Raw genomic sequence first — 71,574 nt, 5'->3', positions numbered from 1 at the left:
TAAACTTATGCTTAACTTTAAGCGTGGGAATAGACCCCTGGAAGTTAATAGACTAGGAAAAATCAATGTGGGCAGGCTGTGTTGGTGTCTGCCTACTAAACTCCCTCCCTCCAATAATCCATCTGATCTTGCTTGTTAAACACAGGAGGTCAATGAGAGTAGTCATGTGCCTAAATTTAAGCATGTGCTTAACTAATAAAGTTAAGTGCTTTGTCAGATGGGAGCCACAGTCATGGCACAGAACTTCCTTTAGGAAAGGAGAGGAAAAACAAGTTGTCCAAAAATGATGCTGGCACATCAGAAGATCTGACACGCTTTGCAGGCAGGCAATAAAACTTCGTAGGAAACAGTCATTTTTACACCAAACAATATTGTTTATAGAGTTAAAACAACAGCTAGACATAAGGTTCAGAGTCCTTCTCTGATTCTCCTACCGTTAAGAAAGAGGAGGATCCATATTATAGGATATGGAGAATAACGGTTGTGATATTTCATTTTAATTGGTGGGTTCTAAGAATTCTGAATTTCTCTATTCGGTCTTTCACGAGCGACTTACCTTTGAATAGGGTAATCATCACAGCAGGACTTAAGTTGGTTTTTATAAACAGAGGGTTTCAAAAGACCCCAGTTATATTAAATATTTAGAAACCTACTTTGTAAGGAAATTGTGTAGGTGTTAATATGATGTTGCTGCAGGTCCCTTTATGTAAACTGCAGAGAGTATCAGCTGGATTCTAAGAGAAAACTTTAGATGTTCAAAACACCAATATTTTGACTGCTGTATTTTCAGCCAGATTTATCTTACAGTTATATTTGTGCAACTCCACTGTGGTTATGAATCCATAGAAATGATAGCTAAGTAAGAACTATTGGTTCATCTTTATCCATGCCCTTACAATCAGAATTGTCATCTGTAAAATATCCTCAAGTTTTTGTTCAGTCTCCTTTTAAAAGATTGCAGTGATGGGACTTCCACCAATTCCCAAAGGGGTTGTACAGACAAGAATGAGAGAGATCCAAAACTTCTTAGAGTCCATAACAATAATTTGTGGTGCGATCTAGAAAGCCCTTAAAGAAATAACCATTTTAATGAACTTTTGAAAATTCTCTGATAAAGAACGCATTAAAATAATGAAAAATAAAATAAAAGATATTACCTCACCCATCTTGTCTCTCCAAGGGACCAACAGCTATAACACTGCAAACTTAAAACAATGTGAGGGTCTGCCTTAAACTGTCCAAAGCTTGCAATTTCAGAGTTTTATAGAATCATACAAATGTAGGACTGTAAGGGACCTCAATAGGGCATCTAGTCCAGTACCCTGTGCTGAGAGAGGATTAAGTATTATCTGGACCATCCCTGACAGGTGTTTGTCTAACTTGTTCTTAACAACCTCTCATGACAGAGATCCCTATGTAATTTGTTCCAGTGCTTAACTACCCTGACAGGAAGTGTTTCCTAATGTCTAATCTAAATCTCCCATGCTTCTGCTTAAACCCATTATTCTTTGTCCTGTCCTCAGGGGTTAAGGAGAACAATTTATCACCCTCCTCTTTATAACAACCTTTTACATACTTGAAGACTGTTATGTCCCCCCTTGGTCTTCTCTTCTCCAGACTAAATAACCCCCTTTTATTAATCTTTCCTCATAAGTCATGTTTTCTAGACCTTTAATCATTTTTGTTGCTCTCCTCTGGACTTTTTTGAACTTTTCCACATCTTTCCTGAAGTATGGTGCCCAGAAATGGACACAATACTCCACTTGAGGCCTTACCAGAGCTGAGAAGAGCAGAAGAATTATTTCTCATGTTTTGCTTACAACACTCCTGCTAGTATATTCCCTTCTCATTGAATAATGGTCCTACCCTGTCCTCAGTGGCGAATTAATAATTTTGCCGCCCCTAGGCCAGGAAATAATTGCCGCCCTGGCCCCGCCCCGACTCCGCCCTTTCCCCGCCCCATTCCAACCCTCTCCCCAAAGTCCCTGCCCCAACTCCGCCCCCTCCCTTCGCCTATTGGATCCCTTCCCCAAATCCTGCCCCCGGCCCCACCTCTTCCCCCAGTGCGTGGCGTTCCCCCTCCTCTCCCCTTCCCTCCCTGCCCCGCCAAACAGCTGTTTTGCGGCGCAAGCGCTGGGAGGGGAGAGAAACTGGACGCGGCGGCCCGCTTGCAGAGGAGGCGGATGTGAGCTGGAGCAGGGGGGCAGGGCGCGGATGGGAGCTTCCGCCCCTGCAAATTTGCCGCCCTAGGCCTAGGCCTTGTCGGCCTAGGCAATAATACGGCGCTGCCTGTCCTTGGTCTTCCTCTTACTTCTCATGTACTTGTAAAATGTTTTCTTGTTACCATTTATGTCCCTGGCATGCACTCACCTTCTAAGTGCCTCCTGGTGGCTGAGTGTGGTATTGCAATCTTTTCCCCACTTTTGGAACCTGCTGTAGGTTGCACACCTTGCTAAACAGGTCTTTAATGGCTCACCCACCTAGCCAAGTCACACAGTCAAAATGGACCCCTTCCAGGGTAGCAAAGAGTTCACCAAACTGTTTGCCCTTACCAGGTTTTTCAGGCCCATCTCAGGGCCCTATAAATCCAACACTTCACTCAGGTTTCTAAAGGAACCTTGTCTCCTTCTTGGGGCTTAGGCCACTTTATTAGTGGCTGAGGGGTGAGGGGGAACCCAGGTTCCAATCCAGAGACTCTATAAACAGAAGCCATATATATATATATACTGCTTCCTTTAATTACACCTATACCCTGATATAACACAAATTCGGATGTAATGCGGTAAAACAGTGCTCTGGGGGTGGGGGGGCGGCTGCGTGCTCCGGTGGATCAAAGCAAGTTCGATATAACGTGGTTTCACCTATAATGCGGTAAGATTTTTTTGGCTCCCGAGGACAGCATTATATCGGTGTAGAGGTGTAGTTGCTGCTGCATTCCCCGGGTTTCTTCCCACCTAGTCCCTTTACCTGAGGGTTAGATTTTTCAGATTCTCTTGCTCTCAGATTTAGCAAATGTGGCCCATCAAGTGCCTTTGGCCAGAGCACCCTTCCTTGCCCCAGCCAGGAATTGACCTGCTAAACCCCTGAAGCTCCTTGTTTCTCTGCTTGCTGGGCTCTGATTAGCTGTTTCCATGAGGCAGACCCGGAGGACCCACCTTCTCTGCTTCTTCCTGGGGAGAGGTGTAGTTGGACTGCAGGGCCTCCAGCAGGTATACCCCGTCACAGTCCCTTAAGCCACAGTGATCTCTGACCATACTTCCTATCTTTACTACGCATTGGGATAGTTTGCTCTTGTGTCCTTAATAATGTCTTTTTTAAAAACTGCCAACTCCCTGGTCTCTCTCTCCCCCCTCTCCCCCCATTAAATTTGCTTCCCACAGAATCTTACCTTCCAATTATCTGATTTTTGCTAAATTCTGCATTCTTGAAATTCATTGTCTTTAGTCTTCTGTTTTCCCTCCTACTGTTCCTTAGAACCATGAATCGGGACTGGAGGGATAACATTTTCAGAGAGGGGACCTTTGACTCTGAAATTCACACCCCTTTCCCTCTTTTGGTCCAATAGAAGTTGAATTTATTGACCTTCAGGTCACTTGGAAATAGAATAGGAAAGCCTATTCTATTTCACACAGGATACTGATGAAGAAGAGATAGAGGGGAGGAATTAGTTTTCATGGCAGTTAGAGTTTTGTAGTTAATATTGTGTCTATCTGGATGTATTTGCGATAGGTGTTCTATTTTCTTTCAGAAAACCTTGGAAAAGCCCAAATAACTGTGGCACAGGTGAACTCCTGACTTTAACTATATTAGCCCAGTTCATTTAGGGCAGGTCTTCACTACGGGGGGGTCGATTTAAGATATGCAAATTCAGCTACGCGAATAGCGTAGCTGAATTCGACGTATGGCAGCTGACTTACCCCGCTGTAGGGACGGCGGCAAAATCGACCTCTGCGGCTTCCCGGCGACGGCGCTTACTCCCACCTTCGCTGGTGGAGTAAGAGCGTCGATTCGGGATCGATTGTCGTGTCCCGACGGGACGCGATAAATCGATCCCTGAGAGGTCGATTTCTACCCACCGATTCAGGCGGGTAGTGTAGACCTAGCCTCAGTCATTCAGAAATAGACTTGACCATTCAATTCAGAATATACTGTAGAAGACAATGGTATACCATCTCTCCAAATGCCCATAGAGGTACTACAAGGCTCACTTATTTTAGTTGGTTTATTTTTGACTACTGCTTGGCTCTGACTTTTGTTTCTTAGTTTTATCACCTTGTCCCCCTGCCCTCCTTGCACCACCACCTCCGTTCTTTGCACCCAGTGGGGAATTGAACCATTTTTGATTCTGGAAAAGTTGGCAGTTGCCCAAAGGTTATTGGAGTGGGTAATTGACCCAGCACAGATGCTCATTTTTAATGGGAACCTAGAGAACCAGTCCTAAAAAGCCAAAAGCACTACTACTGGTTTGCACATTAGTGATTTGGAACTGCTGACTCATGTAGTACAAGAGGAAAGCAAGGGTTATTTTATGTAGCTATTTTGTAGAGAGATGATTATGATGGAATGGGCTCTTGTATTCACACCCTACATGTTATTGTAATAATCTTTGTACAAGGCATGTCTTGGGAGGTACCATTTGAAAATTCATAACTTGCTGATCAGTAATATCACAGTAAAATGCATGTAAGAACATTATGTGTAAAGTTATGAACATAAGCTGAAATCATGACTGAAGTGTGTTTCCCAGATAAGTCTGGGGAGTGTTTAAAATAGTTTCTCAGAGACAAAGGGCAAGCTGATGCAGGCCAAGTATCAACAAAGCTAATGGGCTATCACCTATAAAGTGGCCAGTCTTTGGCAAGAAAAACAACTGGTGGCACCTTAAAGACTAACAGATTTATTTGGGCATAAGCTTTCGTGGGTAAAAACCTCACTTCTTCGGATGCATAGAGTGAAAGTTACAGATGCAGGTATTATATACTGACACATGGAGAGCAGGGAGTTACTTCGCAAGAAGTGAGGTTTTTACCCACGAAAGCTTATGCCCAAATAAATCTGTTAGTCTTTAAGGTGCCACCAGACTCCTTGTTGTTTTTGTAGATACAGACTAACACGGCTACCCCCTGATATTTGGCAAGAAAGGTCGGCAGAGACAAAGATCTCCTTGTTAGCAGAGAAAGAGCATGAGGTCTCCTTCCTCCACCAGCACCCTGTCTCTTGGTTATCGGATGGGCATGCTTTTCAAAGAGGGACTGAAACTATAAAAAGGAGGGACAAACATGCAAAGAAACCTCTCTGTCTCTCCCTGCCCATCACACTCTCTGCACCTGAGGAGACAAAGGAAACAGCTGTTGTACTTTGGGGGTGGGGGCCTGATCTGAAGTCTTTGGTCAGCAATGCTGTTGGAAGTATGTGGTGAGAAATTTTGCTTTACATGCAATATAATTAAGTTAGCCACTAGAAAGCATTGTATCTTTGTTTTTCTTGTAACCATGTCTGACTCTGGTGACTCATTGCTTGTACTCACTTAAAATCTATCTATTTATAATTAAATCAACTTGCTTTATTGTTTTAGCTAACCCAGTGTGTTTAAATTAAATTGTTTGGGTAACTCCATTTAAGGTGGTAAACTAATATATATTATTCCTTTAAAGAAATAATGAACATAATACTTTTGAACTGTCTAGGAGAAGGCTGGACAGTACAAGACACACTGTTTGGGGGAACATCCGGGACTGGGAGTGTGTTGGGATCACCCAGAAGAAGTAACCAAAGCCAGAGTGTAACTCAAGTGTGGCTGGCAGGCTGCAGTTACATAGAGACACTGAGGATGTGACTGGCACGCTGGAAGGCTGCTTGTGAGCATCCCAGGTGGGAGCTACTGCCGCAAAGTATTGCAAGGCTCTCAAGGTTGCAGGGTAGTGGTGACACAGAGCCCCACTGGTCTGGATTACACCCTGACCTCAGCATATCACAGGGATGTGATGATCACCTGGCATAGACCATCAGCAGAGTTTGAACTCTGAGTGTGACGTTGTCCCCCATAATGCTTTATAGAAATATGCTTATGAGTGTAAATATGACATAACTGGAATATGTTTTATGCTAGATATGCCATGTAACATATCTTTGCAAAGGTTATGTTCCACTGAATGTATTCATCCTATTCGTATGCATGTATCATTTTTATATCTGAAGTTATGAGCATTGGCTCTATGCTTGTATTTAAAGTGTTTGCTGTAGGAAGCACAGAAGGCAGACTTGGTCAACATAGTGTCAAGGGGTTATTCAAGTAATTGGGAGTATTTCGCTAACAATGGACCTTGAGAGATGCCAATCCACATCTGAGCTTTCCTGGGAACGTTCAAACTAACATGTAAACAATGGTGTTGGCCTGTAAAGAACTGAGTCATGCATGGACATGTGACTTGCCCATGTGACTCCAAAACTCCATCTTGTAGCTGTGATTCTGCACAGGAGAACACAAGGGGTCTCCACCCACAAGAGGGAGACTATATAAGGCCCTGGGAAACCCCTCCATTTTGTCTTCAACTGGCTCTAGAGATAGCCTCTCCACCCCAAAGAGATGCCTGAAAGAAAGTGGAACAAAGAACAGTAACTATGGGGGTGTGAGTGAGTGATTGCTGGACCCAGACTAGGAAGGAGTCTAGTCTGTCAGAGAAGCTTATTGGAACATCTCTGAGGGTGAGATTTACCTGCATTTAGTTTCCTACTGTATTAAGCTTAGACTTGCATGTTTTTGTTTTATTTTGCTTTGTAATTTATTTTGTTCTGTCTGTTATTACTTGGAACCCCTTAAATCCCACTTTTTAATAAAATCACTTTTTACCTATTAATTAACCCAGAGCAAGTAATTAATTCCTGGGGGAGCAAACAGCTGTGCACATCTCTCTATCAGTGTCATAGAGGGCGAACAATTTATGAGTTTGCCCTGTATAAGCTTTATACAGAGTAAAACAGATTTATTTGGGGTTTGGATCCTACTGGGAACTGGGTGTTGGAGACAGGAGCACTTCTTAAGCTGTTTTCAGTTAAACCTGCAGCTTTTGGGGGACATGGTTCAGACCTGGGTCTGTATTTGTAGCAGGCTAGCGTGTCTGGCATAACCAGGCAAGGTACTGAAGTCCAAGCTGCCAGGGAAAAAGGGCTTAGCAGTAGTCTCAGCACATAAGGTGGCAGTCCCAAAGGGTTTCTGTGACCCAACCCATTACACTGATCCTTCAGCATAAAAGCACAGATCTTTACCACTTGGACTAAAGGAGTAATTCCACTAGCTAGCAGCAGTAGCTGGCTGTTACCTTCTCTTGTAAACCAGCCACTACTGGGGGACATGACGTATACTTTACAAGCAGGTTATATAACATCTAAACAGATAGTATGGCTACAAACATACTTCAAATCTCCGCTCTTGAATGCGTGCAGGAGAGCAATTCACATGGAAACTGTGGCATTGAAACACGGTGTAAGGGAAAACTGATGTGGGGGAAGGCATTGTGCTAGTAACACTCCATTATTTTCACTCCTAGTTGCCTTGCACTTGGAAACAGTCGAGATTGTTCAACCTTAAGAGGTAGTTTTTACTGAGCTGGTATGTCATTTGTTGCCAAGGCAATAGAGAGAAGCTGTACCATTTAAAGTTGTTTGAAAGAAAGTGGGTAATTGAACAGAAAAGACTAATTTTGAAGTTGTTTGCAAGAAAGTGGCTTTATTGAATAGAAAGGACTCAGCTTGTCCTTCTCTCAACTTGATATCACATAATGTGCCTGGAATTAATGTTTTCCTCCTGCAAGAACTAGCATGTTTTCTGTAAATAAAAAAAAGATAGAATTCAAATGCACCTAGGAGGAGTTGTTATGATCAGTGTCACAAAGAAAATAGGAGTTAGCAGCTGCCTTGGTGTTTTCGATGTTATATCTGATTCTCTGCTTTAGTGTTTTCAAGTCCAGCTGGGTAAGATCTCACTAATTATAGCTACTCCATTTGCAGCACTACAACTGAAAGAGCAGAGACCAAGGAAGAAAACTTCTGACTTTCCTTAGTCTGAGTATCACAAAGACTAAGATTGCTGGAGGGTTTCTAGAATTCCAATGAAAAGGTGATTCTGGGGTGGGGAGAAACATCAAATTGGTTATCGGCTAGAGCAGGTGAATTAAATACCTCCAGTTTGCGCCCTTTCTTGTGAAGAGCAGTAAAATAACAGTTTTTAAAAGTCCCAGATGCTACATCTATTGTAACAAATGTGTGGCAACCTAAGCACTTCACAGTTGTCGTTAAACTACACACCTTTGCTTGTTGCAGTGAATTTGCAAATAGCCGAGAGCCAAAATTCTCTTTTTCCAAAAACAAAGGCCCCTATCACATGAGTTAGAAGAGAATATCCTTGAGGTGTTATCTCAAAGGCCTAATACAGCTGTAACTGAGTCGTTCTGTTTCAATACAGGAGAAGGCTGTAATACTATTCCTGATTGCCTTCTGTGCCCCAAAAATTCAAAATTCTGCGTACAATATTTTAAGGTTCTGCATAATTCTGCAAATTTTATTTGTCAAATAAATGTGGAGGCTCCAGCATGACATTGGGGAGCACAGGCCACTGGCTGCCCAGAGGTGGGTGATCACTGTGCAGCTCCCCCCACAACTCCCAGACACGGACTCAGTGGTGAGGCTGCACCTAACCCTGACAGTGCAAGGACCAGGCCTGCACCAGAAACACCCCAGGGCCCTGCCCTTCCTTGCCAGGTGCACCAGATGTGGGGAGGCAGGCTCAGTAAGGCAGGATCCAAGCATGGAGGAATCCAGGTCTGGGTTGAGAGGGTTCTGTGCGGGCTGCTCAGTGGGGGATACGGGTGTGGGGAGGGATCTAGATGCACAGGGGCTTGCTAGTACATTCTGGATGCAACGGTAATGGGACTCCGTAGGGGGAGCCAGGTGAACATGCTTGGAGCTCAGCAAGGGGGGTCTGGCTGTGGGTGGGATAGAGCTCGGCTGGGGGGTCCAGATGCTGGAGGAGTGGGGCTCAGTGGGGTGGGGATCCAGGTGCAGCTGGTTTGGGCTTGGTGGGCTGAGGATCCGGCTGCAGATGGCTCTTCAGGGTGGTCCAGGTGCAGGGGGAATGGGGCTCATCAGGGGGGTTCTGAGTGCAGGGGGATAAAGTTCAGTGGGAGGGTTTGGGTATGAGGATGTCTGGATGCAGGGGGGTTGGGTGGATGGGGGAGCAGCTCTCTGTACAGGGATCCCTCCTCCTGCAGCTGAGGAGTGATGGTGCAGGAAGCATGGGGGTGGGGGGAGAGTTTTCAGAGCTTCCTGCAGCTGTGGGAGAAATCTGGGGGTGGGTCTGACCTGGCCCCGGATGCTTTGCAGGAGAGGAGGAAATCCCGTCCTCTCCAGTCCAGCCAGGACTAGCAGCTGAGTCCGGCGCAGGGTAGAAGCCATCAACCGTGTCATCCCCAGTACTGCTCCCCACCCCACAGGTATTTACCTCTCTGCCAGGTGCCCTGGCCACCTGAAACATACTGCTGGGGAGGGTCGCATGACCACTCTTCTGGCTTCCCTTTGCTTCCCTGTGAGAAAGTCCTTTTTCTGAGGGGAAGCAGAGACATCTGCAGGGGACAAAAATTCTGCGCATGTGCAGTGGCGCAGAATTTCCCCAGAAGTATAATATACACATATGGCAGCATTGCAAAACAATACACGTTCACATGCTCCAAAATGCTCTGACTCCTGCTACTAAAATGTAAGGGGTGTACGTTAGCTGTTATAGATATGGGGCTGGATCATACAACCCCTGCTCATACAACACAACATTTTGGTGAGTATTTACCCATGCAAGTAGTTGGTAAATACTCCTCGCCATTTAAGGCTTGCACACCTACCCTGTTTCCCCGAAAATAAGACAGTGTCTTATATTAATTTTTGCTCCCAAAGATGCGCTAGGTCTTATTTTCAGGGGATGTCTTATTTTTCAGAAATGAAAAATGCCTTATTATCGGTGGATGCCTTATTATCGGTGGATGCCTTATTATCGGGGGGATGCCTTATATTACAACGAGAGGCAAAACTGTAAGTAGGCCTTATTTTCGGAGGATGTCTTATTTTCGGGGAAACAGGGTACTGTACAGTGTTTGTAAAGAACATGCCACATTGTGGTTGAGCAGTTCTTGTCACATCAGTACGTGGCAGTGATATACACACACATTCGCTCCTTTAAAGCATTTTTCATAGCTTACACTGTGGTTGTGCTGAAGGTGAACCTGAACCATTGTACCCACAAGGCGAAAGCCCTGACCAGTGGGTGGCCAGTAAAAAATCTTAGTCTGGGTTGTTGAATTCTGTAACCGTCTGAGTGCGTCTCATTGTGAGGAATTGTCAGATTCATCTGCAGATAAAATCACTTGAATTTGAACTGATTTTTCTGCCTCTATGCAGCAGAGTGTTCTCTGGTTCAGTATTACCCGGGGTCACTCACCAAGGCTCTGGAGGATCTACAGGCTCTGGCATGTGAGATCCATGCTCCTGATGGCTGGTAAAAGGTCAGTAGGGAGGTATTTGGGCATAAGCTTTCGTGGGCTAAAACCCACTTTATCAGATGCATGGAGTGGAAAATACAGTAGGAAGATCTATAGATAGAGAGAGAGTACATGAAAAGATGGGAGTTGCCTTACCAATTCTAACGAGACAATTCAATTAAAGTGGGCTATTATCAGCAGGAGGAAAAATCGCTTTTGTAGTGATAATCAGGGTGGTCCATGTCAAACAGTTGACAAGAAGGTGTGAGTAACAGTAGGGGGGAAAATTAGCATGGGGAAATAGTTGTTAGTTTTCCTTTCCTTTCTTTTTAGATTGGGAGCATTAGGACTCTTTGGGTGCTTCAGTGTGTGTTTTCCCTTCGGAGCCATTTGCAAGTTTGGAAGGCTGGCCGAAAGAGGAGTATTTTTCACCAAAGAGTTGGCTTTGTGCACATGTAGGGCCCTTGGAAGTAAAGTGTAGCTAGGTGACTGCGTCTGAATGGGGTTCCTACAGTGCCTCAATAACCTGTGCTCAACTCTCGGTATGCGCGTTTGTCTGCGGCTAGGTCGAGTCCCGTGCCTGCATCTCCCCTGTGTCCCAGGGATGGCTACTGTGAGTCCAGCAGAGTTTGTGAGAAAAAGGGGTAGAGGAGGAAGCACCTCAATCTGACTTAGAGTGGTGGTGTCCCTGGTCAGAGTGGTGGTCCTGCTCCTTCTTGCGTGAGGTCTGGGCTCCAGTGTGGGCTTGGGGGACTGCCTGTGGGTGCTGGGAGGATGGGAACTGCCAAGCTCCCCCTGGGCAGGCCGACTCTGAAGCCTCTCCCCTAGCTTGGGGTGCTGAGTATTAAGTCTTCCTCTGTGGTTTGGAAAGCATGATCCACCCTTGAGTCCATTTGGGTGGAGATGGCATCTGGCAAGAATTTGGGCTTTCAGGTCAACCCATTGGGGATAATGGGAGCCAGCCAGCAGCCCTGGGATGTTGCATCCTGGGCCACCAGCTCAACCCTCGTCTCCTATGAGCTGGGAAGGCAGCTGGCCAAACTCAGCCTTCTCGCCTCCACGGGCCCAAGTCCATTTCCGCCAGCAGGTCGAGCAAGGAGCCCAGAGAGGGGAGGAAAGGAGGTGGCCAGAGCCTCCCCCCTGCCACCCTCGCCCTGCCCAGTGCCTGGGCTGTCTGGCCCCTTCCCTCACCAGGGCTCTTGCCTGCTCCCTGCAAGCCACTCAGCCCATCTGGTTTTCTCATTTTGGCCTCTCCGAGCCCTAGCAGTCAGCCAAAAGGGCAGAAGCCACCCTCTCCATCCAGCACACAGAGTGGTCAGCCTGGGGCTTGAACCCATTACCTTGGTGTTAGTAACCAGCTAACCAGCTGAGCTAGCCGGCCTACAGGAATTGAGTGTTTGCCTGACCCTTTTGGAAGGAGCCACCAGCTGGCGCAGGGACAGGGTGGCCTCCGGTATGACATGTGTAAATCAAGAACTTTGTAGGTAAGGCAGGGGATTTAGCTCAAATGATAGCGTGCTTGCTTAGTGTTCAAGAAGCAGCGGGATCAATGCCTGCATTCTCCAGCAGTGTGGTAATGACAGTATTTTTGCTTGCCCTTCTTTTAGAAGCCATCGACAGTCAGCAGGCGGAGCTCCTCCAGTGGCCTCTCTCCCAGCTTGGCCTCCCAAAAAGCCAGTCCTTGCGGAGCAGAAAGCTGTCCATCCCTCGGATGTTATGAGTGTAATATAATATCTCATTGAAAGGTGCCACAGGGCCAGAAAGAGTTAATTAACACACAGACTGACCTGATCCAGGGCCAAACTTTAAAGATTTGTTAGGAAGATATGTAAATGAATAGAGCTTTGAAATGCATGCCTGCCTTGTTCGAGATAGAAGGGTAGCCCTTTGCTCAGGTCTTGTGATGTAAGCAAACAAGTCTTGTCTATTACTATGCCTTTGTTTCAAAGATCAAAAAGAGGAGTATTAATATTTAGGAAGACACTTGAGTGAAATAGTATTATGGTTTATATGTCTCATTGAAGGTTGTGGTAACCTGTATCTGAACTGTTTAATGGATAAATTACCCTGTGCTAATTGCCAGGATGTTTGGGAGAAGGAAAGTTAAGCCTATTGTTTTCTCATGCCTAAAGGCTGCTGGAAATGTATAAAAACCCTGGGACACAATCCTCCTTCATCTCAGATTTGATTTGGGTTTCAAGAAGGGGAAACCCTAAGCCATAAGAACTGAGATCCCCAGTCACTGACTGGAGTCACCCTGAATATGGACATTGGACTATAACCTATGGACTATTTCTAAAAGGACTTTTGGCAACTACAAACTCATCTCTGCTATGTATCAGGACCCCAAGAAATTGAACTCAGGTCTGTAGGTATATTGATCTTTCAACCAACTCTCTCTCTTCTTTTTTTTAATAAATTTTAGTTTAGTTAATAAGAATTGGCTATAAGCATGTATTTTGGGTAAGATCTAAATTGTCATTTGACCTGGGTGTGTGCCTGATCCTTTGTGATTGGAACAACCTTTTATTTTATATGATGAAATAAGATTTTCAGTAATCATCATCATCATATCTGACGTGTGTCTGGGTGGTGTCCTGAGGCTGGGCACTTTAAGGGAACTGCATTATTTGAACTTCTGTATTACCTCATTGGTTACTCAGAAGCTGTTTTGGGCTGGATTGATAAATCTAAGTATTGGAATATCCACCAACTTTTGGGTTTGTCTGCCCCATTCTTTTTGCAGTGACCTCAGCTGGCTCCTATAGGCAGCATCATCACAGTCCCCGGCCCTTCTCCCCCTTGCAGTGCTTGGGAGGATGGAGCCAGGTTGGGGAAGTTAGCTCAAATGGAAAAGCATGGGAGAAGTAGTGAGATGGATACACATATTTTCCAGCCTACTCTTGCCTGATAATGTCATGGCAAACCTGGTGGCTGAACTTTGTAACTTTGTTCTCACCTACAACTATTTCACATTTGGGAACAGTGTGTACCTTCAAGTCAGCAGCACTGCTATGGGTACCCACGTGGCCCCACAGTATGCCAACATTTTAATGGCTGACTTAGAACAACGCTTCCTGAGTTCTTGTCCCCTAACATCCCTACTCTACTTGCACTACATTGATGACATCTTCATCATCTGGACCCATGGAAAAGAAGCCCTTGAGGAATTCCACCTGGATTTCAACAATTTCCATCCCACCATCAATCTCAGCCTGGACCAGTCCACTCAAGAGATCTACTTCCTGGACACTATAGCGCAAATAAGCAATGGTCACATAAACACCACCCTATGCCAAAAACCTACTGACTGCTATACTTACCTACATGCCTCCAGCTTTCATCCAGACCACATCACACGATCCAAGCTCTAAGATACAACTGCATTTGCTCCAATCCCTCAGACAGAGACAAACACCTACAGGATCTCTATCAAGCCACACCATCAGGGGCTTGTTCACCTGCACATCTACCAATATGCCATCATGTGCCAGCAATGCCCTTCTGACATGTATATTGGCCAAACTGGACAGTCTCTACGCAAAAGAATAAATGGACACAAATCAGACGTCATGAATTATAATGTTCAAAAATCAGTCGGAGAACATTTCAACCTCCCTGGACATTCCATTACAGACTTAAAAGTGGCAATTCTTCAACAAAAAATGTCAAAAATAGATTCCAACGAGAAACTGCAGAACTGGAATTAATTTGCAAACGGGACCTCATCAAATTAGGCCTGAATAAGGACTGGGAGTGGATGGAGCATTACACAAACTAAAAACTATTTCCCCATGCTAATTTTTCCCCGTACTGTTACTCACACCTTCTTGTCAACTGTTTGAAATGGGCCACCCTGATTACCACTACAAAAGTGATTTCTTTCCTCCTGCGCGCGCTCGCTCTCTCTCTCTCTCTCTCACACTCACACTCACACTCACACACACACACCCCTTCCTACTGTATTTTCCACTCCATGCCACAAGTACTCCTAGTTGTTTTTGCTGATACAGACTAACACCATAACATGGCTACCACTCTGAAACCTATCAGAGTAGAATGTCAACTGGCTCTTGCAGAAGCCCAGGAACCCAATTTCTCCTAAAGAACCTGGCTCAACAAACCACTTCTCGGCACTGATCTTCTCTCCAGTTACTACCCTGTCTTTGATTCTTTCCTTTCTGGGGAAGATTACTGAGCATGAGACTTGCCCCACTGGATCAGACCTAAGTACACTATCCTGTCTCTGACAGTGGCTGGTACTGGATGCTTTAGAGCAGTGTCTGATTCTCAAAGTGTAGGGGGGCACGGAGGAACGTTCAGGGGGGCACACAGTAGGGCTAGGGCCAGCCCCCGGGGGGGAAGGGAGTACCATGCTTCCACCTTCACTCCACCTCCACCCCCATTCAGGTTCAGCTCCCAGTCCTGATCCGCCTCCAGGCCCAGCTCCGCCCTCACTTCCTCTCCGACCCCTGCTCCAGCCTCAGCCCAGCTCTGTCCACATTCCCTCTCTGCCCTCAGACCAGATCTGCCTCTAGCCCCAGTTCCTGCCCATCCCCAGTTCTGCCCCCAGCTCCAACTTCAGCTCAAGCTCCACTGCTGAGGAAGCCTTGGCTGTGCAGTAATGGAGGGGGGCATGGAGGGTTTCTGTTGCTGGTAAGCGGGGGCTAGTGGAAAAGTTTTGAGCATCACTGCGTTAGAGGACGGCGCAAGGCACCTGCAGTAACAGTTACAGGATAACCTGCCCCCAGGGAATGCTTCTTCCTGACCTCTGTTAGAGGATGGTTTATGCCCTGAAAAATGAGGAACTAACACTTTCCTAAAACGTGAGTGTTTTAATATAACTCTGGAAGTTCTCCATATAAATGTCTAACGCCTTATTTAATTTTGTTAATATCATGGCCTTGATGTAGCCTTAATGTTATCTTATGGCAATGAGTTCCACCAGCTAATTATGTGCTGGGGGGGAAGGGGAGTATTGAGATGTTGTGGCGAAACAACTTGTAGTCTCCAAGTTCTTTGCCTCCACTTAGTTTGATTTTTAGACCTGGGTATTTATACAGAGAGTTCCCTATGGGGGTCCTTTCAAAGGGATCTACTAAACTGGGTGACAGGGCAATGAAATGGCAGAGGAAATTCAATGTTGATAAGTGCAAAGTAACACACACTGGAAAAAATAAACCCAGCTATAAATACAGAATGATGGAGTGTCAGTAAGCTGTTACCACTCAAGAAAGAAATCTTGGACATATGGATAGTTCTCAGAAAACATTTGCTCAATGTGCAGCGGCAGTCAAAAAAGCTAACAATGTTAGAAACTGCTAGGAATGGATTAGATAATAAGACAGAACATAACATAGTGCCACTATGTACATCTATCATATGCCTATGCCCACGCCTTAAATACTGTGTGCAGTTTTGGTTGCCTCATCTCAAAAAGGATATATTAGAATTGGGAAAAGTACAGAGAAGGGCAACACAACTGATGAGGGGTATGGAACAGCTTTCATATGCAAAAAGATTAAAAAGACTGGGATTGTTCAGCTTAGGAAAGAGATGACTAAGGAGGTGACTATGATAGAAGTCTATAAAATCATGAATGGTGTGGAGAAAGTGAATAGGAAAGTATTATTCATTCCTCCATACAACACAAGAGCTATGTGTTACCTGATGAAATTAATAGGCAGCAGGTTTAATACAAACAATGGAAATATTTCTTCACACAACACCCAGTCAACCTGTGGAACTCATTGCTATGGGATATTGTGAAGGCCAAAACTATAACAGCGTTCAAAAAAGAATTGGCTCATGGAGGATAGGTCCATCAATGGCTATTGGCCAAGATCATTAGGGATGCAATCCCATGCTCCAGATGTCTCTAAATCTACAACTGCCAGAAGCTGGGACTGGATGACAGGGGATGCATCTCGAAATTGCTCTGTTCTGTTCATTCCCTCTGAAGCACCTGACATTTGCCACTGTCAGAAGACGGGATACTGGGCTAGATGGACCATTGGCCATACTGGGTCAGACCATTCTTATGTCCTGTGTGGGCCACCAAGGCCAGAGCTCTTTGACTCTTTTGGCTAAATCTTGTATTCAAATACATCTTTCCTTCCTTTATTTTCACACTGGCTGAGTGTCAACAGTGATTTCAAGATTGTATTTTCAATCATGATTACTTCAACAAAGTGCTTGGAAACCTTGTGTGAGTCACACTTTGCACTGGGATGACCTTTGTCAAGCCATACATATGTCTAAAGTGGCTGTTAATCATCTCTGCCATAAGAGGGGGTGAAAAGAAACAAGCATTACAGACATCACTGGCACTATCAGGAAAAGCTGATGCTAGAGAGAGCACCACGAGTTTCTATAAACATGCCAGGCATGAAAAGGGAGTAATAAAAAAATAAATACGTTCTCTGAAGAACAAAGGCAGAATCCGAAGATGCGAAAGGCCAGATTCTTTTCACCTGCTCTGATCACCAGCATAACTAGCTACCTGGAAATTCCCAAGGGGTGCATAACCATATAGTTGTTTTGTACCTTCCTCCTCCAGGCTCCTGGCAGACAGAGTGTGGCCACTGAAAAGAGTGTGTAGCTGGGATGCCTTTGCACTTCTGCTATTCCTGGTTCCCCAAAAGTTCCTATAGGCCTGGAGCTTTCAGGATGCTGCAACTTATACAGGAGACCAGTTTGATCCCCAGTTTTCTGCAGAATTCAGGGGGTCCAAAGGCTAAAAAGGTGACACACAGCAACTTCACTCCTGCCCTGTAAGCACACATCAAAAACTCGCCCTAGCTGCCAAAGCTGAAAAGAAGCTAAATAATTGTTGCTGAAAAAATATCCACCAGGGATGACTAGCCTCCATATTGCTAACCTTGTTCCTTTCCAAAGCCACTGTTCTGTATTGCACTAATAAATGTAGCATTAGTATATCTGATTGCAGCTGCCATCATGTCTGACAACTCGGGTCTTCTCTTTTTGTTTGTATAACTTTTTACAAGCATCTAACAGCAGGTTTTCTGTTGTCGAAATATCAGCATTTCCCAGGGGACGGAAATTCCTTTTTTTTAATCCACTCTATTCATCTCAATGGTACTTAGGATACCAGCCCACGAAATCTTATGCTCAATACAGTTGTTAGTCTCTAAGGGGCCACAAGTACTCCTGTTCTCATTGCACCTTAGCTGTTATAGATCCTTTGACATTTCATTTTCATTTGATATTAAGTGACTGCTTGAATGCTTAGGAAAAGTGTAGGTTGACATGCTTGGAACCAGGTATCCTTCATTTAGGGCTGGTCTACACTAACCCCCCAGTTCAAACTAAGATACGCAACTTCAGCTACGAGAATAACGTAGCTGAAGTCGAAGTACCTTAGTTCAAACTACAAGGTACTTTCCGTGGGTCCACACGCGGCAGGCAGGCTCCCCCGTTGACTCCGCGTACTCCTCTCGCGCAGCAGGAGTACCGGTGTCGACAGCGAGCACTTCCGGGATCAATTTATCGCATCTAGACAAGACGCGATAAATCGATCCCAGAAGATCGATTGCTTACCGCCAAACCCGGAGGTAAGTATAGATGTACCCTTAGTTAGCAAACAGGGCCAGCACTAGCACTGGGACCCACTAGGGTTGCTTGAGCCTAATTAGCACCTTTCATAATGAGAAGGCAGTTCTGGCTTCATGGCTTGTTGCTCTTGCTGACGAGCCTGTCATGTGAGATGCCTGGGTCAGTTGCGGTCGTTCAGGGTAGTATGTCCATCTGTTTGCTGGAATTAGACTGAGATTCCAACACAAACCATAATAGCACAGGGAAAATAAATATCATTAAAGAAGTGATGAACCGGGATGGATTTAAACTCGTGACAATGAGGAGCAAAGATTTGTGTCCCATTAACAAGCTAGCTACTTACATGGTCCCTTTGCCTATGAAATGTAAATGCCTCATGTTCATTAACAGATGTAGCCTCACAGGGCCCAGCAAAATGGGGATGTATTTTTTTTTCCATTTTAATGATGGGGATCTGAGGCACAGATTCACTGCATTTGTCCTCCAATTTCTACAGGGTTTGCCACCCGATTGCCTTCAGATTATGTCCTCATTTGATACCTCTGTACCCCTCTTGTCTTCCCCATATGCTCACAGTGACTCCTGTGTAAGCCTGCTGTTTTCAGCTGTGGTGAAAATATATCAAAACCCAAAAAATAGTTGGTACTAGAGTTAGGTACTTGACCCCTGCACCGATTACCCTTTAGTAATGCCCCATGGGGGTGGGGAGGAAGCGAGAGGGGCTTCCTGAAATGCTTGCAGTGGCTTGAGTCAAGATCCTCTTATTTCCTAGTCTGACTCCTTTCTGCTAATAGCTGTTCCAACCTCTATTGCCTTTCCATGGGCCCTGCCATCAGGAATTTACAGATGTCCATTCCCCACAGCACCGTGCAGCATGCATGGTGAGAATTAGCCCAGTTCTGCAGCTGAAGGAGCCGGAATTTGTGACTCACCCAAGGTCACATAGCAAGTTAATATCAAATCTGTGTCTAGCTGCCAGACTTCCACAGTCCAGCTTTTGAGCTCTAACCACTAGGCCCCACCACTTCCCAAGGTAAAACCGGGCAGACACTCAATAGGGCTGAATAATGAGCAGCTGTATCCATTTCAGGAGGAGTGCTTTACGAATCCTTTTCACTTTAGTGATTAACAGGTAGAAAAGACACAGTAAGAGGGTCGCGCTGTGTTTTCAAGCTGCAAGGAAACAGGAAAAGTAACTGCCGTACTTAGCTTGTCAGCTCTTTGGGGTAGGGATAATCTGGTTGTGCTGTGTTGGTATAGCAACTAGCACATTGGAGTCTTGGTCCACAATACAGGCTTCTGGGCACTACTGCAATACTAATCAATACCCTCTGTACATTTGTTAGTGCCCATTAAAAAGCCTTTGTTTATACCTGATGCCGCTAGAGGTGTTTCAGTGGGAGCTTTGTGGGTAATCTGTTTCTCACACGTGTCCTTTGACTCCATCTGCTTTGGAGGTACCATTTATTTGGCATCTTTTCTAGTCTCATTGAGCAGTTTCTCTGAACTCCAACTCCACAGTTGGAAGGAATCAACAGCTATGCAGTGCCCTCTGGAGGCAGGAAGAAATGTTGCTGTCTGATTCCCAAGAAATCCCTCTAAACATAACTGCATCCTGAAATAGATACTGGTTTAGCAGCTATTAGCTGGACCCTTATGACCAAATACAAAGCATTAGATAGACACACAAGTCCAGTGCTTGATTACCATGGTGAAGAATGCAGTCTAAATACCTAGATAGAGCCAACTGCAGAGAAACAGTATATTAAGATTCTTCTTATGGCTACTCTGTCCTTTGTTACACATGCTACAAAGCTATACAACTCCCAGAAAACACTCTGTTCATAATAAATAACATAATAGTAGACTATGGTGAGGTACAGATGCTGGAGGGTAGGGATAGGGTCCAGAGTACCTAGACAAATTGGAGGATTGGGCCAAAAGAAATCTGATAAGGTTCAACAAGGACAAGTGCAGAGTCCTGCACTTAGGATGGAAGAATCCCATGCACTGCTACAGACTAGGGACTGACTGGTTAAGCAGCAGTTCTGTAGAAAAGTACCTGGGGATTACAGTGATTGAGAAACTGGATATGAGTCAGCAGTGTGCCCTTGTTGCCAAGAAGGCTAACGGCATATTGGGCTGCATTAGTAGGAGCATTGCCAGCAGATCAAGGGAAGTGATTATTCCCCTCTATTCAGCACTGGTTGAGGCCACATCTGGAGTATTGCATCCAGTTTTGGGCCCGCCAACTACAGAAAGGATGTGGCCAGATTGGAGAGAGTCCAGTGGAGGGCAGCAAAACTGATTGGGGGGGTTAGGGCACATGACTTACAAGGAGAGGCTGAGGGAACTGGGCCTATTTAGTCTGCAGAAGAGAAGAGTGAGGGGGGCTTTGATAGCAGCCTTCATCTACCTGAAGGGGGGTTCCAAAGAGGATGGAGCTTGGCTGTTCTCAGTGGTGGCAGATGACCAAACAAGGAGCAATGGTCTCAAGTTGCACTGAGGGAGGTCTAGGTTGGATATTAGGAAACACTTTCACTAGGAGGATGGTGAAGCACTGGAATGGGTTACCTAGGAAGGTGGTAGAATCGCCATCCTTACAGGTTTTTGAGGCCAAGCTTGATCAAGCCCTGGCTGGGATAATTTAGTTGGTGTTGGTCCTGATTTGAGCAGGGGGTTGAACTAGATGACCTCCTGAGGTCTCTTCCAACCCTAATCTTCTATGATTCTATAATCCTGGCATCACTTTCTGTTTAAAGGTCAACTATTTGAAGTTCTCTAAAATCTGCATGCTTATTCTGAAATTTCCTTTGTCTCATGGGCATGTTGGGTAATATCAGTGGCCCAAATCCAGAGTCATTTTAGCAAAGGGTTCCAGAGATACAGCCCGCCCCCACCAGAAAAACAGCACTATCAGTTTGAGCCCTACCTTTGGCATTTTACAGATAATGTCCTTTGCATGTTCCTTGCCTTCCATTGAGGCTCATTTTTTGAAGTTGTGGCTTGAGGCCAACATTTCTGTTTTAAGAGCAATAGTCTAAAGGGCTCTAAAATCCATATTTCAACAAACCTATTTCCTAGTTTTCAGAGGCGTGAGTGTAGCTGATCTTAATGTTCAGGAAGGACACCATGCATCACCCAGCAACCAAAACTATGAATAAACAAAGCTTTTTGTCAGTGACTACAGGTGTAAATTTCACTGAATGAGAATACAAGCCATTTAAGAGACAGTAGGTTAAATCAATACAATTTAACACCATCTACTGCTTGTTGAAAAAATTTTTATTGCCAAATTTTATTTATAACACAACTAATTGAAGCATCTTGGATATTTCTTTAGCTAACATACTGCACTATACTAAAGAGTATTCTTCATATACAATGAAACCAGTGTTCTAGTTTTCTTTTAATAAAAATCTGTTTAAAAAAAAAAAAAAAAAAAAAACCACCTTAATTACTTCAAAAATATTCTATAAACACACCAGAAAATATAGAACAGAAAGGGTCTTCCAGGTCTCTATGGTCTTGCTCAGATGTGATCATGGCTGGCATCTTGGAGAGATCCCAGAGCTGCAATCACAAAAAGAGAGGCATGGGTGACACATGCTAAAGAAATAGAGAACCTTAGATGTTAGGATGAAAGCTCTTAGTATAGAAAGTTATAGACAAATTACTTAAGGCCCCATTTGAGAAAAGCATCCCCATTTGGGACAACATTTAGACAGTGGTCCCAGCTCCTGCAGTTTTATCACAAATCACATGCTATTTGGTGTCTTTCCTAAAGCTCCAGCTCCTGGAGTCAAGTGATTACATGGGAATTCCAGCTTTTTTTGTTTGTTTTTTAAAATGAAGATTAGTCCATATTTGTGGATAAAAGCTTGAAAATGTGAATCCGAAAAGCTCAAAAACCCAAAGACAAATAGAACCAAAAGTTTATTATTTTTTAAATCTCATGATTTTATGGGGCCTGACTTGGGATTTTTGAATGCTTGGGGTTGGCTGTTTAGGTGCATGCTCAGCTTTAAGCACATGCTTTGGACCCAGTGCTTATATACTGTCCTGACTGAAGCTGGATTTACAGCACATGCTTAAGAACTTTTCTGAATACGGACCTCACTCATGGCACAAGCCCCGTTCATTCACAACAGAGAGGCAGGGTCAAAAGTTACAGATTCGGAGCAGAGTACCTGAGAAAGGAAGAACAGCTCAGAAGCCACAGTAATACCTATTCCTGATGACATTTGACCCCTCTGGCAGGTCTTTCCCATCTCTGTGGATTTCTATGATCCCAAATGCTTGTAAAACAGCCAGACACCTCTAATCTCTTCCCTTTTGTGCATCAAAGAGGAGCCCTAACCCAAACTCTAGGGACAAGTTGCATGAATTAAGAGACCAGGTCTTGGTTCTGCATGGACTATTTCATTATCATGGGAGAGGAGGGGAAACCCTATTAAAAAAATGTCAAGTTTGGGTTTTTTTTGTTTGTTTGTTTTTTTTTTTTTTTTTAAAGAAAATCCATTTCTCATGACAATGTCAAAATGTGACCTGGCTTTAGTGATAACATTGTGGGTGAACCTGGCACCTACCACGGTCTTTATGGCAAGGCTCAGAAGACTGTATTCACTGGAATGGGCTTGTGAGAAGCCAGCCCATGGGACAGATGTGTGATGGGCTTTACGGCAGAGCATAGAGCTGACATGGCGCTGCGAGACGGCCAGTTCAGCTTCTGCAAGAAAATACTGTAGCTGTCCTTGTATTCTGAAACCCAGGGGCTCCTGTGGAGCACAAGAATAATGAGTGAGAAGGTAACATCAAAGCCAAGCTCTACCATATCAGACCACATGCACTAAGACCCTGTTTAGACTGGGGATTTGCCCCAATTTCAGCAGCAGCTGGCCAGCCACCTGTGCATTGGTGCAAACCCCAGGTGCAGAGGAGGAAAAATGCAATTTGTACCTGCTTGAAATTGGGATACATTCCACTGGTGCAAATAGTGACTCTGCCTCTCTGTACTAGGAGTTGCACAGTTACTGCTACACCAAAGGCCATAAAATCAGGAAAAATCCCCTGCTTTAGATAAGGCATTATGAGAATTTCTAATTCCAGTAGTAAGGGTCCCTGGCGGTCACATGACTGAGGTCATAAATCAAAATTAAGACTTCTGTGCAAATCTAATTGGGGGGAGGGGGGGGTGGGAAGAGAAGAGAGGGCAGGAAATCACCCTTCCAGTAAGATAGAAATGGCAGATCATGTCATAAGAGCTCAGGAGTCATTTGTGCCTGGCTGTTTGGCCTGTACAAAGGAGTCATACATGAAGCCAGCTCCAGGGCCCCAAACTCCTTTCTTGAGGGGATGTTTGGTAGGAAGCTCCAACGGGGGGAACCCACTGGCATAGGCTCCATGGGTGCTCTGTGGCTGGAGCACCCACAGAAAAAAAGATTAGTGGGTGCTCAGCACCCACCTGCAGCCGCTCCTCCCCCTCCCCCCAGTGCCTCTCACCTGCTACAATCAGCTGTTCAGCAGCATGCAAGAGGGCTGGGGGGGGGGAGCGGCGATGTGGTATGCTCAGGGGAGGGGGCGGAACTGGGCATAAAGAGGCAGAGCAGGGGTGGGGCAGAGGGGGACAGGGTCTGGGACAGAGTGGGGATTATTTTTATTTTTTCAGTTAGTTGCACATTGCATAATATGCGCAAGAAAAGAGAAAATATCGCCACCTGAGAAAATATCATGTAATCTTACTCTATGGTTCTAAAAACATCAGATAACTATCCCCAGGCGCGCGCGCTCTCTCTCTCTCTCTCCCCCCCCCCCCCCCCCCGCATGCCCAAATATCACTTACTGGTTAAAGTGGCCATCTTCCAAGACAATTTTAGAGAAATTCCTCTGTGCTTTGCAACGTCCATTGTGGACTCCAGACCAGCATTTGTAATCTGTGCTGTAGGTGCTTGCCCCCTCTGAATTGCTGCAATCTGTTAAAAGATCAGAGAGATCAAATAACTAAAAGGTCTGTCCACACCGCCTCTCCTGTTACCATTAGGAGTCTCACCAGCCTTTTTCGGGGTACATGTACATAGCAGCTGGAAGGCCAATTTCTCGGCTCAAGCAGATGTAAAGTGTCAGCATGAATAGCAGGGTGGCCACGGTGGCATGGGCAGCGGCTCTGGCTAGCCGCCCAGGTGCAACCCCATCTGAGACCCTGGGTAGATAGTCAGCAAGCCCATCCCGCCTCCGGCTGCAGCCACAGTGATATTTTTAGTGCACTAGCTTGAGCAGAGCGAGCACGTGTATGCTTGCCTGAGCTGGGAACCACTCCTCCCAGCTGCTCCATAGACATGTCCTTTAGCTCTTTAGGGTCTCTGCATTAGGCTTTTATGCCAAAAATATCCCACCACTATTGCCAGCGATGGCAGCCCTAGTATAGACAAGGCTTCTTGAGCACACTGTGGTGGATTCCTGCTTAGACACAAGACTTAAAACATCAGCAGCCACTAGCACCTTGTCTACACTAGGGCTTCCACTGCTGCAACCCACAAGTGGAGCGGAACCAGAGATAGCAACAGTGAGAACCATTTTAGCAACGTCTCCATAGGGTCGGCAAGGCCTTTAAGATTAAAGTTATTCACTCCGGATCTTATATGGACTTTAGGAGATCAGAGCTAAAAAGGCAAAGAAAGCAGACATAGAAATGATCTCTTTGGTCACCCAGTCCCTCTCCAGGCCCAGGCAGGATTATATTTCCCCCTCATATGGTCTGTCCTACTCACTGAGCTTCTAATAAGCAACACAATGTGCACGGGGATATAGGACAGATATTGTTAATAAGCTGACACCGATAAGAGGCCCAAAGGCTGACAAAGAAAAGCAGCGACCCCAGTATTAGAAGTGTAGGGTGACCTCTCAACAGGCGGAGAGGACAAATACCTGGCAGATCCAGGCTAGGGGAGGGCATAGTGAGGATTGCCAGCCCTGCTGCACTGGTTCTTCTCCCGACCATCCCCACCCCGATAGAAGTGCTTCTGTTCTCGCTCTGTAGGAGACTGGATCTATAGGCTGGAAGGAGCTGGTTTAGGGGAATGGCCACTTTCTAGGCGGTCATCCCTTGCTCAATCCTGTAAGGATTCCTTAAATCAGTGTTTCTCAACCTGGAGCTCACAGGATGGGGTCACGGGCATGGGCTGTCAGCCCCCATGGCAGGGCTCGGACGGCTTCAGCGCCTGCCCAGGTTGTGGGGCTTGGGTGGCTTCAGCCTTCTACCTTTTAAAGTCTTAATAGGGGGATCATGATTTTTTAAGTCCAAAGGGGATCACCAGCACAAACAGGTTGAGAAACACTGCCCTAAAATAACGATGATTGGGTTAATGCTAAGTTAACACTAATGGTAAAGAGCTTTAGCAATTATTTTTGTGCTGTAACACGATTCAGGGTGGTACGGAACCATATTGTAACTAGCATTAAAGCAACATTTACAATGTTCAAATATTTTTTTAAATGCAGAACTATGTTGGTCAGAATGCAACGTGCTGGTTAAAGTTTGTGCCTTACTGCCCCCTGCTGGACAGAATCAGGGTTGTTCAAGCATCTGTGATTATGTGGCGCTCCAGCGGCTGGCTCCAAAAGAGAACATGGACCCAATCCAAACCCCAGCAAAGTCAATGGAAAATTGACTTCATTGGGCTTTGGATTAGGCCCTTTTACCTTAATGCTACTGACAGTTACCTCAGACAATGGGGAATGTCTGTTAAGTAGAGACTGGTATATTTTCAGCCAAAGGTCTCATGCCAGATTCCACATGTGTGGTTAAGCAGATGGACCATGGGATCTATATGGATAGGGCCAATCACAGAGTTCTGTAGAAACTGGCAAAAGCAAAATTTTCAAGGGACTGGGCCCCAGCCTCCTTTGACATGAGTGAAATTTACACCTGCAAAATGTTGCACCCACAAAAAATTAATTGTGGGTGAAAATCTGAGCACTTGCCCTTCTGACATGCACCTGCACTTGAATTGTGGGTGCCAAATGAGAGCCCCCTTCCACTCTGCCCTGAAGTGCATCTAACGTTCTCACTCTCTTTATTCAATTCCCATTTTTCTCCCTAGTATCTTTTCATTGGCTTGAACGCCAAAACCCAACCTGGGCCAGCAGCTCCTCTGTAAGGACCTCACCGTTAGACTGTTGCCATGCAGCTAAATCAACCAACCTTTCCCAAACACAGAAGACCCCAAGACCATGCTCCTGTTCTGCTGAGCTTTTGTTTGCCTCGCTCTGCACGTCTCCAGGACAAATTGCTGATAGCTGTCCCAGGTCTGACTTTGTCTTCGCTTGTAAAATACTGGCCCTTCTTGATCTAGAAGGAGAAGAAGACACATTGTGATAGAAGGAAAGTCACCGTCCTATTTACTCTCTCTCTCGGCTTCCATCCTGCTAAAGACGATGGAACAGAGCCTCAGCCGGTATCAATTGGCATAGCCCCACTGACTTCAGTAGAGCTTCGCTGAGTCCTACCAGCTGGGATCCGGATCACAGTTCATGTCATGAGTGGAGTGAAGGAGAAAGAGGAAGGACGATGTTAAGCAAGCAGATATTAATGTCTTTGTGAAATGGTGCCGTCTACTATTTGTGAGGTACCACAGCACGTCAGGCTGCTGAAAGAAGAGATGGCTCCGAGGTTAACGGTGCCAGCCTGGGGATCAGAACAATGGGCTCAATTTTCTACTCCACCGCAGACTTCCTGTGTGACCTTGGGCAAGTCACTTCGGCTCAGAGCCAAAAAATATTTAGGCTCCTAACGTCCATTGATTTCCATGGACGTTAGGAGTCTAAATACCTTTGTGGATCTGGGTTTAACCTCTCGGTGCCTCAGTTCCCCCATCTGTAAAATGGGGCTAATAGCACTGCCCGAGCTCACAGAGGTGCGGTGAGGAGAAATATGTTAAAGATTGTGAGGTGCTGAAACACTACGGTAATGGGGGCCACCCAAGTACCTTCGATAGATCCAGCTATTCAGCCTTGCATTCACAAACAACCCTCAGCTGAAGTACAATGAGAATTACCGTCTTTTCCTGGACACTGCTCAGTGGTTGCAGAAGGCTGGGGATAAAATGGTGAAGGAGAAGCCGCCCCTCTTTCTGGCATGGCAGGCATTTGCATGCTCTCCGTTTTGTTCTCCTGGGCTGCAGTTTGCTCAAGGCGGGGATAACATTTAGAGAGGTAGGATTCAGCATTTGGAAGGACTGTATTAAAATATTTCCTCTGCTCTTCCTGGACCTCTTGGAATGATTCAGGACCAAATGAGCAGCCTGTGTGACCCATCTCCAATTTGTCATCAGCGCTAGCAGCTGCTGGACTGTGTGGTCCTTCAGCGGTTTCTTTTCTCTGGCTGACTGGATCTTCCCTATACATCACTGGAGGCTGGGACTTGGATGGCTGTGCAAACTCTTTGGCCTTCAGCTGGGCTTCTGCTAACGTAATCTTCTGTAGAAACAAGTCACAGGTGAATGGAGGTGAGTACATTGGAAACATGGTTCAGTGACTTCCAAATGTGAGGTTACCTGCCTACTGCAAAGTATAGAGCCCTTTGGATCAGTGTCTCCAAATATATTAAAAGCAGCCATAAGATCACCTGTAATAAGATACTTTGTTAAACTAGAGCCATTGGGGGAACTGTAGCGTTAGAAAAATATGCTTTAGTCAAACATATTGGGCTCAATAAAGGGGGTGAAATTCCGTGGCTTGTTTGCAATGCAGGAGATCAGACTACTACATGGATCTATGAAACATACAATATTAAAAATGTACGAAAGTCACAGGTCAGCCTCCTCCTCCTGCCATTTTCATTGCTATTTTTGCTATGGTTGTGGGGGGTTATTTTGTGTGACTCCAATAGGCTTCCACATGGACATTGGGGAAGACTGGACCCACACCAGACCTAATAGGACTCCATCGAGAACAGCATGTTGTTGAGAAATAAAACCAGCCCACCTCCCTTACATTGCTACAGAGTGCCCTGGAACCCAGTTCATCAGACTCTGAGCAAACAGCAACCTACATATACCTGTCATAAAATAGAATAATAATTCACAGCATCAAAAGCTTTAGCCAAGCCAACAAAGGGGGATACCCAGCTTGCCGCTTACTCGCAGCATGGATAATCCAGTCAAGAAAAGCTGAAACAGAGCCATGGTGCCTGGAATCATGGCTGATGGACAGCAAGAAGAGCAGCCTAAGAAGCCAATGTGCCTGTTATTGACTAATCTTTCCAGAATACAGGAACAGGCGGATAGAACATATTGGAATCTGAAGCATTCTCACTTCAGAACAATGCTACATAATGCTGCAATAGCCTGGTTTCCACTCTAAAATGGCAAAGTAACCAATGAAGTGGAGCAAAAATCATGTATATGCTCCTCATTTTATAAAAAGCCTAAGGGTGGACAGTGGAAGGGGAAGGAGTAAGTTGAATCACATCCAGGTGATTTTCCTGAAGCCAAGACGAAATTCAATAAAGACAACTGCAAAGTACTATACTTAGGAAGGAAAAATCAAATGGGGTATAACTGGCTAGGCAGGAGTACTAATGAAAAGGATCTAGGGCTTACAGTGGATCCCAAACTGAATATAAAACACAACTGCATCATCTTGTTGACAAAAAAGCTGACAACATTCTGGGGTATATTAATGAAAGTGTATGTAAGACACGGGAGCTAACTGTCCTTCTCTACTCGGCACTGGTGAAGCCTCAGCTGGCGTACTGGGTCGCATCCCGGGCACCACACTTTAAGAAACATGTGGACAAATTGGAGAGAGTCCAGAGGAGAGCAACAAAAAAGGTTTAGAAAACTGGACGTATGAGGAAAGATTAAAAAGAAACAGGGTATTGTTAGTCTGGAGAAAAGAAGACTGGGGGGCGGGGAGGAACCTGATGATAGTCTTCAAATATGTTAGGGCCTCAGAGAGAGGACAGTGATCAATTGTTCTCTGTGTTCACTGAAGGACAAACAGTCATAGGTATAATCTGCAGCAAGGAAGATTTATGTTAGATATTAGGAAACACTTTCTAACTATAAGATAATTAAGGTCTGGAACAGGCTTCCAAAGGAGGTTCTGGAATCCCCATCACTGGAATTTTTTTTTTTTTTAATTATTCATTTATTTAGGAAGTTTCAACAAGTTTACAAATCCTTGCCATGTAAAGAACAGAAACAAAACAATCATTACAACAGTTCTTTCGTGTAAAGAGACATTAAACAGAAAGATCTGATGACTATATTTTTGTGTAACAGGGTGTTACCATATTATAGAGTGACTAGCATTACAATACATGTCATTTCTAGTGCTTTTATTAAAGTAAGTGACATCTCTATATATACATATTTAGCAGAGCCAGGCATGTCTATCAAATGTCCAAAATCATTGGACAAGTGTGCTGGTTTTATTGCAGGTTAATGTACTTTGAGTACTGAATAAAAGGTAACCAGATCCCCAAGTATCTGTCTGTTTTGATGTGTGCTGTGGGAAGAGTGGGATTCAGCTGCAAATACCAAGGAACTATCGCATGCACATGCTATTTATTATAGGAGGCACAGGTTATGATGCCTATAGTTAAGGTCACCTGACACTTTCCATTAGTAGACCCTGTTTTCAGTTACTTACAACTTTGCCAAAATTTAACCATTTCATGAAATTTTCCATGCTGGGTGGCTGTTAGAGGCTTATTTTATTTAAAATTTCAGGGAAAACAGTTAATTTGTTTTTTATAATGAGGTTGGGGAAAAGTATGAATTTCTTAAAATGGGCAAAGCAACATGTAACTGATCTGTTGAGAAGCTCTAGCGCCTTCATGCTTGGAAGCAGTGGGCTGCCTTTTTATCAGCTTTATTATTAATTATATAAACAATTACAGTTGGTGTGTTTCCTTTTCCAAAACCACAACCTCCCATATTTTTTTGGAACCATTCTTCTGTGGTTAAGGAATTCCCTGGCTTCGCCACACACAACATGGATTGTGGCTCATTTAAACTTAGCATTTCATCAAGGAAAATGACCAGGTAAACCCCTTCTTTTAAAAACCTCTGGAACCTAATACCCAAAGATAAATCTCTCTGGAGTTCTTTGAAATGGAAAGGAAATAGAATTAAACTGGGCAACTCTCTCTCTCTTCTCAGCCTTTGGACTTAATACAGGGACAAGAGGTAACAGCCAGCATGAGCTGTAACCTAACTTCCTTCTAAGCTGCATAGCCGTGCAGCAGCCTATCAAGGGCCACGCAGCCCAGGGAGAGGCGCCCTTTCCTGGCTCAGCCCCGTCAGAGCTGTCGCAGCCTGGGGAGAGACGCCCTTCCCCAGCCCCAAACTGCTGTGGCAAACCCTTCATCTCTGGCCCCACCAGAGAGCCCATACCCCCATATGGAGCCCTCCCCCCCCTCCCCCCCACACACCAACCCTCTCCCACCTCCTGCACCCCAAACTCCTCATCCCCAACCCCATCACAGAGCCTTCATCCCTAGCTGGAGCCCTCACCCCCTTACACCCCAACCCTCTGCCCCAAACCTGAGCCATCTCCTGCACCCCAAACCCCTCATCCCTAGCCCCACCTCAGAGATTGCACCCCCAGCCAGAGCCCTCACCCCCCACCCCAACCTTCTGACCTAGCCCTCAGCCCCCTCCTGTACCCAATCCCCTTGGCCCCACTCCCGCCACACATCATCTCCATGTTGGTGCACGTAACAAAATGCATTCCGCACATGGGCGTAAAAAATTAGAGGGAACACTGGAGCCTGGAGCCCATTGAAGTTCCCCAGTTCTCAGACATTTCCTCCATTGTAATCATCCAAAGCAGCCCATCACATGTCAGGACATTCACACAAAGCATGTTGCCTTCTAAGGCTCTTTACAGAATGAAAACTGCAGTGTTGGTTGGTGACACAGAAAACAACACTCCTCTCTCAGGGGTGGATGAGCAGAGGGTTAAAGCTGGGATCTTGGAGCGGGAACAGCCACCTGAGGCTTGGGCTTCCTGCAAAACCAGTAGCCAGCCTAAGACAACAGCGGGAGTTTAGTGCAGGGAATGTTAATGAGCCGAACTGGCAGCGAATACTGTACCTGGTTCCCAGAGGGCAGGAGGAGCTAAGTTGGCAATGGGGGGGGGGAGAAGCAGGAGGGGGAAGGGAGAAGAGGAGCGGAGTGTGGAACCTAATGTGAGCCTTTGTTTTCAGGCTGCTTTAGACAGAGAAAGCATTGGTGGCCGTGGCATGAGCCTTTGCTCTCAAACACTGTCATGCCAGGTTAACGCTGCATGTCAGTGTCCCCCACCCCCTTGCCAGGTGGTGACACCTTTCAGAACCACCGAGCAACAGCAACACAAGCAATTTCTCTGTCTTTTCCCCCCAAGCCTGGACTCTTTCTATTTTGGGCACAGGGCCGGTCGGAAAGAACAGCCCCCATGGGGCAGGCTCCTCTCCCACTGCAAATAAGCTGCTGTCCCGACCTGACTGTCACAGTCAATTAGGACAGGCCAGTCAAAAGAAGCAAATCAGATTAAATAGTTCAGGGGTTCACTCCTACTGCAAGGCAACTTTAAAAGAAACACAAATTACTTCCCTTCAGAAATCTGCTGTGAGGCGCCACTCCCGGCTCCTTCCTCCTGCGATGGAGAGAGGTTTCGGGATGATTACGACCTCGTGACATTAGCAGGTCTGATGTCCTGACTAGCCCAATTGGTGTAACCAGGTGAGTCACATGCCATAACTCAGTGAGAAACTGGAGTGTCCTGATTAGGGGGTTTATGTATGATCATCCCCTGGTGACGGACCATATAGGGGGTTTAGAAGCACAGTGAACGAACATGGGATCAGTGCTCTTAAATGATCCCTTTGGCACTTCTGAATTCCCCTGAATGGCCAGTCGTGAGGAGACAATTCCTATTGTAACAGGACCCCCCTTGATAGATCAGGATGCGAGGACTTCTGTATCTAAAAGCATTAATCTCACTCTGTTTACCTTTACTAGAAGGCCCACCTGTTAGCTCAAAGTCAGGAGCCAACTCACGAACTTCTCTACACAGGTCCAGCCACTAGAGAGGAACAGAACCACACTGTGGGAGTGGGAGTTACGCTATGGGCTCATGGACTGTAGTTGACAATGTGATGCCTAGATAGAAGCCACGCTGTGCTGCAAGTGGCCTCTGTAGGTCATGGAGGATTGATGAACTAAACAAGGAAAAACCTAGTGTACCTGTGTATGATTCTCAATGGGTGGATTGTAGTCATTGTACGGTCTGTAGTCCATCATGTACGAGCTCTTGTACATGTCCAAAGACGCAGGTGGCTGAACAGAGAGAAGAAAACACAATCTGTTACTCACTCCAAAAGTATAGCATCATATCACCCAGTCACACGGCTGAATTATGTGGAGGGGGAAGCGCTTTGGAAAGGATCAGCTGCCATTACACAAAAGTTGCTAAACGCTTTATCAAACCCAATTTCAGGCAACCACATAAGAGCGGAGCTCCTCTTTTAGGCCCTGTCTCCCTGGGTTGCTGTGTGTTCAGCCCACAAAAGGTAGCAGCTTTTGATGCTGGGAATATCCCTGAGATAGCTGGACAGTCCCTGAGCCTCTGTGCCAGCCTCGGTGTGGAGCAGTGTACATCAGGCCATTGACAATGGAGCTTCTTCCATTCTAATTCTGGGGGTTTCCTTTAAACAGCTTCCTCGTTGTGTCAAACCTGTTCTGAGTAGGGATGAAATTCACCCCAGTACAGAGGGCCAGTACCAGGCCCATGCACCACAAGGTCCCACTTGAGCCTTCAAAATATAATGCAAGTGGTTCATCAGCCTTGGCTCTCTGAATTTCACTCTATGGGCAGATCTTCAGCTGGCAGTTCTACTGATTTCAACTGAGCTATGCCAATTTACACCAGCTGAGGATCTGGGAGGTACTTAAAACATCATTCATATGGGTTTGACCAGTATAGGGTGACTGATTAAGATGGATTTAAACATGAAGTCCATATCCAGTTGGAAACGTGGCTGCTCCTAGACACCAAAGCCGGTGGGAGTGACACATTCTGCTGCAGAAGAAAGCAGCTGTTGGCCCCAGACTAGACCCATTCTGGACAAGATGCTAGATTTTGTATGTCCGTTTTCCAGGATTATGTGACCAGGTGGCCTGCAATAACCAGGAGCTGGACTTGATGACCCAGGAGTTACCTTCCAGACCTATGTCCTATTTTTTTAATGACAGTTTTTCCATTAGCAAAATACAAGGTGACCTTCCATTTAAAATTACCATTGTCAAGCAATTTGGATCTCAGATCAGATAGATTGTCACTTTCCCATTGCTTTGTCATTGAACCACTGTGGCCAGCTCCTGCAGACTTTACTCATGCAAACTTCCTGTGGGAGCCAGGAGGGCCCGTGTGTGAATAAGGTCAGTTTGTTCAGGCCCTATGTTAATATAGGCCCAGATTACGCAATGCACTTAGGCACATGCTAAAATCCATCCCTACTCAGCAAAGCATTTAAACACATACTTAACTTCAAGCATCGCCAGTCCCACACTTCAATGAGATTTAACATGTGCTTAAAATTAAGCATGTGTGTACCTGGATTAATCAAAGTACTTAAAATGTACAGAAATGTAAGCATGTGCTTAAGTCTCTTTGACGTCAGTGGGAGTTAAGCACATGCTTAAGTGCTTTTAATTATTCAACGGCATTTTAAGAAGAAAAGGGTAGAGCTTAACTATTTCAAACCGTTTTGTTTTTCCTTAACAATTCCATTAAAAGAAGCCAGTAACTATATCATCACATAGGAACATACAAAAAACATTGCTTGTAGTACAAGGATAGTTTTTGTTATGGCAAGAATATATTTAATACGTCTCACTGGCTTGTCCCAAGGTTTCACCTATTTCCCTGACTGCCTTACAGAGAACTGGTTTAGACATGAAAGAAAACTAGGAATCTTGTTGTCCTTAGATGCGCGTTTTTTCTCAGTTTGACGACCAACAGAAGCTCATGATTCACTTTCACCGTCATGCAGTGGGCAAATGTCAATGAGATAGAGATCCCAGTATGTGCTTCACCTTGGAAATGGATAATTTCCGTATCACATCCACCATGGTGCGCCAAGAGCCTGGAATGAGGGAAGAGAGTAATGGGTTAATAAAACAAAAACAAACAAACAAACCACAGCCCTTTGCTTCCTCCACGCCTGCTTACCCTACTCTGGATCAAGGGCTCTCATGGTCTTCAGTGGGGCTGTTGCTCCTGGTGAATAAGTGGGGCAGGATTGCGGGCCCGATCCTATGGGGTGCTTGGCACTGAGCATATTGGGTCATTCGCCCATTAGTTCCATCAGGGAGGAGGAGACTGCCCAGTCTTTTGAGGGCAACTGTACTAATATACCAGATTAAGCCCTCAGCTGTGCCAGCCCGCATCCGCTCCCTCCCACTGAATGACCCAAGCAAGTGTAGTGCTCTACACCCCATGGGATGGCAACGGGTAGGATACAACAGTGCCCTGTGGCATAGCAGAGAGGCTCATTCATGTGGGATGTCTGGGTACCAAGAACAGCCCAAAGCTCTGTGGTGACATAGATGGGCCACTGTGCACCAAAGGTGGCCACAGGAGGCGGGACTGGGGCACAGGCAGGTGTGGGGTGTGTATGCCTTGGCATCCTGCTATTATCCCCGCACCCTGGTACCTGTTAGCCTAGGTCTGCAGGTAAGAGAAGCTGCTGCGTGGTTCTGGCCCCGAGGTGCTGCCTGGCTGAGCTGGGTGGTAGGTGTGGGGCTGGAGCAGTTTCCAGGGCAGGCAGCAGAACATTCCGCCCTTTGTGAGGCGCTTGGCTCCAGAACCCAGGGGCAGAAGGAGCCTTCTTCTGCAGGGAGATGGGGGTGGGGTCCAGACCCATGTGCCCCCTTGGATAACCCACCACGCAACAGGCACAGCTGCTGCTGGGAAGCCTGCAGTCCTGATCCCCTCCAACCCTGCCAAGCGATATACGTGGTGGAGAGAGGTGCCAAGTCTGCCCAACATGCCAACAACTGTTCTTCACTCCCCCCCCCAATATCACCATGCCAAATACCCCTACTGCCCTTCACCTCATACCCTCCTAACTGCCCCCACCCTCAATACCCCCACTGACCCCTCCCCATATCCCCTCACTGTCCCCACCCCAGTACCCTCCACTGCCCTTCAGCCCACACCTTGTCACTGCCTGCCACCCTCAAAACTTCCCATTGTCTCCTCACTCAGTGGAGCACAGGGGACAGAAGCCAGGATGGAGGGGAATCCATGAGGCAGATCAAGGCAGCCTTTGTAAACAGCCCCTTCAAGGAGCTCAGGGGTGAGAGAGAGAAGGGACATGGGGTGGTGGTGGCTGGAGCTGTGAGCTGGGTTTTGAAGAGAGGAAGTTACTTGAGCAGTGAGGAGAGGGAAGCAGAGGGAGAGGAGGGGATGAAAACAGGATCAAAGTGAGGGGAACAATCTTCAGGAAGACGCAGGGTGATGTGGACAGGTGGAAGGGTTGGAGTGAGAGTATAAGAGATACCTCACAGTCAGAATCTAGAGTAGAGGAGAACAAGGTATGGGAGGGGGAAGAATGCAGGGGAGAGGAAGGGGACAGGGGAGGAATCTCATACTAGATCTTGTCCATCAGCTCCTAGAAGAAGTCAGTGAGGCCCAGGGCAGAGTGGGGGTGGGCAACAGTGAGTCTCATGCATTATGCCAGGCCGGGAGCACATTACATAGGCTTGCACCAGGGAGAAAGGGCTGGTGGAGGAGTCCAGGATGGGTTAAAATAATTGGGCCTACAAATTTACTCCAGGTGTGAGCTCAAGTGTGGGAAAGCCAATGAAAGTTTCTGAAATGTTCCAATTACGTAGAACAACAAACACTGATGGGAAAAGGTGCAAAAGGGAGACAAAGATTGAATTGGTTCAAACAAAGCTATATATCAGCCTCCTGATATAATCCAAGGACTGTGGTTAAGGGCTATCTGGTGAACAAAACAAGTGTGGGACCAGAAATTAATGATCCAAAATTGGTGTGGTGGAAATTAGGTCTAATTCATGGACACAGTCATGAGAGGATAGACTACGCCATCCATCTCTCCCTTTTGGGGTCCTTAAAAGAAAAGATTTTGGGGAGAAAATTAGTGAAGTGTGAGTGCAATAACTGCTGACTGAAAGAAGGGAAAGGAGCTTCGTCTCCTCCTGGGACCCTGGGATCCACCAGGACATCATTGGGTCTTGGTCACCCTGATCCTGAGAGATTCTGTTACCAGACCAGGCCAAGAGAGGGACACAGATGACATCAGCACCTCCCTCTGACTCTGACTAAACCCCAAAACCACCTGGGATGGAAGACTGTCTCCCACCCTATTCCTCCATGTGTCCTTTTCCTTCCCTACCTTATTTCTCTCTTTCCTATCTCTCTCCCTTACTCTGCTTTTTAATAAGAGTCCTGGCCAGCCAAGAAAGTATATTTAGTCATAGGCTCACAGCATTATTGCTAAAGAGGCAGCTAAAGTCAATGTCCTAAACAGCCCATTGCTGGTACAAGTTTGTCAAATCTCAGAGCAGCTAATAAAACCATGGCCCATGCCTGTGTTGTTCCAGCAGTGAGGTTGCAACTGAAAGTCAACACCAAAGACAGAAGCTGCATTTTCTATCTTTGCTGTTCTCTGCTTTCCCCTTTTGTGTATTGGTCTTAAAAAATAAAATGGGATCCAATTTTGACAGCAACAACGACAGCTTCAGCACATCTCAACTAACCTTTTTCTCCCATCCCTCCACCCCTCAAAAAACCCCAAAACAATTATTACCATCTGAAAGACTGTCAAACAAAGGGATTTTTCCTCTAAAAAACTCTCTCCAGCTAAAGGGAAAGGGAACAAAGGATGTTGTTAATATAGAAGCCTTATTTAACACCCTGCCTTTCAAATGCTTTTACTAGGTTTCCTTCTTTTTCTGTATCTGTAATAAAAAGTTAAAAGGATGTTTAATAGCGTGTTTGCCATGGAACTAAGCAGGCTGAGATCTCTGTATACCAAATCCCACACCTTGTTTAAAACTGTTAAATGTTGGACAGTTACAGGGTCGTATAAACAGCTTTAACTCTTTGGGCCCATGCATCCAAGTTAATGCAACAGATGGTGTGGTGATGGACCATTAGCATGGGACGGTATGAGAGAAGGGCAAAAGAGCTGTTTGACGAGAAAGATGGCAGAACTAAAGACAATGACGACCTATTTGTAGTAGAATTGCATGTTCTCTGGATTTTCTCCAGAGATTCCAACAGGGCAGGGCAGAAATAGAAGTGGAGGAAGCAGGTGTGAGGTATTAGGCAGGACTGTGGCTGACTAGAATGAGTAGAGCATTTAGAAGAACAGTGAAGTCCAGAATGGAGAAGAGAGAGGATCGAAACATCTCATCGCAGGTCATGACGTCACACTTAGAGCTAGTATATATCACTTGTTTTAAAACCACTCCTCCCACCATATTAGCTCCAATGGTGGTTCTAGGAAGTCAGTTGGTTTGATGACCACAGCCTTCAGTGTATATATTCCTTATGAGACCAGCTCATGTTTAAATGCTCCTAAAAGAGCCAGGTTTTGTGGTAGGGTTTTCTATGCCCCTGCATTGAACTGCTCAACTTTAGTAATCTGTCTGAAGAACAAAGACACAAGTGCACTCCAGATAAAATGTATGAAAAAGACAGGAAGTGACTGCTCATTACAGAGAGTTTCAAGTATTATGTTAGGTGGCTAGTTTTTGTGGCTACCTAGGTGGCCTGGCTTGTGGTTCAGAAGTTAGAGCTTTAGTGCAGAAAGCTCTTGTTGTTAGTGGAATGTCCAACATCTGCCCATGGGAGGGTGGGGCAACCCCTGCCACTTCCACAGATATGACCACCAAGGACAGGGCTGTATGGGGCACTTAGAACATAAGCTTCTCTGGGCAAGGACTTTTTTTTTTTTTTTTTTTTTAATCCCCAAGAGTGCAAAGGGTCTACACAGGCTATGTACCATTAGAATTCTCCAAAAACATTATTTTATTCCTGTTGATGTTACTGAGTCAATAAAGAGGGGAGAGTGAGTTGGAAGATATTCTCTCCTTCCAAATAGAGGTGGTTAAAAAATAAACAAATACAAAGTTTTGCAAAGATTTTTTTTAAAATGATTTTTTGAAATTTCAACTTTTCTAAAAGTATTTAAAAATAAATAATTTTGCAGGTGGGATTAGAAAGTAAAGCAGCTTCATTGACATTAGAATTTTCTAAAAAAATTGTCACCCAAAAGTCAACATTTATAAAAAGAAAGGAAAAGAAAAAACACCCAAACCTCCCCCCCCCCCACAAAAAAAACCCACCCTCAATCAGCTCTAACTCTCCTCAAGAAAAGTATCCTCCGAGTTCCAGGACCTTTATATTGGCACATGAGCTAGAAAGAAGCCAGCTTGACTTTCTGATCCTGGGCTGAGTTTGCAGAACCAACAAGGAGAAAAACCCATCTGTTTGTCTTGGTCACTGCACCACTGCCTGTTGCTGAGTGGAAATCAGTATAGGACCCTGCCAGGCCATTTGTAGGGAGGAACTTTTCTGGCTATAACCGGATGGCAGGGACTGTCTTTTTGTTCTATGTGCAGCACCTAGCACAATAGGATCCTAGTCCATGACTGGGGTTCCTCGGCACCACAGAAATATAAATAAATAATATAATTGCAGTTTAACAGGTGCACTTTTGTAATACACTGCTAAAACTCCAGCATAAATGGAGTCATGCACTGCTAATACACCAGCACTCAAATTAGGTACAGTTAGGACTGCCTGGTCTCCAGTCATATTTTATGCAAGTTACCATTAGAGTAGATATTGCACCCAGGAAGGAAATTCTTCCCAGAATTGTGAAACTATCATGTTCTCCTGTGCTTAGATTAAAGGGATTACAATCCATTTCCTTCTTAATACAGCTAATACTCTATGGGAAACCCTCAGGCCAGGGATTAAAGTACTTATTCAATTAATTAGGACCAAACCCCTGCCTTAAAGTCATACACAGAAGCATCAGGTAAACATTACAAAGGTCTCTTCCTTCCAAGGCTGGGAATATTGAACGCATTCCCAGTGCAAATAAAACACAGGCTGCTCTCTAAAATTACCTGGAATAATATAAATTAAAGTCATTCCATTTCTAAAACACTGCACCTTGAAGCTCTGTGTCATTAAGGGAACAATCCTGCTCCATTGAAATCAACAGCAAAACTCCCATCAATGGCTAGAGGAGTGGGATCTAATAAGCAATAGAGACAGCCTTAAGCCATAAAATTAGCCTCCAAATCTGAATTTCAAGCACACCAAAGTTTGGTATGTTTGTACCTGGGGGTAAAATCCTTGCTCTGTTAAAGTCAATAGCAAAACTCTCATGGACTTCAATGGGGTTAGGATTCCACCTGAGTGTTTACTTCAGTCCATTATAAAGATAAGAGCTATGTGCAAAAATTTGGACCCAAATCCAGGTCTTCCTTCATTATGGAATACTTCAGTCTTTTCACAGGCAACACTCACATTAACAGCAATATGAGTTTCTGTGTGTTGCCCCCAGTGCTTTTCTGCTCTCTATAAAAACATATCTCCCTAAAGAATAAATGATGGGGGAGGTAATTAATATTACTCAAATTAGACATGGGCCACAACCCCAATTCTAGTTTAGATCATTCCCTAACTCTGGGAGCCTTTACCTCCAGACCCATTTCTGATTCAAATACAGAAAAGAGCACAAAACATCGTGTATTTTATGTATAGGCATTTCCTTAGCCACTATCACCATAGCATTTGAGCACCTCTGATCCTGTCCAGTGCTATTAGTTTTCATTCATTGAATTCACAAGTCTCACCAACCTGTCTGTGCATGGAAGGCTCCGCAGGAGACACGGCTGTGCACTGGAGCTTGACCCTAATTACACACAAGAAAAGACAACAACAGAGCAAGAGTTCTGACAACTGCTGCTCCAAGCAGCTCTCAAACTGCTTTTCTGTGCACCTTTTTCTCCAGACAACCATCGTTAATGGCGCACAGCTGAAGGTTTCCACATCAGCTGCAACAACCTATCACCTTCTACTATTCCCACACAGTACTGGTCAGCAGGACCACAGCAACTCAGTTAGGGCCTGATTCAAACTTACTGAAGTCAATAGAAAGACTCCCAACAAATTCAGCTCAGCTCCCAGATACCATCTTGTCCCCTGTGCATCATACGCTGCGAGACAATTCATACTTTAGTTATTGGTCTAAAATCACACACTGTGCAGAGCAATTTGTGCAACAGTCCCCTCAGGTGTGGCTTGTGAATGATTCTGCTGTGGTTTGTTTCTCCAGCTTCTGTTGGATCTGATCAGAATACACAACTGAACAATTCCCTCAGCATACTGGGAGCTTTTCCTATGCTCCACCTTCTCCTTTCCCTTCCCCAGCTGTCTTTACACTGAAACATCTATATCCTGGCCTAACGTTTCCCTGGTCTTTTATTTAAATAAGTCCCCTGAAGAGAATTCCTTGTGAATATTGTCGGTTCAGAGCTCTGGGAGAAGTGTACATTTTATTCGCAATGCTAATATCTCTTCGTACTTTTCACCTCCAAGGTTTTCACCAACATTATCAGCTAATCAATCTTCATGACATCTTGGCAGGCAACTGTTAGCATCCCCATTTAAACCCAGCAGAGAGGCTCAGGCTGAAATTTTCACACTTGGGAGCCTAAAGTTAGACACCTAAATAAAAGCACTCCAGAGTTCTCTAATGTGCTGATCCATCCCCCAACTCCCATTGTCATCAGAGAAGGAGCTGTGAAAATCAGGCCACTGATTTAGGTGTCTTAATATGGCTGCAAGGGGGCCAGAACAAGTCTATGTATCACTCAGAGATTAAGTGGGATTTATATCGCATGTCAGCCTTGTGCTGACACTCTGCATGGGCGTGAATTTCACCCTTAGGTGCCTAAATCTGGCTTTACATCCCTGCCTCAATTTCCCCTACTTGTAAATGGGAGACCATATTCTCCTTGCAGGGTTTGAAATTCATAGAGCACTATGGAAGTTTCATTTATTACCAAACTGATGACAATTTATTACAGTAAAATGTCGTCAGTGTTTATAATACCTCCCTGGTGACCCAACTCTTTACAAGTGCCCTTTGGGATGGCCACAGGGGTCATTGCCCTGCTGGCCTATTTGAATGATGAAAGAGAATAGTGATCAATAAGTAACACTCCTATTCTGTGTCTGAGCGATGGGGCGTAATCTGTGAGAGGATCTGCATTCATGTTATCACCAAAAGAATAAAGAGCAAAGGGGGGAATCTTCTTCCAGGAATAAGTGCTGACAGGTTATTTAGTCAGTGCAGGGTCAGCCACCTATTAGGATCTAACAACGGACACTTTCAAGGAGGTGCTGCAGCAGGGTGGCTTCTGGATAAACACTTTTGATGGAGCTTATTTCATGTTTCTGTCTATTTTTCTTTGGGAGGGAGCACTTATGGAGGCAGATTGTCAGAAATGGTCAGCACTCGGCAGCTTCCATTGTCCTCGCTTTGGAAAATCTGACCACTTACCTTGATGACTAAATTGTTGCTACTGGGTTCTGAGCTCGTTTGAAACCCTGGCCCTTAATCTTAACTTCGCAGGCAACTTCATCAAACTAATGAACATCTGTATCCCTTAACACCATTTTTAGCAGATGTTCAGCAAACTGCTCCAAACTACATTTATGAGCAATTGGAAGCCAGGAATCTTTTTTTACAGATTTAAAAATTTTATTAAGATGATGTTAAAAAAAACAGTGAAAGGTACAGAGTTTGAGCATAGAAGTTTCTGGTTATCAGGGAATAACGTACAGATTATCGAGGGTGCAAAGTCTGGTTTAAGATCGGGTGGCATAAGGAATACATAATCTGCAATATCCCTGATTGGGGGTAAAAGGTTGATGGGTCAAAGTACAAGCATTGAGATATGAGGGTATGAAGTTCATAAAGTGGCTATGTTCAGGTGTGGAGTACAATGAGTGGATATGATGATGAGGATGGATTGACCCTCATTTGGTGAGTTTTAATGTTCAGGGAGTTTATGGTTCCAGTTCATATGATCCAACGGAGAAAGTCTCTTGGTCCCTTTCTCGTAGTCGAAGAACGATGTCACTCTGGCTCACGCCTCCTGGTACTGTTGGTGGCAGGTGATGTGCTCGATGTAGATGTCCCTGGACCATTGGATGGTGTCTGAAACCATGAGGGGCTGCATGAGCCATGCGTAGAATAACAATTCTCTTCTACATTTATATCCATTCTCTTTCAACCCCCAGGATCCCAAAGCACTTGATACTGGGCCAGTCCCTGCCTTTCTTGCATAGTCCAAACACCAATGGAAGTCAACAGGAGTTGTGATGCACGCAGAATTCAGATTCTATGTCTTTATACACCACTGCAATGCACACCTTTCTGGGTAGAAGCCAGCATCCTGGGAGACAGAAAACTGCACAAAAGAGCAGGTGAGACAGGGAAATTTTGGCCAGCTACCCCTGCTTTTGTAAATAGTGCCTTTTGATTGTGCCTGTGCTGTTCAGATATGCAAATAGGGGAAAGGCCACAAGCAGCCTTCCTTCCTACATGCACCCCTGCACATGGGCTGGGCACTGTCATGGATCTGGCCATGAGAGACCACAGTGGAGTTACACCAGGAACGTATTTTTACGAGAGCCAGTCAGAAAATGGTGAGTATTTTCAGTGAAAAATGCTCAGTTATTTGTAAATTTGTCACTACATTTTCGTTCACGGTGGTTTCAGTTTTTGAAAAACACATTTTAGGGTTTTTATTTTTTTCATTCTAAAACCCCAGAAAATTTGGAAAGAAATGAACATTTTCATTTTGAAAAAAGCCCATTTTCCATACAAATGTACAAATAAATTAAATTGACCAGCTCTCACTTTTACTATTACATTTAAAAGAAAAAAAGAAAAACAAAAAATGTTTTATTTCTTCAAAATAGAACACAGCATTCCATTATCAGTATTCCAAGACCCATAATCCTCTCTGCTCCAGAGAACAATTATTGACCTAGTGTAAGTGACTGAGGCCCCTCCGATCCGATCCTCAAAGGTATTTAGTTGCCTTTAGGCACCTAAATATCTTTGAGGATCTGTGCCTGGGAGAAAGACACTTGACTTCTGTTACAATCTCTGCTGATGACTCGCTGTGCAAACTTGGAGGAGTTATTTAACTTCTCTGTGACTCACCTTCCCTAATTGTAAAGTGGCTATACAAATATCCAAAGAGCCACTTGCGTATTTTTTTGCACGCCTTTCAAATACCAGAATAGTAGTGTGGGACAGGCAGATACATGGCTCATCTATCTCATAGGGATGTTCAAAGGTAGCCTAATTAATTAATAACTGAAGGCACTAAACCATTGCAGTATATTATTATTGTTATAAAACTTAAAGGCAAATAAACTGTAACTAGCCTAGGGAAGGATGGCATTGCAGTTAAGGCACTGGACTGGGCTCAGGAGATCTTGGTTTGATTCCTGGCTCTGCCACAAACTTGGGGTCTGACCTTGGACAAATCACTTTAGGGTCAGAGTCTCTTCTGCACCAAAGCTCTGCTCTGCATAGTAGAGACATGGGCTGTTGAAATGAATATGACTCCCTGATTCTATGGTAGTTCCGCCCACCATCAGGAGTCTTTTCTAAACTGCCAGGAGCTAATGGTTACCAAGAGACTATTTGCCAGCCAATAACTGCCCTACTGCAGCAATGCTACACCCAAGCCAGTCCTATGCTGGCTGGGGGAATTCCCAGCTGGGAAGGCAAAGCCAGTCTCTGCTCACTGTGCCCTGCCAGGGAGGAGTGGGAACAAATTGTACATGTGTGTCTGTTCCCCATCTGGAAAATGGAGATCGTAATACTTCTCTCCACACAGGAGGGCTGTGAGGATAAATTCATTCATGTTTCTGAGGTTCCCAGATACAATATGCCTGGGAGACAGGGGGAGATGGAAACCTAGAATGACATAAACTTTAGGTACAGAAATGCATTTTTCACAGCTTTCTTCCTTACTAGTTGTACCTCTTATCAGACTGTAGAGTTGGCATTTTAATATATTAGTATTGAATATATTGTATTAACAGTAGGTGGCTTTGCTATGCCAACATAACATTTGGGAATTTGGGAAGCAAATGCATATGTATATTTAAATGCTTAGATTCCATGAAACTGTTGTTTAAATGGTCCATTAACCACATCACTTTTCTCCTCATTAGGCTAAATTGCTTGAGGTGAAAAAGCCCTTCTAAAATGGATTTCACTCACTCAATCCAAGGTAAACATGCCTCTGGGACCATTACCTCTTGTATCAAATATCCAAGGCTTTGTTAAGAGCCTGAGGGTTTGATAAATTGTACCATTCTTCTTCTTCTTTGGAAGATGAAGGTTATAATTAGAGATGGGCCCACACTGGAAAAGCAGACCTGAGCCTGGTGTCACAGGCCTGTCTGTATAACAAGGCAAACCAGAACTCCAAATCCAAACACCCTGAACCTTGGGGAAGCTCCTGTTCTGATCATTCCAGAGACAAAAGTTGTGACTCGGGTTTGTCTCTAGTGGCAATGAGGCATAAGACCGACTCAGCAACATGGACTTCAGCCCAACACCCGAATCCAAAGGGGTTCAGGTTCTGCCATCCTAACTCATGTTGAGTGGAGCCAGCTGAGTGTCTGGCCCAACAAGTGCTAAGCAATACTAGCAATAAAGATACCAAGATTTTACTCTCACTAAATACAAGATAAAATCCCAACCATTTGGCTAACATCTCTACATGGGGCAATGGGCCAGAACTTGCTGCACTTTCCTGGGACAATTCCTTTGTGGCATCTAGTCCTTAAAAGCAACCTGGGCTGAGCAATCATCATTCAGAATTGACTCAAGAAGGATCCAAAACCCAGTCAGGTCAGTGTGAGTCTTTCCCTTGATTTTAATGGGCTTTGGCTCAGGCCTACAGCAAGGAGATTTCCTAGTTTTAGCCAGTTAGCTGTTTGGCTGATGTAAACTTGTCAAGGAGAATAAAGCAAGCTTAAAACAACCACCTGTTTACAGTGACAGGAAAAGTAAAGTGAGATCCAGCTCTTGCAGGAAGAGAGAATTTAAACAATGCAAGAGGTGGTTGCATGTCATTTCAGCAGTCGCCCTTTCTCTTTGATCTGCGCTTAAGAACTTGGAACATCACGGATCGTATGGTCATTAGAGAAGTGTGCCACTGAATTTATTCCACCTTGAAGTCTGAAGTGTTTGCCTTTCCCTAGAAGTCTCCTCCTACCTCCTTCTCAGTGTAAACCCGCCCTCTGGATTCCTTTAGCAGAATCAGTTCCTACGGATCGCAGAATAGGAACCATTTGCATTTCTGAGCAGTAGCCTTCTCTGAGTTTGGAACAATTTATTGCAAGGAAGTTCAGGCTGCTTCTTTACTATTTGTATTTCAGTAGAGCGTCGAGGCTCCTACTTCTAAGCCTCATTGCATTTGGTGTGGTACAAACACATACTAAGAGCCAGCTCCTGCCCTGAAGAACTTACACTCTGAATAGGCAAGATGGGTAAGGGAAACTTAGAGATTGGTGACTGAGGCACAGAGAGAGCAAGTGACTTGCCCCAGGTCACACAGAAAGTCTGTGGAAAAATCAAGTTTGAGACCAGCTTTCCTGAATCCCAGCTCTGTGCCTAGCCACAACTCTGTCCTTCCTGGAGCAGTGCCTGTTTACACCAATGAAGAATTTGGCATAGGAATAAGTACCGGGGAAGCAAAATATCATATTGGTTCAATGTGGGGAATGTGTGTCCTTTAAAAGCAGAGTCCTTGTCCCCTGTCTGATTTTAAAGCAGGTGTGGGCAGAAAAATTGCCAAACCTCTCTGGCCATTTCAATAAAACCAACTCTTTTCATTTCTTTGAATTTAGAAAGGTGCTTCCACGCTGTTACATTGAGCTCTTTGTTGATACCTTCAGCAAGAATTAACAAGAGGTAACGTCATGGGGAAGTGAGACCCATATCTCAGGTTACCCTATAAATTGATGAAGGCTTCCGAAAGGATTACAGGCCCAGAGCCGTCCTAAGTACAGGGATGCCATTACAGCTAAATCAAAGGTAACCATGGCGCTTGGCAGGTAACTGTCAACATCTAAGGGAAGGAGCAGGCCCGTGAAGGAGTTCTGTGTCAGGATTAAATTCGGCCAGCTTTATTTTTATTTCGGGTGAAGGGTCAGGCAGAAAAGCTATCCCTAGTGTCCTTTATTTACAGTTAGCAGGGGACAGCTGATGAAGCATTTAGAGGAAGAAGGATGAGCCAGTCACTCCTGAGTCAGATCATCCTGATGACAGACTGAGGATGTCGAACTGACATAAAATCTAGGAAGGTACACTGACTGTGGAGCCTTTTATGAATGAAATGTAGGGTGAAATCCTGGTCCTAAAAAAGTCAGACAGTGGCGAAACTCCCATTGATTTCAATGGGGACAGGACTTCTCCCGTAATCTTTACAGGTGCAACTCTTTGTACTTTTAATAGCGGAATCAGCCCCAACCTGCATTAAGTAAAAGTATATTGCCTTTCTACTCCCTGCAGCTCCTTTAAAGCTCCTATATTGATAATACTTAGCTCTTATGGAGTAGTTTCCACCTATAGATCTCCAAGCAATTTACAGAGAAAGTAACTATAATTATTCCCACTTTACAGCTGGAAAAATGGAGGCATGGAGCAGATCTCCTGATTGCCACTCTATTGCTTTATCCACTGCCTCCGCTATCTGGCTGCAACCCTTCTCCTAACAGGACACAAAAGTAACCTGCACACTATAGAAATAGATGTTGCATGTTCTCCCAATCTGTTTAGGTCTAGCCTGTTAAATGCCCACCTATGAAATCTGACACTTACTTTAAGATTCTGCTATTTTTTGAAGTTATAAAAGAGTTACCCATGGTAGCCTCTGGGTGCACACGTGTGTCTGTTCTACAACATCACAATTTAAAGCTGACCTCCACTGGAAGAGGCCAAGGGGGAATACTGGGTTTGTGGCCTAGTGGCTTGAGGACTGGACTGGGACTCAGGAGAGTTGGCTCTGTCCTAGCCTGTTGGGTAACCTTGGGCAAGTCATTTCATGTCTCTGTGCCTCAGTTTCCCCATCTGTAAAATGCGGATAATGATACTGACCTGCTTTGTAAAGCACTTTGAGATCTATGGATGAAAACTCTATTCAAGAGGTAGGTATTATTATTATTATTTGCTTCTTTTTTAGGTAAGATGTAAGAAAGGACTTTTTCCCTCCCCCAAACACACATTTTTTTCTGCTTGTTTTTTTTATATTAGAAATTCAGGTATTTTCTGCCTTATTTTTTGCTGGAAGACTCTATGGGCAATTAGACAACTGATAGACTTATGATATTGAATATACCATAATGCAAGTAAAACCTGATCAGTTGAGATGGGAAGTGATTTTATTTTTGTATTCAAAGGTTTAAAACACCCTGACTTTTGTGACTATCTATTTCATTCATACACCTGAGAATCATTTGAGAGAAAAGAGGTCTCTTTTAAAGATGCAACACCATTGTCTCCTACCATTAGGGGTTGAGAAAGAACCCTATCCATATCTGAGCCCCCCGTGGCTGAATTCATTCCACCACCTCATTCTCTCACATGTCCCCCTGCAAAACCAGGGAAGAGCAGACTAGACATTCCTAATACATCCAGGTGAAAAATAAGAAGAAAAACCCCTAACTTGCTATGCTCTCTTTATAAATCATAAAGAAACAAACAAGAAAAAACACATCCTCCTTTTTTAGTTCTTTGCAGGAAAGTTTTAAGGACAATTGGGCAGTTGATTCCACTCTCCATGACGCTGATGGGAATTTGGAGTAACTCAGTTGAAGTCAGCGGCATCTGGCTCTAACCAATTTGAGGCAAAGTCAACTGAAAAAACACCTTCCCAGACTGCAACAGATTCAGGCTCAAGCCCGAGAAAACAGATAGGCTTTGCCAGGTGCCCTGAAGAGCAACCCACTGCCTGCTGTGCGGTCCGGAGCATCCTTAGATGAGCACTTCACAAGGAAGACAGGTACAAAATAAAAGTCCTGCCGCATTTGCCTCCCAGATGCAGGAAATCCTCACACACTCCTAGAACAGCAAGCCCTTCTGAAAACCCTGCAAGGAGCCAGATGTATAAGGGTTAACCAGCACTGACTGAAATTGAAGAGACAGTCCTAGATCATATGCACTTATTATGTGTCAGACAATATGCTTTATCTCCTGCTAATCTCCTCATCTGCAGCTATGCTCACTTCAGACAGGAGTCAGATTATCTCTGATGATGAGGTGCTATGGACTACTGGCTGAAGGGATGGAGGTGAGACTCCGGAGAATACTTTAATTATGCCATGAACTGTGGTCCAGTAAGCTGAAAGGCCATTGTTTAATCTACTAGAAATCATCTATTTTAACAGATAAAGGGATTCAAGTTTAGATCCACCTCCCCCCCGAACAGTGTGCTATTCCAGTTGCTAATGAATGAAACAGAAAACCCAGAGAGAAGCATCTGAGGCATCCACATCACTTCTTGGGAAATTCACATCGGTTGTCCCGCTTTGATGCTGTTTAATCATCTCCATCTCACTCCCCCTCCCAGAGCACAGCATAAATCACCTTGTTCCCTTTCACTTCCCACCTTTGATTTTTAGAGCTTCAGGCCAAGGATTTCAGAATAGGCAATGTGAATTCTTGACTCCACCAAAACCTGTTGACTTCCATGGGGGGAAGATTATCCCACATCTGCCTAATGCCGGGTATTTTGCAATTTCCTTTGAAGCATCTGGTGTTGGCCAGTGTCAGAGACAGTGTACTGGACTAAACGGACCACAAGTCAGATTCAGTATGACAGCTCCTATGTTGCTGAATTCAGAGTGGTTTGATCTCTCGGGCCTTGATCCTCTAGCCCTCACTCAGGCAAGACTCCCATTATCAAACCTTGACAACTAATTATCATAGAATCATAGACTTTAAGGTCAGAAGGGACCACTATGATCATCTAGTCTGACCCCCTGCACAATGCAGGCCACAGAATCTCACCCACCCATTCCTATATCAAACCTATGTCTGAGCCATTGAAGTCCTCAAATCATGGTTTAAAGACTTCAAGGTGGAGAGAATCTTCTAGCAAGTGACCCGTGCCCCACGCTGCAGAGGAAGGCGAAAAACCCCCAGGGCCTCTGCCAATCTGCCCTGGAGGAAAATTCCTTCCTGACCCCAAATATGGCGATCAGCTAAACCCTGAGCATGTGGGCAAGACTCACCATCCAGACACCCAGGAAAGAATTCTCTGTAGTAACTCAGATCCCATCCCATCTAACATCCCATCCCCGGCCATTGGGCATATTTACCGCTAGTAGTCAAAGATGAATTAAGTGCCCAAATTAGACTATCCCATCATATCATCCCCTCCATAAACTTATCAGGCTTAGTCTTGAAGCCAGATACATCTTTTGCCCCCACTACTCCCTTTGGAAGGCTGTTCCAGAACTTCACTCTGATGGTTAGAAACCTTTGTCTATTTTCAAGCCTAAACTTCCATATTGTTTTATTATTTGTATTATCGTAGTGCCTGAGAGCCCCAGTCATGGACCAGGTACCCATTGTGTTAGGTGCTGTACAAATAGAGGAGTAAAAGTCAGTCCTTTTGTCTTATCTCTTTGCAGTTGTTGGTTTTCAGTATGCATTAAAGTTTGCCTGTAGCCACCCAAGGGACCAGTCAAAGTCAGATGCATACTCAATATGGTCTCCAACTAACAATCTAACAAAATTGTACTGCAGACCTCAGGGATGGTTAAAAGTGGTTGCCTATCTTGAGGATTGCCTTTAATCTGTCTACCATATCTAACTACTTATACTGAGAAATGGTAGACCTTAGACCCAATGAATCTGAGCATTTCTGAGGTGAGATCTTTAGTTCAGGTTCCAGTGCATTCCTTTGAATTATGTGTGTCAGAATTTTGGGAAGCGTCTTAATTATGAAATTACGGCACAAACCTTAATGAGACAACAGATGAATCCAGACAGACAGGGGAGTACTAGGACACAATGAGGCAATATTGGTCAGCATAATGGGCCGTGGCCTCAGCACACCATCAGCCTAACCATTGTCAAGATGTTTGTAGCCACCCCAGCAAAGGGGAATATTAAGCAGGGTTTTGCAAGAGGACAATGTATTCATTTTGCAGATATTTATGGGGAGCTTCTCCCAAGCATGATGTAAAGTTCAGCAGTGTGATGCTTACACGTCAGGGCTACCAGCCCCAAACGCATGCAGGTATTTAAAACACCAGAGTCTATATTGTCCCCCCTGCTTATGGGAGTGGAGGGGACCGAGCATGCACTGGCTTCCCCCTCTGAATATGGATGGGGGCAGTACCATTTCCACAGCACTGTCTCTTACTCAGACCCTGCACAAGTGCTCCATGCAGGAGGAGCCCGGTGGAGTGCTGGGGACAGCAGGACAGGTCCCTGCCAATGCTGGGTTGACCCCCTACTCTACATGTTCCAGGATTTGTGAAAGCTTTAAAATGGCCTTTTCGGTAAATAGATTTTTATCAGTAAAATAAATGTATTAACTTGGATTCAAATCCAGGAACCCCTAAACAATCAGGCCCCAGGGTATCCCAAGTGTATACCCCAGGGCAGCAATTGCCCCTGTTGGCCTGCTCCCAGGAATGAAGACTGCAGGACTGAGCCCTTTTAACTTAAATCACAAAGGCGGTTATGATAGCTTTGCTAGAAAGGACAGAACCAAATCCTTCCCATCCCTGAGCTACCAGCTCCATTTAAAATTCCACACGGTGCTTCCAAAAGACAGGAATCATCACAACGCTAACAGTAGCTTGGTTTGATCTTGCTCACACGTTTCCAGACTTGATTGGGAGAGAGAAAGCCCCCTGCTTAACATCACTCACAGGAAAGGAGCCTTTTGGTACAGTGCTAGCCACACACATTCAGCAGATGGACTTTATTATTGTTACCAAACAAAACGAAGTGGGATTATGTTTATGGGCTCAGCGGTGGGGATTCTTTATATGAATCTGCTTAAGCCAGAAGTGACACTGTTTTTTGAGAGCTGCAGGAAGGAATGCAGAGATCTGAGTGCTTCTGGAAACTTGTTTCCAAACATTTGGAGTGTGTGCTTAATCCATCCTCAAACAGCTGACTTCCTTCTGTTTCCTTAGAGCAGAATCTCCCCCCCACCCTTGCTAACTCCCCTGACACGCCAGGCTTCTCTTCCAGCTTGCTCAAATCTATTCCAAACTGTAAAGCCATTCAGATCTAGCCTGAAAAACCCGATTCTCCTGTGACACTTGCAACTGCTCACCCATGGCAGCTATTGCTGCCATCACCTGGTTTATTTTTAGTCACACTTTATGTACAGGGCACATTTAGTGGTAGTTTATAAAGGACTGATAAATGGTTAACCATTTATTAAAACATCTATTAATAGCCGGTTGTTAGGCTCCAATTCAGGAAGGTACTTAAGCATGTGCCCAACTTGCAGCATGTGAGCAGTCCCATTGATTTAAAAGGGCAGGAGGTAAGTCAGAGAGAGAGAGAGAGAGGTGTGTGTGTGTGTGTGTGTGTGTGTGTGTGTGTACACGTACACTGAAGAAGTTTATACAAGCCTGAGATGTATTATTATTATTTGTATTGCAGAAAGCATCTAGGGTCCCCAGTCATGGACGTGCTATGCAAACACAGAACAAAATGATGGTCCCTGCCTGGAAGACCTTACAATCTAAGTACTGTAACATACGATAGGGAGGCAAAGTTAGGTGATCACACAGGACTAGTAGATCCTGGGAGGAAGGGAAATGCACAATTTCTCCTTAGGTAAAGAATAAAACTTTTTCAACACAGACACACACATACACGGTGCCTTCCCACATTCATGCCAATAAACCTTTGAGACCACACTATCAGATATTCTATTAACTATATACAGAACATACCATAGAGGGAGTGAAAAACAGCTCCCTAGAACAGATTAATGGGAACTTGGGCCCTGATCCAGAACAGCACATAAGCATATGCGCAACTTAAAGCATGGGAGTAGTCCCATACTCACGTGTTTAAAGTTTAACTTGGGACCCAAAGGTATGGCCCTGTTGCCTCCTCTTGTGCTGATTTTCCTGCAGCAAGAGGGGAGAGGAAACAAATCTGTGATAGGTTATTCTTGCGTGGTGGGATCTGTTCCCAATTGTTCTGTCCAGGGAATAGCAGAAGGGTGAGAGCTGCATGCAAAAGATCCTCCCCCTGTCCCCTCCCCCCCCGATATGTGGATCATGAGGGGCCCCATCAGGCCATTATTGGCTTGCCTCTGTAGCCACTGGGGAAGAAAAGACGCTTATATCCACCAACCACAGCCAAAAGGAACCAAAACGCGATCGTGAAGTAATAAAGTGACATGCACGGTCATGGGTGATGGGATTTGCTTACTGCCCGTGGCTTGAGAGCACCCACATTTTTTTGTCAGTATAGAGTCAGATCCAACTCCCACTGAAGTCAATGGTGTCTGAATCAGACCCTCTGACCCTGCAGTGTGATCCATGAAGCCAATAAGCCTCCCTGTGCAGTAGTCCACCCCACTGCACCACATACAGGACTGAGATGTCTGATCCCAATCCTGAAAACACTTACACACATGCTTAACTTTAGTTGTATAAGGGTATGTCTACACTGCAATTAAAAACCCTTGCCTGGTGCATGCCAGCTGACTCAGCTCAGGCGAAGGGGCTGTTTAATTGCCATCTAGAGACGTTCAGGCTTGGGCAGTAGCCCAGGCTCCAGGACCCTGCAAGGCGGTAGGGTCCCAGAGCTCAGGGTGCAGCCTGAGCCAAACGTCTACATTGTAATTAATCAGCCCGAGTCAGCAGGCACAACCCAACCACGGATTTGTAATTGCAGTGTAGACATACCCCCAGTGATCTCAGTGCACTGTTCACATATGTAAAATTAAGCATGTGCCCAAATGTTTGGAGGGGCAGGGCCTGAGATCATAAGCCCTTTGAAGCAGAGACATTGTCTTCCTACTAGTCAATACAGCACCTAGAGCTAGCAGTGTAAACAAATTTAAATCTGTGAACTACAAACAAGAATAAAAAAACACAGTGCCAAAAAATGAATGATACCATTAATACAATACAGTAATAATACCTAGCTCTTATATAGCACTTTTCATCTGCAGAGCTCAAAGCGCTTTACAAAGGTCAATAGCATTATCCCCATTTTACAGAGGGGAAAACTGAGGCACAGAACAGTGACGTGACTTGTGCAAAGTCACCCAGCGGGCCAGGAGCAGATCCAAAGGTGAAACCCAGGTCTCCTGAGTCTCAGTTCAGTGCTCTAACCACAATTTATCATGGCCTCCATAACACAATTACTAATATTTAATGAGACTCCTCATGGGATAAACGTCATATAATGACAGGGGAGGGATAGCTCAGTGGTTTGAGCATTGGCCTGCTAGTTCAATCCTTGAGGGGGCCACTTAGGGATCTGGGGCAAAATCAGTATTTGGTCCTGCTAGTGAAGGCAGGGAGCTGGACTCAATGACCTTTCAGGGTCCCTTCCAGTTCCATGAGATAGGTGTATATATATTTTGCTTTGGTGCAACACAGTGGCTTGTGAGTACTTTTCAAACCTTAACTCTGTATCTCCTCACTTTGGTGAATTTTATTCAGACCATTATGTTGAAGATGTTTTTATTTTTGTATTTCAATACCTCACTTCTCTCATTCCTTCATGTATTTCTATGGCATGAACTTCTCTCAGGCCAGTCTTAAAAATAGAAAGAATAAGGATGCTAATAAAGGGGGATGAAAATTCTGGATCCTTTAATTTTTTATTCTAGATAAGAATTTGTTCTGGCAACAATTAAAAGCAGTAAGATCTTTATCATATGGTGACAATCTACCTATACAATATACTAATTTAGTACATTCTATCTTAAAGGTATAACAACAACAGATAAAATAAAAGTATTTTCAAGTCCACACACTATATGTATGGAAAATAGGTGTTTAATTTAGGTGACATAAAAGCAATTTCATAATGTTATAAAGTTGTTTTTTATTTGTTTTCCATTTCATATTGTTTAGTTAAACAAGGATGATTTTAAAACCTCATATTCTTTGCTAGATCTAAATCAGCAGTAATTTTGAGCCCCGGTCCTTTGTTTGATCCAGAAATTAACTAAGGAAAACTTAAAAGAGATACATTCCTTTCAGATATCAGGGGGTAGCCGTGTTAGTCTGTATCTACAAAAACAACAAGGAGTCTGGTGGCACCTTAAAGACTAACAGATTTATTTGGGCATGAGCTTTCGTGAGTAAAAACCTCACTTCTTCGGATGTTATTCCTTTCAGAATACCCTTTCTCAGTCCTACGTTGTAATAGCCGGGATATTCCTGTAGGTGGCTCTGCAATTTTCCAAATAAAACAAAACCCCGAAGCAAAATTTGTAAAGCGATGTAATGATTCCACTTATAGATTTTCTTCCTAGCGGGATGATCACAGACTTTTTGAACTAGCGGATAAACACAGATTCACTGTAATTTTACAGAATACATATATCAACTGAGATCTTCAAACACAGAAGTAACTTTGCTTTTAAAATCCAGCCTCTTCTTGTTCTTCAGACGTCCCCATGATTGAGCAAGAAACTTGTCTGAATTCTTTTTAAATAATTTGCCTATCGCCTACTTAAACTTTTAATTTGTTATCGTCTAGCAAAATAGTTGTGGGACTGTTATAAATAACGAACGTTTAAGAGTAAGAATCAAAATAAGACAATGCAAAAACATTGAAAAAGTCAGCGTGTTTCGGCTGATGCTTGGACTAAAAAAATAAAGATAAGTAGCGAATTCTTTTCTACACGGAAAAATGCACAACACAAGGCATGATAAGAGAAGGAAACACAGGCTCCTATTTCACGACACCTACTCGGGAGAATATTATGTTCAAAGGGTTGTTTATGTTTTTTTAAATAAATCGATAACTCTTTTGGAGTTGTTACATTCCCTGTTCGAAACACTGTGAAGAACAATTTGGGGATTTGCGCTAGAACAGTAAAGCGTGTCTGAAACTTTGCCTTGATGTTTTATAGAAATATTTTATCGACAGCAAAGAAGTGCAGGCATTTTATGAAAGATTTATTTTCTGATTTTTTTTCTCCTAGATGTCAATTTAAACTCTAACAGCACAGCCCTAATAACTTTGTAAAGTGTGCTTTCGATTTATGGCAATGTTTTTACACATTTTATCAACAGCAAACGTAATTAAATAATAACAATTAGGCTTTAGAAAACGATTAACATCTTCAAAGCGATTAACAAAGATTATCTACATTCGTCCAACAAACCCGATCTGATTGTATTCATCTTTATCAGCGTATGAAAATGAAAGCATTTGATCCTAACGAGTATGATTTCTCTGTGTTCATTTCCCGGCTACATTCCTGTTTACAAATCTTTATATCCAGGAGTGTCCATAAATTCAGAGAAGCTTTGATTTGTTTAATCGAAAACAAAATGTTGCAAAGACAAATATTTGGCCTACATATTCGCCAAAATTAAACTTGTATTTGGAAATCAATTGTGTATGTCTAAGGAAAACTTGCAAGGTGTTGCCTGTTGAAATATAAATTAAAGCGGCGCATTTGCGTTTCTTTCATTTCAGGTAATTTCTTATCCAAAGTTATTTAAGTGTGATGTATCCCTGTATATTACCAGGGCCGTAAAAGACACTTGAAATTACACAAAATATGCAAGTCAACCACGTTGCTTTCAAATTCCTGTCCGTGGGATCCCCTGGATTTTAATAGGTTTGCACATAAATTAACGCAGAATTTGGAACTCCTATTATTCTACGTTGTTATTCATTTAAAACATTTTTAAACGATGTCCATTATTTGATGTTAACAAATCTGCTTTATTTATGTACTAAGATTAGGGGCCTAATTTGAACAGCTTTTAAAGTATTTTTATTATTGTATGTTTTGTTTTGTTTTTAGAAATGATGCATAGATACTAGTGAAAAAATATGCACACGGTATTGTACGAGTGAGCAAACAAGAAGGCATTTAATGCATGGAAAGGGAGTTAAAATATAACAAATTTGATCTTCACATGGGGATTTTTTACCATTATTATAATTATGATTTTTTTTAAAGATCTGAGTACCTGTCTCATAGTTTAAAATACAGTTGGTATGATATGGGAAATTCCCTAAACCGAGATGGCTGTCAACTAAACGCAACATTCATTTTAAAGTTTTAAAAGTTAGTTTAAAGTAGGATTTTTTTTTTTGGCAGATGCAAATATCTGAAACGATCCTTTCCTTTGCGATTCCCAAAGCGAAGGAGAAAAACCCTGTTTAGAATTAATAAAAAAATAGGATCTTTTTCAAGTATCCCAAACTTTTTTTAAAAAAAAAAAAGGATTTCTCCCGCTGGCACCTAAATAGAACCGGGTTAAAAATCGATGTCGATGAAGTTTTTTCGTTTGCACGCATGAGAGCAGCTCCCGATTCCCTTAATACGGGAGCAGTGGAAGTCTGAAGCCCGCGCATATTAATCACGGGCCTGATCTAAACCCAGTGAAGCCAACGGAGAAACTCGCGTCGACTTGTACCGGGGACTTCGGATCAGGCTCTCAATGATGTGCCTCTCTCGGAGGTGCAGTGGGTTGCCGTGTAGTCTCTCCCGTCCCATTTCCCTTGCACTGGGGGGGGGGGGGGGGGGAGGGAGGAGAGGGATGTGATTGCCGATAGACTCAACACCACTTCAGTCCCGGATCGCTCGCATCCTCCCCGCAGGGCGGGCTGAGCAATGGTCCCCAAAGTGGAGGGCCGATCCGGAGAACTCCAGTATCCCCAGGCGAGCTTCTCTTCCTCCTCCAGGCTCCCCCCACCCCCAAACTCCTGTGTCTCGCCTGCAGTGGCAGACAGCTCGGGGGAGGGGGGAGGGCAGGAGACAGACAGACAGATCGATCGCCTCCCGGTAGGGAGGGGGACAAGAGACAGACAGATCGCCTCCCGGTAGGGAGGGGCTGCCTCCTTTTCTTTCTGTTTTTGGGATCTACCCAGCCCCCGTTGCCTGCCTGCCTGCCGCCCGCCCCTCGAAGGGAGCCCTCCCACTGGCTGCGGCCCCTGCCCGCCCAGCCCTGGCCCCGGGCGGGGAGGCTGGGCAGAGATGAAGGCGCTATAAGGAGCTTGTCGGCACGGGGGGAGGGGGCAGCGCAGCCGGCCGCCCCGCATGGCCCGGGACCATGAGCGCCGGTGACTTGCAGCCCAGCTCCCCCGCCAGCCCGCAGCCCCGCCGGGCCCGGGAGGCGCCCGAGATGGCCGTGTACTGCGGCGAGCCCTTCAGCGTGTACCCGCAGCCCGGCCTGCCCCCGCCCGGCGCCGCGGCCGCCTCCTCCACGCAGCGGCCGGCCGCCTACGCCCTGGGCGACTACGGGGCGCCGGCCAACGCCGGCTACCTGTGGGGCGTGAGCGGCCCGGCCCCGTACCTGCAGGGCGGCCCCGGGCCGGCCGCCCCCTTCCTGCCGCCCGCCTCCTACGGCTGCTCGCGGGGCGGCCAGCTGGGGGGCGCCCCCTCCGCGCCCGGCTCGCCCTCGCCCGCGGCGGCCGAGCTGAGCTGGCTGAGCCTGGCCGGGCAGGAGGAGCTGCTGCGGCTGGTGCGGCCGCCCTACTCCTACTCGGCGCTGATCGCCATGGCCATCCAGAGCGCGCCCGGCCGCAAGCTCACGCTGAGCCACATCTATCAGTACGTGGCCGAGAACTTCCCCTTCTACAAGCGCAGCAAGGCCGGCTGGCAGAACAGCATCCGCCACAACCTCAGCCTCAACGACTGCTTCCGCAAGGTGCCCCGCGACGAGGACGACCCGGGTGAGCGCCGGGGGTGGCCAGGGAGTTGGGGGGGGGGGGTGGGTGGCGGGGGGCGCAGCGGAAGGGAGGGGAGTGGGGCTGGGGTGGTGCCCGGGGGCAGAGGGATTGGGGATGCCAGGCAGGGGGCTGGAGGGCGGTTGAGTGCACCGGGAAACGAGTGCGACTGGACGGGTGCCCGGAGGCAGGGGGATGGGGGTGCCCAGGAGGCCGGCGGGGTGTTGGATGGGGAGGGGGTGCCCAGGAACCTGGAGCGGGGGGCGGTTAAACGGACCGAGGGGCTGGGATGGGGAGGGGGACCCAGGGGGACCCGAGGGGAGCGCCGTACCGGACAGGATCTGCCCGACCAGGGAGGGGAGCGCGGGGCTGAGCAGCCCCCGCCCCTTGCACGGCTCTGTGCCGGGACACCCGAGGCGTAGGGCGTGGAGCCGGCGGGACCCTGCGCAGTAACCCCCGGAGCTGGGGACATCGGGAGCGGTGCGAGCCCCGCGCCGATCCCGGGGAACTCGAGCAGGGAGACGGGACCCCGGGATGTGGATCCCGGTCGCTCCCCTTGAGCCGGTCGCGGGTGGGGAGTCACGCGGGGCAAAGGGCACCTGCACCCAGCGTACCGGCAGGTGTGGCGGGCGGGCAAAGAGGGGGTGCGATGGACAGTGTAACCCGGGGTGTCGGACCGCCCCCACCCCGGCTGCTCCGCCCAGCTGGGGACACTCTCTGCTGTCACCTGGGTGGGAGGGACAGCGAGGGGCAGATCCTGCGATGGGGGCCGGGGGGTGGGATATTGTCCCAATGGGAGCAGCCGGATTCAGGGCCCCAGGTTCAGTTCCCAGCAGGGCAGGGCCCTTCTGGGGTTGGATGCCCACTATGGGGTTCCTGCCCCCTGGGGCAAGGGGTGGGGCCCTTAGCACCGATCTGTCCCAGCCCCAGGGTGTAAATCCAGTCTGCTCTCTGGGTGTGGGGGGTATTTCAGAGATGCAGGGTCCCGCTTACCCTGAAGGATGGTGTGGCTCAGACATATGCATCAGGGCTGCCTAGAGGATTCAGGGGGCCTGGGGCAAAGCAATTTTGGGGGCCCCTTCCATAAAAAAAAGTTGCAATACTATAGAATACTATATTCTCGTGTGGGGCCCAGGGACTGGGGCAAATTGCCCCACTCCTCCTTCCCCCCCTCCTCCCTGGCAGCCCTGATGTGCATTGGGTGCAGAGGCCCATGGGAGAGGGGGGTATTAGGGTTGTAGCCAGGTGGAGTGGGGGGCGCATGTCCTGCTCAGTAGGGAAAGGGTTTAATGCAAGTGTACACGGGCCCCCTGGGTGCAAAGGGATTCAGGGTCTTCCCTGCACAGAGATCTGCGGCATGGTGTGTGCATGACTGTGACCAGGCGGCAAGGGGGCCGCCGTGGGTGTGCTGTATTTATATGCACACCAATCCCATTGGCACATGTGCAGCACTGAGAAAGACCCCACCAGTAGATGCTCCCTCCCCCATAATCTGCCCTGAACCACAACATGGGCGAGATGGCCCCACACATGCCCAGCATTGCTAATGTACCCCTCTATTTTACCCTACCCCAGCTGAGCGGTATCAGGATGAAAGAGTAAGTGTGGCCTACACTGCAGTGCAGGTCTCCCTGGGACGGGGGTGCCAGCGGGTGAGTGTGGGTTACAGGTCCCTCTGTGCCAGATCCACAGAGGAGATGGGGCTGTTACAGCCCCAGCTCTCTTAAGATGGAGCAGTTTGTGCTTTTAGCGCTTGAGGTCCCCCCGTTCAATCCCTGGTGCGTTGGCCAAGATGGCAGCCGTCACACACCCTTAAATGACAAGGGTGTAGTCGGGGAAGCATTAGGAGTTCTGTCTGCAGGGCCCTTTTACTCTGTTTGGGGTGGGACTGTAGGCTCGGAGGGGAAGTTCTGATCCTGCTAAGTGGCTGCAAGATTCATTCCGGATGTGTGGTCGGTTGGGCAGATTCTGAATTCCTGAACTTAAGTCAGTGAAATTGCAACAGTGCGAGAGGAAAATCAGGCTCTGGTCAGCAAGTCTGGAGGGGGTGTTTGGCGGGTGCAGATTGTGCAAATGCGGGGGAGGAGGGGGGTAGAAGGAGGGTGCAGATCCTGCTCAGGGGGTGTAGGGCATCTGTTGGAGGAGCTCCCTGTCTGACTCTTTCTCTGTCCCCTTCAGGGAAGGGGAACTACTGGACCTTAGACCCAAACTGTGAGAAGATGTTTGACAATGGGAATTTCCGGCGCAAGCGCAAACGGCGCTCTGAGCCTAACACCCCCACTGTGGTGTCCTCTGGCGGAGGCCTGAAGGCTGAGGAAAGGCGTCCCATCCCGGCTGCTGCAAGCAAGCCCTGTGCAAACAGCCCCTCCCCAGAGCTGGACCTATCACCTGCCAGGGACCATCCCAAAAGCTCCTCTTCTCCAGGCATCATCTCAGCCACCCCGGGCTGCCTGAGCACCTTCTTCAGTGGCATGAGCTCACTGAGTAGTGGAGGGAGCCGCTTGGCGGGGGGCTTCAGCAGGGAGCTGCACCACCGGAACTTCCCCACTGGGCAGATGAGTGGTGGCACCTTCGCTGCCTCCTCCAGCAGCTCCTCCCAAGAGGTGCTCCCACCAGACCAGCTGCAGCGAGTTCCGGGGCCCACTGCTGCCTATTACGGCTCCTTCCATCCCAGCAGCAGCCAGGGCACCCAGTACAACCATTACTACAACTTCACAGTCAACAGCCTCATCTACGCCCGGGATGGCACTGAGGTGTAGGGCCTGGATTGCAACTCAACAGAACAAGAAAGGCCGGTTCATTCAGCCACAAGGAAGACCCCATGCTTTTGCAAACTGCATTTGAAGCAGGACACTTGCCGTAGGTTTTCTGTTTTCCCAGGAAGAAAAGCTTACCATCTATTAAATATATACGTACACACACAATGTGGAGTATTTTCCCTACTCATCCCTGCAAAATCACTGATCCACACAGGATGCCTGTTTGCCACTAAATTCTGCAAATGAGAACCAGAACTGGATTAGTGACTTCAGAGGTTTTTAATCTTGAATGTAGAGTTAAAAAAATAACAACTACAAAGAGAAATCAGCAAGGACCAAATACAGACACATAGCAGGGGAGTGTTGCCTGTTGGTCATTTATTTGTGAACCTCTGTTTACAAGTGCTTTGGTCTTGGAAGAGAAAAAAAAATGAAGAGATTTCTAATGAAGTGCCTTGTAAAAATCCCTATGTCAGTGATTGCCTGTTTAGGTAATTGTGTTAGGCCTTGATCCTGCAGTGTACAATCCCCGGGCAGATTCTGTGCCCACACAGATCCCCTTTAGATACAGAGCAGCTCCATGCAGGTTCACCAGGCTGCCTGTGCTTTGTATATTGAAGAATTGGGGCCTTATTTTGTAAAATAATCGTTTTACTTAAGCTTAGTACCAAAGACACACAATTTAGCCATCCAGCTTTTAGCAAGAGAATAAACACAGTGAATATTTTTATACATATTTGTATGTAATGTACTACTCTGTAAATACATTTCTATGGGATTTTATATTTGTAAATTATGCTCTGGAGTTGTACTTATTTATAATGTGTTTGAAATTTGGGAAAGTTTATTTTGCCCATCCTTTTCCTCACCCCCATTTCCCTCCTTTTTTTTTTTTTTTTTTTTTTTTATTTTTTATTGTAGTGTATGAATGAAACTTTTCAAACTGAACAAAATTTTGGGGAATAAAATATTTACAGTTAGATTTTTTGCTTGTTTGTTCATCAACAGATTTTATTTTACTTTTTTAGATGGTTAGGGACACGGGTTGGGACGAAAGATACAGGGACTCAACACTTTCCTCTGTGCCAAGAAAAAAATGTTGCTTTCAGCTCAAAGGAGAAGTGTGTGGTTTGGTTTACAACCTCCTGATGGGTAATTGTGAAAGGTGGACTGAAGCTTTTGCTGGTTTTAGACAGTAAATTGCCCATTTTCAGCTTAGGTTGGTTAATATATAGTAATTGACATGAGTCAGTCCTGCTCCAATTAACTTTGCAAGCAATCTCACATGTACAATGCAACGGAAGTAGGATCAAGCCCATGCAGCCCAATTCAGACCCTGGAGTCAAAGGAGTTGCACCCATTTAAGGTTCCTCAGCAGAGTAATGCAGTGGAGGTGAGTGGGCCAAAATGTGCTCTTATACATTGGTTTAAATCTGGAGAAACCCCATTCACTTAAGTGAAGTTTCTTCTGATTTACAGTTGTGAAAGAATCCGTCCCATAGTACATAATATCCATGATGTAAAAAATCCTCCCATTTCTGAGGTTTACAGCAGTTGTTGGCAGGGATTTGATGTAATCAGCCAGCTGGTATAAAGGCATGTAACATACAGTGAAAACAAAAGAAAGCATGACACTGAAATTGCAGTACAATTGCTGTACTGTATTTAACAACGAATCGCGTGCATCCCAACTTTTTAGAATGCCACACAAGCAGGTAACATTTTTGTCTCTAAAACTCAAAACAATATTTCATCCAATTCAATCCAGCACCTATAGGGGCAACCTAGCACTGCTATAACCATTGCAAGACCGATCTAGAGCCTGATACTACTCCCCTCACTTAGGGCCTGATCCAAAATGCATTGAAGCCATGGAAAAACTACTGACTTCAATAGGCATTGGATCAGGCCCGTAGGCACAGCGCAGGAAGACTGTGTCTGCACAAGCCTTTTTCCTCTAAAGTCTCTCGCTCCTGCTAACATGGGTTCAGCTCCATTGGTTGAAGCTGGGGGTGGAGCACTGGTGTAGATAGCTCCATGTGGCTGTCCACATTTTAACCCTCATGCTCAGAGCAGATCCACACAAGATGGTGCTTAAAATGCAATCCGTCCCCTGAAGGCGCAGGTGCTGAACACCCTCATCTGTCATTGAGGTCTCAGTGGCTTCCAAGGGACAGAATCTGTGGGAGATGGTGAGAATTTGGGGACTGCTGTCAGCAGGGCATAGAGGGGGGTGCTGGCTTTGATGTTTCCCTGCTTAATGCTTCTTCCTTCCCAAAAAAGAGAGACATCTGAATTCACCCTCAACAATCTCAGCTACCCAATGGAGGCATGTGAGTTTCGCAAGCGATATTTTGAAATCCATTCCTTTCAACGTTTTGTTTCTAAATATCCTGAGTGAAAGTGGTGCCTGTATTTTTTTAAAAATGCATGAAGAGAAGAAAACTTGATCAAAAAGTGCAAGCGCATTTCTTTGGCAAACGTATGGGCCTTCAGAAAGGCCCACCCATCATTTGCTACCTGCAAGTTGTAGCTGTGTTGATCCCAGGAAATTAGGGAGACGAGGTGGGTGAGGTAATATCTTTTATTGGACCAACTTCTGTTGGTGAGAGAGACAAGCTTTGGAGCCATACAGGTTTGGGAAAGGTACACCCAGCATTACAGCTAAATGCAAGGTCGCTCTGTGTAGCTCAAAAGCTTGTCTCGCTCATCAACAGAAATTGATCCAATAAAAGATATTACCTCACCCACCTTGTCTCCCTAACAGCCTGTGCTCACAGTTCTGATTAATTCTCATCAGCTATCCCCCAGCGAAGAGGCGATGGCCGTGATTTACCATAGGGAATGAATCAGACTCTTTGTACAAGAATAAGCTGATCCCATAGGCTTGATTCTGATTTCACACCAGTTTAACTCCACTGACTTCAGTTGAGTTATTTGTAATTTACACTGCTGTCACTTGGAGCGTAATCAGGCATTTTTGTGTAGGGAATTTTTGTTTTCATTTGGTAGAGGGCCACAATGAAAGAAAGATTCCTCTGTGTTTGGAAAAATCCCCTTTTTTTGAGTAGTTTGAGAATCTGAGAAGGAGCAAGCTTCTAGAACTTGCTTAATTCTTTATTATATTATTGGTGGATGGGTGAGGGAATGAAGGAAAGACATCACATTACTCTAGTAGGGGTTGCATCATCAGGACCAGGAACATCTCTGAAATTCCTTTGTTTAATCAGCTTGTGGAGTTAAATTTAAATAAAGCTCACTCATGTGAGTCAGGGCCATAGGATTGGGTCCACAATGTAGAGTTTTATTAAGGTCCTGATCCTGCAAGTCTTTACTCAGTGAAACTCCCGGTGGTACCTTTGAAACATGAATGCACCCCATTAGTACAGGCCTGACCTTGCAATGTGCCAAAAGCCCCCGTGAAGTCAATGAAGGGTGACTGCGACCCAAACCTTGCTGGATCAGGGCGTATCATTACATTGCTCAGTTCTGCCACCCTTGCAAGTCAATGGGACAATTCTCATGAGCAAGGTTTCAGGATTGGGCTGTTAATAGGCTCAAATATTCTAACCACATTTGCAATTTTTCTCCTCTTGGTGTTAAGGTTAAATTCTGCTCCTCCTCCTATGTCATGGATGGAAGCCCTTGCCTGAGGTAGGTAAGCACAGGTTTTGTCCTGAGCCTGAGTATGTGAATATAAATGTTTGGGTGTTCATGATAAAGCAACCTGCCCAAGGGGCCCTTGATACTAGCATTCCGACTAATAGACACCTCGATGTCTGTGCTGAGGGGGAGTTGAGTGAATGAGTCTTAATGGCAGCCTTTAGCTTTTCCTTTTGTTATTAAAAATGACTCCTCATTTAAAACTATTTAGCAACGCCCAAGTCATGGGAGAATGAGGGCAGCAGGATTGGGCTTAATGAAAGACACTCAAAAAAACAACAGTGCTATTGTCATGGGCTGCCTTCATTTAAAATGAGCGCCCCAAGAGCAGGGGGAAAAGGACAACAGGGAAATAAGAGGAGTCCTATCCCTGAATCCCTCTGCCTCCCCCTCCCCTCAAGCCCCAAGAAGCCAGCAAGGCCAGTCTTTTTGGTCTGTGTTTGTACAGTACCTAGATCAGTGGGGTCCTGGTCCATGACAGGCTTTAGCACTATGATAATACAAATAATAATACTAACAATGGGACCAGCAGCGCAGCGCCACAGTAGTCATGCTCCCAGTCTGGGTACGTCTACATGGGTGCCAGGTTTGTATAATTTTTGGTGGTGCCCAGAACAGGTCCAAGCAGAGCAATCCCCTCCATAGGCTGGACCGGGGCAACCACCCTGGGCCCCATGCTTTGGAGGGCCCTGCACTTCAGGGGTACATGGGGTCTAGCCAGGGCTGGTGCAAGGATATTTTGCGCCTTAGGCAAAACTTCCACCTTGTGCCCGCCCTCCCTACCCCCGGTAACATCGGTTCATTGAGAGGCAAATCCCAACGAGCCTTTATAGACCCCAGGGGCCAGCCATGCCCAGGGGCTGCTCCCCAGACCAGGTTCCCCCCTCCCTGCCCCCTGAACTCCCCTGGAGGGTGCACAGCCCTCCCCGTGAGCCCTCCCCACCCCACCCCGGCGGCCCCCACCCCGAGTCCACTCACTGGCTTTGCTGGACTTGGGCCGCTGCAGCAGCTTGGCAGGGAGGAGCTGCCTTCTGGGGGCTCCTGCAGCAGATGCATGCGGGCAGAGGCCCCGTGCACCCCCCCACCCCAGTTCCCCTCTCGCCATGCTCGGACTCTGTGGCTCCCGGGAGTGTGAGCTGCCCCTCCCAGAGCAGGCTCAGGGCCCCGCGCCCCGGCGGCAGCTCACATGCCCAGAAGCCGCAAAGCCCAAGCGTGGCGAGAGGGAAGCTGGGGGGCGCACGGGGGCCTCTGCCCGCATGCATCAGCTACAGCCTGTAGGAGCCCCCGGGGAGGCGCCAGGCCGCAGCCTGGGCAGGAGGGGCAGGGGGTGCGGCTGCTCCCTGCTAGCGGCGCCACTGCCTTTGCAGGGCTCCTGCCTCCCTGTGCCGCGCCGGCTCCTCCATGGCTGGGGCTCGCCACCCCCGCAAGCCGACGCTCTGGTTCTCCGGTGCCTCCAGAAGGTGGCTTCTCCCTGCCGAGCCAGGGAACCGCTTTTTGGCGCCCCCAGGGCCGTCCTTAGGATTTATGGGGCCCTATGCAGTATTATTAAACTGGTGCCCCTATGCCTGATGGCAGCCTGAGCTTGCAGCCCAGTGGGGGCGGAGGCGGAGGACAAAGGCAGAAAGAATAACAAGATGCCCGGCCTGCCTCACGGTGGCGGAGAGTCACAGTTCCCCACAGAGACCCCTGTACCCTCTCCCTCACGCAGAATGGACATGCAGAAAGTACTTAATTAAAAGCACTAAACTTGGGAATAAAAAATGTCAGTCAAAGGTTTTTTGATATGCCCTGAAGTTTGTCAGACATTTATTTGCAAAAACTTTGTCGTAAGGGTGAGTCAGCTGTCTTGCTGAATACAACATTAAATATTATGGAATACATGATGCAGCTCTTCTCTGTTTTACATTTTCTTAATCAGTATTTCTAAGCTGATTTTATATTTTAAATGTACTCTTAAATGTACTCATTCCAGATTACTACATATTTAACTCACTGAAACAGACATTATTTTAAATTAATCAGTCACAGAGGTTTAGTGTGTTCGTAACAATCTTCATTTCTTTTAGAAAAAGGGAACACTAATTTACTGTGTGTGATCGCCATAACAATACACATGTTTATGAAATTTCACCAACTTTAAAAAATATGTTTCCAAAGATTTTAGGCATAACAAAGGATTTTATATCTTACTAAGGTACTGATTTTGCTTAAAACTAGTTCATCAGATAGTCAGAAGTAAAGAAAGGGAAACTCTTTGTCCAGCTATCTGGAAGCAAAGGGCTGTTGCTTCCTTCAGTGGGGGTGGGGTGGGGTGGGGTGGGGAGAGGGTGAAGGGAGAAATGGATGGACAGAAAGGACAGGAAGACTTTGGAAGTAAGTTTTTTTACTATAGTAATTAAAATGTGTATTTTAGATAAGGATGGTCTTTTGAAGAATTTATTTAAAAAACCATGTCTGAAGATCCAAGCATTTAAGGCTAAAGATGATTGTACATCTAAAAGTCTATGCAAGGATTTCTTAGAGATGTGATTTTATAATCTTCACCAACTCACTAATGAAATATTTTTAAAGCAAATTTTAAACGAAGGTCCCGTAGACTGACATGTTCTGAGTAATTATTACAGTCATACACAACTGTTTTTGTCAGTACATTCAGAAAATGACAGTAGATACCTGGGGGTTGGCAAATGCCTGTTAAATGTCTTCATTACCCCTTGAATGGCTCTTTGACAGTTCTGGTGTTGTGCTAATAGGTCTGGCAGGCTGGAGACGTTTTCTCTTTTAACTGCTAGATCCCCTTCTCAGGAAGACTCAGGGCCTGCAGGAAGGGTCAGAACAGGGATAGGAAAACCAGTAGGATGGACACTAAGACCCAGTGGTGCCCCAAATTTTCAGGTGCCCTACGCAGCTGCCTATGCCTAAGGACAGCCCTGGGCGCCCCCAACCACTTGCCGCCCTAGGCCACTGCCTAGTTCGCCTAGTGGTTGCACCGGCCCTGGGTCTACTGACCCGGGCCCAGACCGCCCCGCCAGCTCCCGGCATTGCTGGGAGAAGGGGGCAGAAGCCTGAAAGAGGTGGGGCGGGGATTTGGGGGAAGGGGTGGAATGGGGGCTGGGCAGGGAGGGGATGGAGCCAGATCCCCTGCTAACCCCCCAGGTCACCCTGGACCCGGAGCCATCCCATCCATAGGACGGACCAGGGCAACCGCCCCAGGCCCTGCACTTTGGGGATCCTGCGCTTCAGGGAGACACAGGGTCCAGGGCAGCCTGGAGGGTTAGTGGGGGGCCTGGCCCTGGCAGCAGTGAGCAACCCGGCTGCCAGCCCACCCCTGCTCTGACGTTGGTTGTTCCTGCACTGAGCTAGTTAGTGATTTATTTTTATTTCTGAACTTTCTGGGAGTTGGGGTGAAGTGGAAGCCACAAAAACTCTTGTATTTGCAGACTCAGCTAAATAGGACATCTGATATTTGTGCTGCTAATTTGTTGTTTCTTTTATGATAGCCCCCAGAACCCCCATCATGGACCAGGGCTCCATTTTGCCTGGCACTATATGCATATATAATAAATAAACATACTTGCTACCCTAAGGAACTTATAGTCTAAACACATGGCGAGAGGCAATGCTGGGAAAGGTAGTGTAGATGGCCATTGACTGCCACCAGCATTTTTTCCAACACTGTGTCATTTAATCCTGCTCTGAGCAGGCCTTATTAATATAATAATAAAAATACTGGCAGCCCCCATCTGCAGGTCTGTACTGGGCCTCCCAGTGTTGCTAGCATGGATGAAGGGAAACCAACATTAGCAAATCTTTAGAAAATGTCCCTAGTGGAGATAAGGCCTAAACATCTATCATATATGTTATCTCACACTGCCTTAAATCAGGGGGATTTATTATGCGCCAGGGGCTGGATCCTGCTTAATTTATTCATGTGAGTAGCCCCATTGGGCCTGATTCTGATGTTACAGGAGTTTAAAAGTGGTGTAATTCCATCAGTGGAGTTACACCAATCTGCAAGATCAGATTCAGGCAGTGATGAGCTCCCAAAATCCTAAGAACCGGTTCCCTACCGGGTCCTCGGTGGCATTTCGGTGGCGAGGGAGTCTTCACTCGCTCCGGGTTTTCAGCGGCATTTCGGCGGTGGGTCCTTCACCCGGAGCGAGTGAAGACCCCCCCCCCCCCGCCGCCGAAGTGCCATCAAAGACCCGGTAGGGAACCGCGTGGTGAGTACAAGCCCCACGTGCCTGTCTTCCCTCCCCCCCCATCCGACCCCAACCCACGTCCTGCCCCCGACTGCCCCCCTCAGAACCCGCAACCCATCACCCCCCCCCCTCTCCTTGTCCCCTGACCACCCCCTCCCAATACCCCCACCCTAACTGCCCCCAGGATCCCACCCCCTACCCAACTCACCCCACTCCCTGTCACCTGACTGCCCCAACCCCATCCACTACCACCCCAAAAGACCCCCGGAACTCCCACGCCTACCCAACACCCCCATTCCCCATCCCCTGACTGCCCCCCCCAGAACCTCCGCCCCCTCCAACCGCTCCCTGCCCTTTATCCAACCCCTCCTCCCAGCCCCGGCCCAGCCCCCTTACCATGCTGCTCAATACAGCGTCGCGGCATGCTGGGGCTCTGCAAGGGGGGGAGGAAGCGAGGGAGGGGCTGGGGGAGCCTCCCCAGCTGGGAGCTCAGGCAGGCTGGACAGGACAGTCCCGCGGGCCAGATGTGGCCTGCGGACTGGAGTTTGCCCACCCGCCGGCCCCTTTATAACCGGTTCTACACCGGCTTCTAAATTTAACAACCAGTTCTTGCGAACCGGTGCAAACCGGCTCCAGCTCACCCTGGATTCAGGTCCATCCACTATAACTGGTGACTTACGGGGATGAGCCAACTAAAAATACAGTACCTCCTAGCCTAATTGATAGAGTGGGGCTGGTTGGGAAATGACTTTTTTTCCTACCTGAAAAGTTTTGACAAAAATGAATTTTGTTTTTATCCAAAAAGCCCCCAAAGTTTTCATCACAAAACCCAAATCCCTTCAAACTGAATGTTTTTTTGGCAACACTCTTTTTTTCAGTTTTCAGCCGATCAAAACAAAAATAATTGGGTTTTCAGGTTGTGGTTTTTTTCTTCCAAAAATTTCATTTTTTGTGTGTGGGGGGAGGGGGAATGATTGGATTTTTGTTTTTGTGTTTTTGACCAAATATAATAGATTGATGCTCCCATGGGTAAACAAAGTATGATTTGCCTCTGCAGGAATAACAGGACTGTAATGTAAAACATCAAAGATATTCTTTCATATTATACTTTCCCTATCGCTGAATCGTATCAAATAATCTTACCACTTCGTCACACAATACAAGGTGTGATAAAAGTGCATGTGATCTTCATATACTGCTGAATAGACTATTAGAACATGTATCCTAAAGGATAATATATGGAGATATACCTATCTCATAGAACTGGAAGGGACCCTGAAGGGTCATCGAGTCCAGCCCCCTGCCTTCAGTAGCAGGACCAAGTACTGATTTTGCCCCAGATCCCTAAGTGGCCGCCCTCAAGGATTGAACTCACAACCCTGGGTTTAGCAGGCCAATAGGGCCTGATCTGAGCACAATGGAGTTAATGGAAAGACTCCCATTGGCTCCAGTGGGCTTATCAGGCCGGTAGTCAGCCTGTCTCTAGCATATTTTGGATGGTCTAATCTAAATTAGATCCAGGGAGAGCGGAAAGAAGTCAAAAAATGACACATTTGTGAACTGCACCTCATGGGCCCGATCCTGGAAAAACTCCCATTGGCTGCTGTGTATAAGGAGAAGCAGGCCCCATGTGATCATTTTTCTCTTTCCTGCAGTCCATTGTGTCAGGGTTTATTGACAAAGCAAATATCTCACCGTGTAGCCAATCTATGGTAGCAATAAACAATGACAGATCAGCTCCGGATTGAGGGTTAACCTGCCCTTAGCCCCCTTGGGCACCACTGATTTTATGGCTAATTAAAGTAAATAGTGGAAATGGGCTGTCTTCCTCCAAATTCCGTTGGATGGTGGCAGAGGTCAAGCTTTGACTTGCCTGCCGCGTTTACAAGCAGTGAGGTACCACCAAAAGGCTCTTTAAAACATATAAGGTTAGAACCTCAGCTAGTATAACTTAGTGCATCTGACTCATAATTGTTACCCACCCAATGGAGCCTGATTCTGACATCACTTCCCCCTGCTTTGCAGTGGGGTATGATTAAGGCTACGTTTTAGTCATGGGTATTTTTAGTAAAAGTCATGGACAGGTCACGAGCAGTAAACAAAAATTCACAGCCTGAGACCTACCAATAACTTGTACTATATACCCCTGACTAAATCTTGGGTGCTGGGGAGGAGGAGGAGTCCCGGGGGCACTGCGGGTTCTCTGGGGTGGCCTGGGGAGCGCCACGGGTGCTTGGGGGAGGCAGCACGGAGCCCAGGGCGCTATAGGTGCTTGGAGGGGCGGGAGGAGGGGCAGCTCATGCCCCGGGATCCCTGCCAGTACCTGGGATAAGGGGGCCGGGTGGCAGTGCGTGGCCTGGGCCCTCCGCCGGTGCTTGGGGGACAGCAGTGGCCAGGACCCCCGCTGCTGCTGCTGCTGGGGGAGGGTGACAGCTGGCCCAGGGGCTGCTGGAGCTGTTCCGGCAGCCCTGGAGCCAGCTGCAGCAGCCCGCTGCAGAAGTCATAGAATCATCGGAAGAGACCTCAGGAGGTCATGTAGTCCAACCTCCTGCTCAAAGCAGGACCAATCCCAACCTAATCATCCCAGCCAGGGCTTTGTCAAGCCGGGCCTTAAAAACCTCTAAGGATGGAGATTCCACCACCTCCCTAGGTAACCCATTCCAGTGCTTCACCACCCTCCTAGTGAAATATTTTTTCTTAATATCCAAGCTAGACCTCCCCAACTGCAACTTGAGACCCTTGCTCCTTGTTCTGTCATCTGCCACCACTGAGAACAGCCTAGCTCCATCCTCTTTGGAATCCCCCTTCAGATAGTTGGAGGATGCTATCAAATCCCCCCTCACTCTTCT

At 46.1% G+C, this 71,574-nt stretch overlaps 2 protein-coding genes across 3 annotated transcripts; one reads left to right on the top strand and one right to left on the bottom strand.

Annotated features, from left to right (window-relative positions):
• Nucleotides 1-21,538: 21,538 nt before the first annotated feature.
• On the bottom strand, nt 21,539-34,234 carry LOC117878490. 2 transcript variants are annotated; one of them, XM_034772710.1, is made up of 7 exons: nt 34,181-34,234; nt 32,330-32,422; nt 27,152-27,572; nt 26,299-26,445; nt 23,941-24,070; nt 22,688-22,876; nt 21,539-21,671 (listed from the first exon to the last, which is right to left on the bottom strand). In XM_034772710.1, exons 1-6 carry the CDS (start codon nt 34,214-34,216, stop codon nt 22,708-22,710), a joined length of 996 nt encoding a protein of 331 aa, XP_034628601.1. In that variant the 5' UTR covers nt 34,217-34,234; the 3' UTR covers nt 21,539-21,671; nt 22,688-22,707. The 2 variants fall into 2 exon arrangements, with proteins under 2 accessions (XP_034628601.1, XP_034628602.1); XM_034772711.1 differs by lacking the exon at nt 22,688-22,876.
• Nucleotides 34,235-57,485: 23,251 nt separating this feature from the next.
• On the top strand, nt 57,486-61,740 carry FOXI3 (forkhead box I3). The gene is made up of 2 exons (XM_034772544.1): nt 57,486-58,107; nt 60,280-61,740. The coding sequence occupies exons 1-2, from the start codon at nt 57,486-57,488 to the stop codon at nt 60,858-60,860; spliced, it is 1,203 nt and encodes a 400-aa protein (XP_034628435.1). The 3' UTR covers nt 60,861-61,740.
• The last annotated feature ends 9,834 nt before the right edge of the window (nt 61,741-71,574 follow it).

This window comes from Trachemys scripta, chromosome 5, assembly GCF_013100865.1.
Source record: "Trachemys scripta elegans isolate TJP31775 chromosome 5, CAS_Tse_1.0, whole genome shotgun sequence".
Classification (NCBI taxonomy): domain Eukaryota; kingdom Metazoa; phylum Chordata; order Testudines; family Emydidae; genus Trachemys; species Trachemys scripta.
Note: the sequence above shows the minus strand (reverse complement) of the source record. Positions and strands in the feature narration are given on the sequence as shown.

Bases quoted from the DNA above. Each gene is read 5' to 3' on its own strand.
- LOC117878490 (XM_034772710.1), bottom strand. From the start codon at position 34,216: ATGGTGGATGTGATACGGAAATTATCCATTTCCAAG. The intron at 32,423-34,180 runs GTGAAGCACATA...CTCTCTGTTCAG, and splicing joins GGAAATTATCCATTTCCAAG to CCACCTGCGTCTTTGGACAT. The intron at 24,071-26,298 runs GTTGGTTGATTT...ATCTTTTAACAG, and splicing joins GTCTTCTGTGTTTGGGAAAG to ATTGCAGCAATTCAGAGGGG.
- FOXI3 (XM_034772544.1), top strand. From the start codon at position 57,486: ATGAGCGCCGGTGACTTGCAGCCCAGCTCCCCCGCCAGCCCGCAGCCC. The intron at 58,108-60,279 runs GTGAGCGCCGGG...TGTCCCCTTCAG, and splicing joins CCGCGACGAGGACGACCCGG to GGAAGGGGAACTACTGGACC.